At 53.9% G+C, this 69,002-nt stretch overlaps 3 protein-coding genes across 4 annotated transcripts; 1 reads left to right on the top strand and 2 right to left on the bottom strand.

Moving 5' to 3' along the window:
* Nucleotides 1-330: 330 nt before the first annotated feature.
* POMGNT1 (protein O-linked mannose N-acetylglucosaminyltransferase 1 (beta 1,2-)) lies at nt 331-18,426 on the bottom strand. 2 transcript variants are annotated; one of them, XM_054833367.1, is made up of 22 exons: nt 18,014-18,426; nt 15,972-16,166; nt 13,654-13,762; nt 13,137-13,252; nt 12,761-12,826; nt 12,218-12,331; nt 11,442-11,559; nt 11,059-11,157; nt 10,418-10,545; nt 9,764-9,834; nt 9,394-9,469; nt 6,632-6,715; nt 6,441-6,482; nt 6,168-6,226; nt 5,539-5,611; nt 5,107-5,235; nt 4,651-4,776; nt 4,432-4,496; nt 4,006-4,050; nt 3,693-3,828; nt 3,098-3,207; nt 331-2,823 (listed from the first exon to the last, which is right to left on the bottom strand). In XM_054833367.1, the coding sequence occupies exons 2-22, from the start codon at nt 16,080-16,082 to the stop codon at nt 2,721-2,723; spliced, it is 1,980 nt and encodes a 659-aa protein (XP_054689342.1). In that variant the 5' UTR covers nt 16,083-16,166; nt 18,014-18,426; the 3' UTR covers nt 331-2,720. The 2 variants fall into 2 exon arrangements, with proteins under 2 accessions (XP_054689342.1, XP_054689343.1); XM_054833368.1 differs by lacking the exon at nt 18,014-18,426 and adding an exon at nt 17,146-17,255.
* LURAP1 (leucine rich adaptor protein 1) lies at nt 17,442-23,867 on the top strand. The gene is made up of 2 exons (XM_054833369.1): nt 17,442-17,723; nt 21,149-23,867. The coding sequence occupies exons 1-2, from the start codon at nt 17,523-17,525 to the stop codon at nt 21,836-21,838; spliced, it is 891 nt and encodes a 296-aa protein (XP_054689344.1). The 5' UTR covers nt 17,442-17,522; the 3' UTR covers nt 21,839-23,867.
* Nucleotides 23,868-30,780: 6,913 nt separating this feature from the next.
* SMIM44 (small integral membrane protein 44) lies at nt 30,781-44,493 on the bottom strand. Its single transcript, XM_054833370.1, has 3 exons — nt 43,506-44,493; nt 42,346-43,397; nt 30,781-32,590 (listed from the first exon to the last, which is right to left on the bottom strand). The coding sequence occupies exons 2-3, from the start codon at nt 42,821-42,823 to the stop codon at nt 32,415-32,417; spliced, it is 654 nt and encodes a 217-aa protein (XP_054689345.1). The 5' UTR covers nt 42,824-43,397; nt 43,506-44,493; the 3' UTR covers nt 30,781-32,414.
* Nucleotides 44,494-69,002: the final 24,509 nt, after the last annotated feature.

Raw genomic sequence — 69,002 nt, forward strand, 5'->3', positions numbered from 1 at the left:
GCCAGGGGGAGCACGGGGGCCGGTTACGCCGAATGAGAGCCCTTGGGCAGCTGGTTGGAGTTTCCATCAGTTGCTGAACTGAAGGTAAAAAAAGCAATAAAGCCCAAGGAGGAAACAGCTTGCAAACTTGTGCCAGCTGCTCTGTCACTGTGTGGCATGGAGAACCTCTGCTGGCATGGGAGCCACACAGCAGGGGCCCAGGGCCACCGTTAGCCCCCAGCTAGCCCTGCAGTGTACAGTGCAGAGCCACCACAGAGGACAGGGCTCTGTCCTCTCCAGGCAGGTGGTCCTGGGCCATGCATGGTGCCAGCCATGAAACACACAAGGCTCAACAGCTTTGCAATGTTTACTCTTGAAAAAATAATTCAATTCAGAAAGCGGCAAGCCCTAGGGATGCCCACGCACCCAGCCCTACCACAGCCACCACACCCGAGCCTTGCTGGAGGAACGGGGAGGGATGGAGAACATCCAGCAGGCCCATCGTAGTATGCGGAGAGGGGGGAGCTTGAAGCCCACCGGCGGCCAAGCGCTGCTGTCGCTGAGAGCAGGGAGCCACGGCCCCCTGGTCGCTGCAGCACGGGCAGCAGAAGAAAGGGGAACTCGCCTTTAGCCATTCCCTGTCCATAGGACCACCTTGCCCAGCCCCAGGAAGAAGCCAAGCCTGAGCCCTGCCAGAGAAGAAGGGAAAGGGGGTGCATTTAGTTTCAGGGAGAAGGGAAACCGTGCCTTAGGAACAGAGATGCCAAGGAAAGGGCATCATGGTGGAGAGCTGTGGAAACTTTTCCAAAGCAGAGTATGGGGAGTGATCTGCTTTCCCTGGGAAGGAGCCAAGTCCCTTTCCCATCATGCTGAAAGGACCCACTTCACCCCCCCAGGCCAGCACACAGAGGCTGCCCGAGCAGAGTCCCAGTGAAGGGCAGCACTGGGCAGGCCTGAACCCAAGCCTGGTACCACAGTCTCAAGGGTCCCATCCCGCACCCTCCTCTTGTTCCCCTCCTGCATCCATCCCAGCCCTGCTCCTGGGACAGGCATGCAAGGGACCACAAGGGTCAGAGTCCCTGGGGTCACACTAGAGCTGCACTGTGTCCACACAGGGCTTGTTTTGGCCACAGAGGAGCAGATTTCCCAGGTTCACAACTCTTCCTATGCTGGGCAAGGGAGGCAGGAGGGGAACAGGGGATGGAGCCAGGATGGACAAACCTCCCACAACTGCCCCTGCGCAGGCTGGGGGCTGCCAGCTCTCCACGCTGCTTTCCTGCTATCCTCCCCTTCCCACAAGCAATAAATAAATAAGTTAGTGTAGTGTAGACACCGACGCTCAGTTCACAGTGACAAAAATGAAAGGGAAGAGCCCCTGCAACCACAGGGAAAGGGCTGAGCAGCAAATCCTCTTCCCAAGGGCAAGTCAGAGCGTAGCATCCCCACCAGAGGCTGGGGGACCTGGGCAGAGAATGGATCTCTTGCTGCATGGATAAGACATGGAGGTATACTGAGCAAGGGGACCAGGACTGCCCCTGGAGGGTGGGATGACATTAGTACCAAGTGGCTGGGGGTAAGAGGGGGCCCTGGGGTCCTTCCTAAGGCACAGGAGGGGATATAGGGACCCCCTCCCTCTCCATGAGGGGTGTACCACAGCAGGAGAGCCAGGCTCAGCTCACAGCTTCCCTGCTCGTAAAGTACCATGGTAAGGGTGGGGATTCAGGAGAACAAACTGCCTCGGCCTTCAGCAAGAGCTGGGGATACCTGGCCAGGGAGGAGGGAGAGGCAGGGTACAGTACCACAGGCAAGGACCATGCCAGAGCGCAGCACCTCTTGCTCCAGAGGACCTGGGTCCATCCTGCCCCTGCAGCCGGAGGGATGCCCGCTGGCTGCTCCCATCTCACTCTGCAAGGCACTTTCACCCCTTCTCCCATGACTCAAGGGGCAGGGCTGCTCCCCACAGAGAAGGTGGGTGAGGATGGTCTAAAGCCACAGCACACAGCTTGGTCCACTTCCATCTCTAGTCATCTCCAGCTTCTACAGCTGCAGAGAGAGGAAAGGAGCACCTAACTGCCCTTGTGCTGGGTACAGGGTGTCCCCTACGTGTCCACACCAAGTTCATCTCCTCTTCAGTATTCCCTTTTGCCTACAAGCTGGGCTGTACCAGTCGTTCCAGCCCAAGAAGTGAAACTGGCGTGCAAGGAGACGTCCAACCCAACATACAGTCTTCAAGGTGCATCCATTGTGCAGGAGATAGAAGAGATGGTGGAAGATTCCCCTCTTCGCCACTGCTTTCACCACTGGGCACAGATCCAGCCAGGCAAGAGTTAATAAATAACACCCAGCTGGTAGGCTGCAGCACTTGCACACGAGCATGCTGCCTTCTCATGACTCAGGGGCCAAAAAGGGAAGCGGCGGCGTTTCTCGAGGCCGCCTCTAGACTCCAACTGAGCATCTCCTTCCTCCAGCCTTTCCCAGCCAGAGGGCAAGGGGAGCAGCGTTAGTAAAGAGTCTGTGTTAAAAAAAAAAGTTCCTGGGATAGGAGTGGCATATGTACAGGGAAGGACACTGTCCCATGCGAGGGACAATAGGGGGCTGGAGGGAGCCCGAGGTCTCATTTTGCAGCCTGAAATGGAAGTCCGTGTCCGGTCATCAGCCTCTGAGAGCTGCTGCCAACTCTGTCTCTGCATCGTGGAGGTGTCTGTCTTCTCCCAGTCCCCCTCGCTTCCCAGTTGCCAGTCTCATGTCTGCTCTGCTGCAGCAACTGCTGGCACTGCCACTGCCCCCTCCTCCTTGGCAGGGGGCTCCATGTAGATCGGTGTCACCAAGGAGGGCTTCTTGGACCTGCAGGTGAGGAAGCTGGATGGGAGCAGGCATGGGAGGTGATCTCCCTCAGGATTCCAACTCCCAACAGCCCTGCCAGCCTCTCCAGTGTGATCTCCTTCCCACTGGGACATCCTCCAGCCAGCCCTGGGCATGTATCCTGTGCCTCCTCCCACCACGATGATTCAGATGAGGGGTGGTATGCCCAAGGATTGGGCTGGGACAGCAGCAAATGACAGTGGCAGGAGGATGGGGGTGGGGGGGATTACCCAGGTTGCTGTGCCCTGATACTCACGAGTAGGGGGAGGCAGGGACCCCCACCACGAGGAAGTGGTTCTTCTTGCGGAAGAGCCGCCACAGCCCCTTGTGGTTCCCACGGACATCCAGGTCCCAGATGTGGAGGCACTAGGGTGGTGGGGAGAGAGGAAGAGGCATCAGAGCCTAGGGACAGACACCAGCGCCTGATGTCCCCTGGCAAGGGAAGAGCCACCACCTCTGCCCTCATTGAGACAGAGCAGAGAGGATGGCACCTGGATCGGGGCAGCACCCCTCCACTCATCAGTGAGAAGAGGGGGAACCCGCTCCCATTCCTGCCTCAGGACAGGGGGTTTGACCATCACCTCTGGGCAAGCAATGAAATCATTCAGACAAACTCAACCCCCGGGCTCCCACACAGGGAGGTCATAAGACCCACTGAGCCAGGCATCTGCCCTGGATGACTGAGTGCCTTCTGTAAACACCAAAAGCTTAAAAACTACCCAAGGGCAGCAAGAATCCATTTGCTGAGCTGTGTCCCACGCTACGGACAAACCCAAGCACAACAGCCAGATGTTTCCCAGCAATGCTGAGATCAGTACAGGGGTGAGGACAGGCCATGTCAGGAGCCTAACCTTGGCAAGCTGAGTCCAGGTGGTGAAATCTGCTTCCTGGTCCATCCTGATGAACATGACGTAGACCCTGCCCTCAGTGTCAGGCACAAAGGAGTCCTCACAGGGGTTCTTACTGTGGTCCAAGACCTCGGCCTCACTGTGGAAGCACAACAGCGAGTGAGAGGGACCCCACCTCCTCCCTGTTCCCACTCCAGGGTACTTCAGACAGGCAAGCGGTGGCTGGGGCTGCCAGGGCCACCTCCACCCTTTCTTCTGTCCTGGCTGGTTCACTCACTGTGCCCCGTGGTTGCCCAGCCTCCCTACAGGCCCTTACCCCATGAGCCGATGAATTTCGGTCTCGTAGGCATCCTTCCTCAAGCTGTTGGAGGAGGAGAGAACAAGAGATCAGGGCAGAGTCAGTTTGATAAGCAGGGATCATCCCAAGACGATCCAAATTTAAGACTGTCCAGTGTAACACAAAAAGGCAGGTTGGAGCCAATGGATGGAGAACAGGGACTGTCACATATCCTGGAGGATGTGGCAGCAAAAACGTGACCCTTCAACATGTCCACCAGGAGCACTGGGCAGCTGAACCCAACCTCACAAAAACCACTGCAAAGATTCCCCAGCAGAGGCTGGTGTGCTGGGGCTGGAGGTTATGGCTGTTGCTCCAGAAGGAAGGGAGATATCCCCAGCATAAGGGGACAAGGGTCAGGTCAAGCAACTGTTTCATCCAGATCTCATCCTGACCAGCACTCACCTCTCCACATTTTTAAGCTGGACATTCGGAACTGTGTTGAACTTGTGCTTCTTGAAATAGGCTTCCTGGAAGGAAGAGAGAGGAGGGAAGGAAAATGGGGTTCAGTCAGGAGTCAGCTGTACTCAAGAGGTCACCTCAAGTATCCCCGCTACCTGGAAAGGTGGCCGAGTCAGAGCTTAGCACCAGGATGGGGCTTGGGGGCTGAGGGAGGTCACTCACGTGAAAGTAGCCGTTCATGTTGAGCCCCACAATGCCAAAGTGGTAGGAGCGCGAGATGTCGGGGATGATGCACTCCCGGCCCTTCCGCTGCTCTGGCATCCGCATCCACATATCCCAGTCCCAGAGCTGGAGAGGGGAAACTGCCACTCACACTCAAGTTTGGGGACATGATTTGGTAGCGTGGCCATCCAGGGACCTTTCTGGCTGCCCACACCAGCTCTAGCCCCTTTGGCCTCAGCCTGCCTGGACTGTTCCAGCCAGCTCTGTGGCTGGTTACATGGCCCTCAAGTTACTGTCTGTCCCAAATCCATTCTGCTTGGGCATCCTTCCCAGCGGAAGCTCAGGAAGAGCCAGGGCCCCACCAAGAGCTGTACCCACAGGGACTGGGTGATGATCAGGGACTGCTGATGGGCAGAGATGGGGTTGCAGAAGACAGGGTCCCTCTAGGGTACTCACCTTCTCAGGGGTTGGCCACTTTGGCTCCAGCTCGTCCTTGTACAGGCTCTTCCGGAGCACCCAGCCCAGGCCTGGCATGGTCTCCACGCGGTATAGGAGCGAGGGGTCCTCAGCTGTGTGCTCATAGCCCTGCAATGTTATGGGGAGCATTCAGCATCCTGAATGCACCCTTACTCTGCTAAAATAGGAGGCATCCTGCTCCATGGAGACCTCCAGCACAGGGAGTGGGGGACAGCCACTGGGAAGCACACAGCAGGGACAGGATGGTGACTTGCAGTGGTACTTCTGAACAGTCCAGGGCTGGGGAGACAGACCCACCCAGGATGATGGTGGGGATGACACCCTGCTTTACAGATGAAACTCATACCCCAGCCAGACTTGGGAACACCACAGGGCAGAGGTGTCCCTGCTCCACCCTCCCCCCTGACCCACCTGGTCGTTCCAAGCTGAGATGCAGTACAGGCTCTCATCCTCCTCCAGAAGGTGTATTGACTGGCTCAGAAAGCTGAGGAAAGAGTTGCCCGGTCCCTGGTGAAACATCCTTCCCCCAGGCAAACCAAGGCAAATTCTCCACCAAGGGATGAGCCACCCACAACTGCTGGGACTGTTTAACCCATCTCTTGGGCTGAGATGGTTGATGTTGATGTGAGATCAGGGGAGGAACACCCAAACAAACATCTCACCATGGAGAGGAGGCAATATTGTCTCCTGTTCCAGAGTTTCTCCTCCTCAGGAAGAAAAAGAAACCCTATTAGACACTGTCCCTGTCCTCTTGCTCAATGGCAGCCCCAACCACGTGTGTACAGAATGGATCAGCAGTCCCCAAAAGCAAACCAGGAAGATATCCCAGACCCTGAAGGTACCCTGCACCAAGTGACAGGACAGTGGGTTCAAGACCTGACCGCTCTGCAGGCAGAGCTCGGTTATGGCTTTTGCCTGGTCACCGCTTAGCCTCAGATTGATGAGCTACAGCATGGCAGGGATCTGGCCTCTCCTGAGCAGCCACAGACCTCCCAGGAAATGCCCCACCCAAACAGGAGCTCAGGGACACATAGCTTTACCTGAAGAAGTCAACGGAAATGTCAAGGTCTTCCTCCAGAACCACAGCGAATTTAGCATCCTGCAGGGCAAGGAGAGAGGTCAGAAAGATGGAGAACAGGACAGAGCAGAGACACCAAGCAGCGTCCCCTGCCTGTGCTGTTCCCTACTCCACAGGACTGATTCCAGCTCCTGTGAGATGGGGGTCACAGATACCACTCTCCCAGGGAAACCCTGCACTGTCTTGCTCCCATGGGTGAGCAGCTACACGCAGCCCTGGCAGAGGTGTCACTCACCGGGAACAGGTTGAAGGTTGCAGTCAGACTGGCTTTGTAGTGCTACGAGAAAAGACAGATCGTCGCCTGTGTTAGCATCGACCCCTGGACCACGGGGAGGGGTAGCCTGGCACAGATGTGGGGCTAAGCCTGCCTCCCCTGAATGCTGTCCCAGGAAATAACTCCCCCAGGATTTGGGAAAGGTCTCTCACCTGGGAAACTCTGGCATTTTTAATGCTGATAGGAGTGTGCTGGATTCCTGAGAGGCCAAACAGCTCCACGACATCCATCGGCTCCTGCAACAGGAAGGTACAAACCTCATCAAATGTGTGGGTCTGGATACATTCTCCCCACCCTCTAGCAGCGTCAGCTCTCTGGGACACCAAGAACACGCCTGTGGGATCTCCCATGTGTGGGTGTCCTCCTGGGGGCAAGTGAGGCTCCAAATGATGCTGTGCTGAAGACCCCACAGCAAGGAACTCATAGAATCATAGAATCTTTAAGGCTGGAAAAGACCTCTAAAAGCATCAAGTCCAACCGTCGACCCGCCACCACCATGTCTACTAAGCTATGTCCTGAAGTGCCATGTCTACACGTTTTTTGAACACCTCCAGGGATGGTGACTCCACCACCTCTCTGGGGAGCCTATTCCAATGCCTGACCACTCTTTCGGTGAAGAAATTTTTCCTAGTATCTAATCTAAACCTTCCCTGACACAACTTGAGACCATTTCCTCTTGTCCTTTTGCTAGTTACTTGGGAACAGAGACCAACACCCACCTCACTACAAACTCCTTTGAGGTAGTTGTAGGGCACAATAAGGTCTCCCCTCAGCCTCCTCTTCTCCAGGCTAAACAACCCCAGTTCCCTCAGCCACTCCTCATAAGATTTGCGCTCCAGTCCCTTCACCAGCTTTGTCATCCTTCTCTGGACACGCTCCAGCACCTCAATGTCCTTCTTGTATTGAGAGGCCCAAAAATGAACACAGTATTCGAGGTGCGGCCTCACCAGAGCCAAGTACAGGGGCATAATCACATCCCTACTCCTGCTGGCCATGCTATTTCTGATACAAGCCAGGATGCTATTGGCCTTCTTGGCCACCTGGGCACACTGCTGGCTCATGTTCAGCCAGCTGTCAACCAGCACCCCCAGGTCCTTTTCCACCAGACAGCTTTCCAGCTGCTCTTCCCCAAGCCTGTAGCATTGCATGAGGTTGTTGTGACCCAAGTGCAGGACCCGGCACTTGGACTTGTTAAACCTCATACAGCTGGCCTTGGTCCATAGATCCAGCCTGTCCAGATCCCTCTGCAGAGCCTTCCTACCCTCGAGCAGATCGACACTCCCACCCAATTTGGTGTCACCTGCAAACTTACTGAGGGTGCACTCAATCCCCTTGTCCAGATCATTGATAAAGATATTAAACAAGACTGGCCCCAAGACTGAGTCCTGGGGAACACTGCTTGTGACTGGCCGCCAACTGGATTTAACTCTGTTCACCACAACTCTCTGGGCTTGGCCTTCCAGCCAGTTTTTTACCCAGCGAAGAGTGCACCTGTCTAAGCCATAAGCCTTCAGCTTCTCTAGGAGAATGCTGTGGGAGACAGTATCGAAGGCTTTACTGAAGTCCAGGTAGATAACATCCACAGCCTTTCCCTCATCTACTAGGTGGGTCGCCTGGTCATAGAAGGATATCACCAAACCCTCTTAAGCCCTAGAGCTCTTAAGTATGACTGTAAATTTCTGTTAGCCCTGCTAGTTTGCAGACTCAAAGTTGTATCCAAGAATACCTGAGAAGTCCAAATCCCCAGTCCCCCATGGACAGTGTAGAAAGAAAACAGGTATAGACAGGAAAACCACATAGCTGCTTAATGTCAAGACACAATCAACTTCATTTTCTCTCACATTTTCTGTCTTTTCCAAGACAGGGACCTCTGACCAAGCACATCTGCACTGGGGTCAGAAGTAATCTATATGTGGGCTGATATACCTCTCCCCCAAGAAGGCCCCAGCAAGGCCTTCTCCATCCCCTCACTGTCCATCCCACCTCAGCCACAAATGAGAGAAGGAGCTCTCATTGCACCAACTGTTCCCCCTTTCCCTGGTATCGACCACGGCAGCACGAGCATCCAGGCTGCCCCCCTGTAGCTGAGGGATGCTGCTCCAGTTGCCATGGTAATGGATGCTGCTATCTTTAACCACTCTGATGTGCTGCACTAAGAGTCTGCATAAACACACCAGCTCGCTCAGCCCCACAACCTGGCAGTGGTGGAGAGGTCTGCAAGGGAACAAGCCTGTTCCCTTCCCCACCTCCACCACAAGATGACCAGACAATATCTCAGGGGTTGCTGCAGAGATGAGGGCTAGAAAGCTGCTGAGACCTACCAGGATGCCAAAGGCCTGTCCCAGAGCACATCCTGCTGCCAGAGAGCCAGGGCTTGCAAACAGATCTTCCAGGGCTTTGTAAGGTTGAGCTGACAGGAAGATCTTTGCACTCTAAAGGACCAGCTCTCCTCTGCCAGGCCGCAGCTTTCATGAGCCTTGTGAGAGCAGATGGATTTGGGTCTCTTCACCTCTTACTGAGAGTAGAGCTGGGCATGCACAGCTAGACTGATTCGTTCTGCTTCATGCAAGGGAGCTGCACAGGCAATCAGACCCAGGCTGGTGACTACTCATCAAACAAGACAGGGGGATGAAGAGCCCAGTATGACCACCTCATTCCTGCACACCAGCCTCTTCCTGACATGGGGATGTAAAGTCTGGGCTTTGGGAAAGGCCAAGGCAGCTTTACCCACACCCATGGCTCGGCTAAGCTGACTGACTTCGCATGGGAGGGGGTGAGGAGCAGTGTGACCCTCAGCAGGAGGAAGGGTGAAGGGGCTCACAGCCTGCCACCCACCAAGGACCAGGCCAGCACCACATATTCTCGGCTGGCAGACCAAGGACCTGGCTATAGGGGCCTCTGGGAATGCTCTCACCTCGTAGTACCCATCGATGAAGACTGTGATCATCTGCGGATTGACGCCCTGAGCCGACAGCAAGGAGCGCAGCATCCTGGGGAGAGATCGAGGGGCCTGAGCGCACAGCCCCGGCGGGCCCAGGCTGCTCAAAGGGGTGTGGATCCCTTGGGGTGGGGTAAAGGGTGCATGGTAAGGGAACAGGACCTACTGCCCTTGGGCTCTTCCCTTTCCCATGACCAAGAACCCTGGGATCTGTCCCAGCAGGTCTGCCCGCATTGCTTGCGCTACCCCAGGAGGAGGCTGGATCCTGCCAGCCAGATGAAGGGGAGGTCTTGGGCCATGCCTGGCCTTGTGGCACAGAGAAGCTGTGCCCCCTGGAAATGCTTACCTGTACAGGTAGTTGGGGCGGTTCCCTGCAATAACAGCTACAGGCACATCGAAGACTTTATTGTCTTTGAGCTGGAAGAGAAAAATGTGTGTGAGTGGTGCTGGGGGAGACCATGCCACTGAGAGCAGGATCCAAGAGGTAGGGAACGGCCCCGCTGTTAAACAACAGAGCTGCATAGTCCTACCCCTTGGTTCAGGACCACACCAACCAACCAGGACTCCACTCAGCACTGCTGGAGACCCTGCCAGCTTCCCTCCTTCATCCCACCTCAGTCCCAGCTCCCAAATCCCAAGTTGCATCCACCTGGAGATCTTTGTCCAAACCCTTCAGCACTGTGCCAAGGACAGCCCAAAGGCCATCCATCATAGCTGCTCTGCCTCCAAATGCACGGGCTCTGCTGCTCACGCTGAGGTCCCTAGAGCCACGGTAACCTGGCAGCTCAGGGCAGCTGTCAGGCAAGGGAACTGCCCTTCCCCAGCATGACCTGACCACATGTACTCCCCCTACCTTTGCTGGGGTTAAGAGCTTGCCCAGAGGCAGTTTTCACCACTCAGCTGGTGCTTAAGGACAGGGCTCTGCATCTGAGCTGCAAACACACCTGGTCCAGCCCAGCCCTCCCAGAGCCTTCCCTGAATACTCTGCCCCTGCACTCACGGGATCAGGGTTGAACTCAATGGGTGTGGGGTCTTTGCAGCTGCAGACACTGCCGTAACCTTCTACTTTGCTGCAGAACCTCTTCCGGCGGCGGTTCAGCTCTGTGTCAGGCCAATGGCACTCAGCATCTGGAGGCAACAAGGAGAAAAACCAGGCTGCTCATGCCCATGGCCTCACCTTGTATACTCCAGGCTGCACTGCCACATGGACAGCTCTCCCTGGGCTCAGCCATCACCAAGCCAGTCCTCATTACTGTGAACAAGCAACACCTCTGGATGCAGGACATAACCACAGGAGCCATTCAGAAGCCATCCCCATCATACGGCCTCTCTGAGCAGTAATGGGCCATGTTCAAGGCCAACAGTCAGAAAAGACTGAACCAGACCTGGTTTGGAAAGGTGACAAATGGCCAGACCATGTTACCACTTCTCCATTCTCACCCTTCTCAACAACCATGCCTGGAATTGCCATGGAAGCAGGAAGAAAGGAAGCTGGCCCCATTTTACAATTTACCATCCCCATCTCAAACAGCCTTAAATCTGTTGCTAACAGACCCACGACTTTGACTCAAAACCACCAAGAGCAGGAGGCAGACATCTCCCAGAGATACCTGGCACCACAGAGCAGATCTTACTTCCTACCTTCCACAGATGTCAGATGAACTTCTGTCTTCAGCAGTACAGGGTCACCCCATGTCGAGAGGGCAGGCGACTTGGCGTGCTTTTCCCCGTAGACTTCCCCTGGAGCAGGGACGCAGGGTCAGAATTGTCTGGAAGGGCCCATCCCCGCTGTGTCAAGGCATGACCAAGGGCTTTTGCTCCGGGTGGCAGCTTGGCACCTGTTCCCGTTCAGCGAGCTACTGAAGGGACGTGCTTTGCCTCCATCCCCTCCCTCAACCGCAGGAACAGAGTTGCTGCTCTCTGTCTGCTCATACAGCGTGTTGGGGATGAGCTGGGTTTGTCTTCACCTGGCTTCCCCTCAAAAAAGGAGCCAGGAACCCTCTCCCAGCCTGTGCTAGACTCACCTCCCTTCTTCCCCACAAATGTCCACATGTCTCTCCAGCTCAGAAATGGTGCGACTTGGCTCCCCAGGCTTTTCAGGACATTCTTGGCTGTGTCCTTGAGGTGAAAGGAGCCTTCATCCTGGAACAAAACATAACCCTGCAGCTGAGGTCTGGCTCCTGAGGCAGACGAGGAAAGTCTCTCATCAGTACCAAAGAGGTACAGGGCCCACTCCTAGCCTTGAACCAGCTGAGCCAGAAACCTTCAAGAGCAGGTTCCTAAGGTCTCTGTGCCACTAAACCTGCCAGTGACATCATAACCCACAGAGAGGTCAGAGGAGTTGTGGACTCCCATTTTCTCAAGACCAAATTGTTCTCAAGCAGGGCCATGTGTTCAGCAGCACTTCACACAGCTAAACCTGAAACCTTGAAGAAGCACGGTGCTGCTCACACAGCAGCCCAGAGTCAACACAGTCCACAGTGTCCCCCACAAAGCCTGGAACTGGGAACCATCCTTAATTTCCTTGTGCTCCTTCTCCACCTAACCTGTTGTTTATTGCTGCAGGCTCTGACACATCTGCTTTTTGCTCTCCTGCCTTGCTGGGCACACAGCAGTATCTGTAGTAACAAGGGGGAGCGGGAGGACAAGGGAGGTGATCCAGCCAGGGAGGCATAGCCTGGTGGGGATGTGACATTTAGCACTGGAAATGCCTGATGACATTCAGGAGACAACTGCCCAGATGAGCTTTAGGACATCCTGACTCAAGGTGACTTTTCCTTTTGACACTAAGGTCACATACCTTAATGGTGAAGATCAGGATCCGGCCCCGGGCAACCATGTTGAGGAAAAGTACCATGGCTTCATCTTCATGGGGAGAATAGGTGTCAAAGACCCTCTTGGCCATCACGTGACCCTGTTGGTATTCAAACGTCAGATACATCTTAAATGCTATACAGCCAGGACACGCAGAATTATGGAAATCTGCCCTGAAAGTCCCCGAGCAACAGGATTAGTTACTTCTCTGGTATGCCAGGGAGCTAGTCCCCACATTCAGCCCTTAGGCCTTCACGCATGACATGAAGCATGCTGAGGTCCATGGGAAAGCATTACCCAACATCACAACTCGTCTCCTGCCTGCTCCCCAAGGACAGCTAGGCAAGCACAAGAGAAACACTGCAGGGACTCTCTGGGCGACCAAGATGTGCTCTGGAAGCTACAGGCAAACAAGCATTCAGGGACTTCTCTCCTGGCTGTCCTTTGCCGCATGCACCCAATAGTTAAAGAGCAAGAACAAACACTCCCCAGTAAGAAAGACAAGTGCAGACATGTGGGGATGCTTTACCGTAGCCTGATTTAAGACGATGACGTGGATCCCTCTTCCCTGCTCCCGAGCCTCATCTTCCAGGACCTGCAAGTGGAGAAGCAATGAGAACCGTACACCAAAACCTCTTATTCTCTGCCCATTCAGCACAGGAGAGCCCCCAAACCAGGGGTAAGTCTCTCTCCTGTGAGATTTTGACTTTGCTCATGGCAGTGATGGATGCGAGAGTAGAAGACAATGTGGGACAACACCTCCACAGTCCTGTAGGCAGGAGGGGAATCCACTCCTGACCTTCTTTCAAGCCACAGAAATGCTCTCACCACCTGCTGCTTGAGGCTTCACCCATTCAGCTCCACCCATCCTCTGCGCATAGGGACAGTCAGCACCCGTCACTTACTGTTGTCCCATCCACAGCCACGTAGACCTTCGACCGACTGGAGTACACCTCGACATCCAAGACCTTCTTGTTGCTGACAGGGTGCCTAGGGACCTCCACATTCAGCATCTCATCATCTACAGGGGAGAAATGCCCAGTCTCAGCCAGCCAAGGCACCTGTGGCTTGTCCTTCCTCAGTGCTAGCCCAGCCAAGCCTCCAGAAGGTCATGCCACCAGGAATCCCAGCCCAGCAAGCCATGGGTCAGAATCCATGAGGATGGCAGGTATGGGAAATCCAAAATGGCAACAGGTCTGTTCCCAGCTATCCCCACACGGACCTCTGCAGCCAAACATGCTGAAGCCTTGAGTAGACGGACCAGGAATGGGAACAGCCTTTTCTATTCACTTTTATTAAACCCACATGCACAGATCTGTCTTTCGTGCTGTGGCTGGCCACAAGTTTGCCCTGACTTAAAGAAATTACTTCCCTCCCACCAATTTCCTTGCTTTCAAAGAAAAGCAAGACGCTGCCCCTCACCGTAGTCCTGTGCAGACTCCTCTTCCTCCTCATAAGCAGCTCTCCTGGTGTCCAAGATCAGCTTGATGTTCACAATTACAGTCACAAGCAGGAAGAGGACAGCACCTGTCTACAATGCAGGATGCTTTGTGTTACCAACTTGTAAGTAACAACCCCAAGATCAAGCCACCTCCTTGGCAGAGGCTGCAGGGCACCCCAAGGGGATCTTGTAAGGGATCATAGGCATCTGTCATTTTCCCTGTTTTCTTCTGAGAAAAGGCAAAGAGAAGGATATACAGGTGAAATGCTTCATTAGCAAGAGAGCACTGAACTCTTGATACACGAGAATTAACCTGCCTCCAATGTGTCACTGCTTCCAGATTGGTAAGCAGATTCCTGCTAAAATATTGAGTCAAGGTTGAGGGTCTCTGCATGGAGAGTTTGGTAATTCAGAGTTACAGCTCCTGTGGTAAACTTAACCTCTGCCTCACCTGCAGCACCACTACTCTTGTCTCTCCCTCTGCAACCAGAGGGCATATCCAGGGGTATCTGATCGCTAAGTGCTATTGATAGATTCATCCCACAGCCCAAAAGCTGTGGCCCTTTGGCCTAACCCTGCTATGGACATAGCAGGTGGTTTCCCCCAACCACGCAAGCTCAGGGTCCTGCTAACCTCCTGGAGCATCCCAAGACTCAGTGTGGAGATGCCACAGCAACTAAGGGAGAGGAGGGGAGAGGTTGGTGGAGCCTGCTCATAGCCTGGTCCTCCCACATGGGGATGTTGAGACAGGTCTTGGGTGGTTTTGAGACTCTACCCTTGCCCCTCAACCCCCCCTACAGCTTGCTTCCTAAAAATCTGTGCCTTTTTCAGCTTTAGGACCCTTGATTCTCTGAGGTCTGGTATCGGGTTGAGATCACCCACAGGCCTGTCCTTGTCAAGAAGCAGTAAAAGGATCCCCCCTCTACCTGACCAGCTATTACCTCAAAACGACATGTTGCTGCTACCTCTGCCAAGCAGCCAAATGGATTCAAGAAGTAACTGAGGAAGATGAAAAAACAGCAATAAAACAAGAGATGGACAGGTAGAAAACGTGCTAATATAAACATCACTATGGCATTTTGATTTGCTGTTGACTTAGGAGTATGAGCACCCCTTGAGATCTGTGCACAGAAAGCTTTTAATTAGAGAAGAACAGAGCCTTGGGCTCACAGCGAGGAACAGGCTGTGCCTAGTGGCCAGCAGCAAGGCCACCTTACCAACTTGCCCAGACCTTCCACCCTGGTCAGTGCTGAAGAGGCAGGGGAGCAGCCCCATGGCCCAGGTGATCAGAGTGAACAAGGACCAACAGCCAAGTCTAGCAAGGCTGGCTCAGTCAGAGCTGCTGACCGAGGCACAGCCACTGTAGACCTGGCTACTCCATAGCTGCAGCTCTAGTTTAAATATTTTAAGCTCAATTTTCATCTGTGTTTTAAGCTACCGAAGTGCCATGAAATAGAGAGATGATAGCAGACAGGCTCTAGCCCACTGCCCCCAGCACGATGAGCAATGCCTGCCTGAACAACCAGGCCTGTTCCCAAGCCTTGAGCACCCCAGGGGATGCAGGACTGAGCAGTCTCCTTCCCCACGGAGCCCTCCCGAGCCTTCGTCCTCCCAGGCACACACAAACCCCTCCCCTGCTTCCTCCCACAGAAAGCAACTGCCAGATTTCACCGAGCTCTGCTCATTTCAGGAACGGCCCCTTTTCTGCAGCTTGCTGCCATAGGGCCAAATTCTTCCTGTCCTTAAACCCCCAGACACCCCCCAGGACACTGGCTCTGTCAAGGATTAGCCCTTTTACAGCACAAGTGACCAAGCCTGCGGCCTTCCCAGACACCAGCTGCCTCTGAGGCACGAGATCCCATTACTCAGCCCTATCTTCTCTGTCCACCTGTTGTGCCTTATACCAGGTTTGAGTTACAAACCAAATGGGGCAAGGGTGGTTTCCCACTGCAGGCTGAGCCCTGCTGCGCTCAGCACAGGTCCTGAACCAGGAGGGTAGGAATCAGTCAGGTTTCTAGCTGAAAGCCTCCCAAGGATGCCTGGATAATCATTTCTCCTGCCATAGCCACCCAACAGGTCCATCTGCAGCTGGAAGGAGCTGCTAGACATGGCAGACCCTTCCACACATGGGCACAAAGCCACCGGATGTAGCTTTTTGGGGGACAAGTTATGCTTCCTCAGCACGTTAGGTCACCCAGAACTGCCAGCAGACCCACCTCCACCCACACAGCTGCTCCATAAGCTTGTAAACCCTATAGATTATCCTCCCTAATCCACCACAGGCCTGTGGGTGACTCACCTGGCATAGCTTCCGCAGCGCACGCTGGTTCATCAGCTTGTACTTCCAGGCAAGGTACCAGCTCCGCTTCTTGTGGGGCTTGATGGCAGGGTTGGGTTTCCACTCATCCATAGTCACAGGGGCTGGCACAGGGGCAGCCGCGTGGGGCAGGGGTCAGGACGCGCTCTGCTCTGCTCTCGTGTCCATCAGGACTCCCTGCCAGGACGGGATGGGCACAGGGTGAGAGAGGCGAGCACCTTCAAACCCTCTCCCCAACAAAGACAGGGCCGTGAACAGCACTCATGCCACAAGCAGAAGCCCCACAGAGCCTCCCTGCCTGCCAGCACCCCCAGCCCTGCAGGGAGCAACCCATGAGGCCAGGCTTCGCTGGAGGACTGTAAGCAGGGCAATGGGAAGCCCTTGAACCCAGGGGCCAGTGAGGCTCTCCGCTCCAGACCAACCCTTTAGCAAGGCTGCTGTGGTGGGCCCACTCCCACTCACTGGAAAAGCGGCATGAGCGAGTGATAGGCCTCAGACCAGCAGGTGTTACAGAGGTGCCATCACTGGCCATATGGGCCCGCAGGGTCCCTGGTGGGGAGAGGCACCCTCCCCACTGGCAGCAGTGGGATCCCACTAACAGGGATGCAGCTAGCCTAAATATGGAGAGCAGAGCTGGGCCACAGCCCTGCCCGAGATCCTGGGGCAGAGGGGCCATCCCCAGGTGAGGCCAGGCTCCCTGCACAACCCACTGGGCCTGGGGCAGGATGTGGGGGCCCGGCAGAGCCAAGGGCCCGGCTGGAGCACAGGCCTCCCCCAGCAGGGCCAGGCAGGCGGGGAGCACCAGTTATGGGGTGGGGATCGCACAGCGGCCACTTGGACGGGGAGAGATGGACTGGGGGACGCACAGCCCTCAGGGGAAGGGCGACGGGACCCCGGCGATGCCGGAGGCGGGGAGGGGGGGTATCGCAGAGGGACCCAGGCACGTGGAGGGGTGTGGGGAGGGGTCGCGAAGGGGACCCAGGCAGGAGAGGAGAGCCAGGCGCCCACGGACGGAGGCAGCAAGGAGGGGCGGCCCTCCCGGAGCAGCGGCGGGGGGGGGAGGGGGGCGGGAAGCAGGCGCTTCGGGACCGCGGAGAGCCCGGAGGGGGCCGAGAGCGGCGCGGCGCGCAGGGCGAGTGCCGGCCGCGCTACTCACGGTCGGCGCGGGGAGGCTGAGGCGGGGCGAGGCTGGGGCGGGCGGGGGCCGGGCAAGGCCCGGCTCGGCGTTACCGCCGCCCCGCGAGCCCTCAACACCAACGGGGCCGCGCCGCTTCCGGCGCCGCAGAGACGCCGCGGGGGCGGAGCCAGCGCCAGCCCCGCCCCGGGCCCCGCCTCCCCCCGGCGCCGCTCTGCGCTCCCCGGCGGACCTGGCCGATACGCGACTGCTCCCGCCCACCACCGGCAGCCGGGTGCGGGCAGGTGGAGGCGGGAGGGGCGGAGCGAGGGGCGGGGCCGGCGGGCGGGGCGGGGCCGGGGCTCGGGCCGGGGTGACAGCGCGGCCGCCGCCCCGCGCGGCGCCGCCGCCCCACCCGCATGGAGGGCGGCGGGGAGGCGCTGCCCGCCGACCTGCGGGAGCTGGCCAGCAAGGTGGGACGGCGGCCGCCCGCCGGGCTGCTGCGGGGGCTGAGGGCCGAGACCGCCTCCGCACCGCCGGCACCGCCGGCACCGCCGGCACCGGCTCGCGGCGCTCGCCCGCCGCTCGCCGACCGCCTCCGGGCGCTCCGCCTCGAGCTGGTGAGTCCCGCGGCACCGGGGGCACTGCCTGCCACCCACCCCCCCGGTAACTGCATGGCCCCCCGGGGTAACTGCCCCGCTCCCCGGGATAACCGCATCCCCCCCGGGTAACTGCCTGCCACCCCTCGCACTCTGCCTGCATTTTGGGGACACCATCCCCCCCCCGCAACAGCCCCCAGATCATACCATCCCCCCTGGCCTTTTTCTGCCCCCCGACCCACGCAGCATCACCCCCGGTGTCCCACGGAACCCCTTGCCCACCTCCCTCCTGTCCCCCTCACCACACGCACCCCACACGCCCTGGCTCCGGCGGGGACCGGGGCGTCCCAGGGATCAGGATTTGGGGCAGGGACCTTCGCCAAGGGCACGGTCTGGATCCGGTCCTGCGCGTCCTCACCCCCCCCACCACGGGTGTCAGCCCCAGGGTGACAAGGCACAAGCATCGCCGGGAGCTTTCCCGGGGTTCGCTTCCTGCTGGGGCTTCTCCAGTGGCTAGTAAAGGGTTGGGCTCCGGTGGCAGCCTTTCCCGGGGACCGTGAGAGTGCCGGTGGCAGCTTTCTCACCTCCCTCTTTCCATAGAGGGAGCAAATACCGGCGATGCCTGCGCCTCCGGGAAACGTGGCGAGATTGGGCAATGGGTTCAAGTTCTGCTGGGGGAAGGGACTCTCCCACGCACACACCCGCCGAGCGAGCCGGTGGGAATGAGCATCGTTTCCATAGGGAAACAGGCTGAATACACCCGCGTCCCCGCCTGCCACCCGGGGGGGCTGGGGACCCACCCAGCCCGAGCCTTCTGCACCCACGCTTTGGCCAAATTGGCATTCCCCATCGGTGTAAAAGCTTTCATCCTCCCGCCGCTTTCATCCTCCCTCCGCACCGGCTTCCAGGCTGCACTCTGACCAGAGGAGAAAGGTCTGCGGGCCCTGGGTTGCTCAGAGGAGGAGGAAGCAGCGGTGGTGTTTGCCCTGCCCAGGTGCAGGCAGGGTCAGTCCATGGTCTGCAAGGCCGGGCTTTGGCCGTGCGTTATTAACCTCGGCTCAGAAAGGCTTTTCCTTTCTCTGCCCTGGCTCTTCTCGCTGGCCAGTGAAGAAGGGGCCACACGTCGCACCCAGGTCAGCAGCCCAGGAACGGCACTCAGGTGCCCAAAACCCAGCATGAAGCTCCCCCCACCCCGTGTCTCCATCCCCATGAGCAGGAACTGAAATCTCACCCCCCAGCAGAGACCAGCAAACCCAGCGCTCAGAGGAGAAACTGGCTGGGGGGGGCGGGGGGTAGTGGGAGGAGAAGACGGCAAATTCCCACTCTTGCCTCCTGGTCTGAGGAGGATGCTTTATCCCTCGGGCTAGATGTCTTGGAGGGAGAAGGTGTCTGCAGGTTTCTTGTATGCTGGGGAGGGGAGTGGGACTGTATCCCCTCCTGGAGGGATGCTCTACCCCTCTGCCTGTCCCTAGACAGCATGGGGAGGAGTGGGACAGTCCCTTTTGAAAGAGGGGGAGACATTTCTGGATGTGGTGGAGGATGGTGTTGCGGGATGCACATGGGGAAACTGAGGCATGGAGCAGTGCAGTGTCACACCCCAGAGCAGGGATCCAGGTGGGTCTCCTCCACTCCCTGCCCCAAACTCAGGACCATGGTCACCTTCCTTCCCTCCAGATGCTGCTGCTGCCCCGGGTCTGGATGCCGGTGGGTACAGCGCAGGGAGTGCCGTGCGGGCTTTGGGATGGGTATGGGGTTGGTGTGGTGTAGCCATCACTGCATCTGGAGGAATATAGAGAGCAGCTGGACCTATGTCTTCTCCGGTGCTAACCTTGTCTTGCTGGAGAGGGCATTTCTTGGGGTGCAACAGGGGGGGTCAGGCTGGCCTGAAATAGCAGCAAATCGATGGCCAACTCTTTCTAGCAAACGATATGGAAAGTGGGGAGCCCTTCCCCACCCTCTGCTCTTGGGGTGGCTCCCCTGGCATCTCTGACAGTCACAGTTGCATGAGGCAGAGAAAAATGGGGAACCCCCCTGAAGAGGGGTTCCCAGCCTTCCTCCTCCCGCATCTTCCCCTTGCCAAGGCCAGATGCTTTAGCAGTGCGTGCAGAAAAGTCCGTTGTAGGCAGTTTTTGAAATAACTTGCCTAGAAAGGAAGTTTCTGCACTTCGAAGCTGGCTCCTGCCCCAATCTGGGCACATCACTGCTATTTTTTATTTAAATCCAGCTTGAGGAGCGTGGGGAGGAGTTGGGGGTTGGTGTCGGGTCTCTACAAATCTTTGCCCGTTTTTTTAGTGTCCTCTGGACTGAGAGGTGTCACGTGCTGAAACCCTGGCTGGAGTTTTCCCAGGCTCCTTCCTCAAATGCTTTTGTTGCTGCGCTTGCTGTGGGACCGGAGACAGGGGTCCCAAGAGACCGTCGGGTCGCCCGTGGGCGGGTGGGTGACTCTGAGGGCACCGGATGCTGGGGACCGGGTGCTGTACTTAGAAATAATCCCAGGGGACCATGTGGATTTCTGTCACAGCTTGCTGGTGCTGGGGACAGGGTATGTTTTTGAACAAGTCCATGGGCACCCGCACCTCCCAGGCTGCCTGTACCTGTCCCGCAATGGCTTTCTCTCCCTTTCCTCCCGCTGCCGCCTTATTCCCTTTCCTGGCAAAATATTTGCGTTCTGTGCAGGGGAAATCCAGTGGCTTTTGGCGGCCAGTATCACACAGACAGGAATGTCTTGGCATGCGGGGCTTTCCGTTAGGAAAACAGATGTTTCTGCAGCAACTGAAGTTTTGCAAAGAGCTTCTTCCCCTGGCTCGGAGGGGCAGGAGTCGGCGAGGCGAGCAGTGTGATCAGCAATGCCTGTCCCCCCTCCTCGTACTCCCCCATTTTCGGTGTGATTTGGGACTCGGGCTCCAAATCCTGCTGTGTCACATTATCACCGGGCTTGGATCAAACCCTACAAGGAGGAAAGTAAATGCATGAAGGGGCCTGGCCAAAACAACCCGGGAAGGTGCTGATGGTCCAGACAGATCTGAGCAATGTCCCGGCGCATTCCTGCTTGGTTCTGCCTCCCCTGCCAGCTGCCTGCCAGGGCTTGGGGGATGCTCTGGGCTCAGATCTGCACCCAGTGCCTCCAGTTCCTTGCTTACCCCTGTGCCCATAGGAGGCAGTGACATAAGTGCCCTGGATTTATTTCCCCAAGGGGGTTGGTGGCCGATGGGTGCCATAAGTCGCTGGTCCCTGATGGCTGTGTCCCCAGGTCTTGGGCAGGGTGCCCTGAGATGGTTCCCTGCAGGGTGTTCCCCCATGCCGTGCTGTTCATCAAGCAGCTTGGGAGACCTGCGGCCACCGCAGTGACACCTCTGCTGGGGTGTGCTGGGACTCAGGTCCCTCAGCCACCAGGGTCACCTTGGTGTCCCCCCCAAAAAACCCCATGCTCTCTGTCTCTCTGCCAGGCTTATCTGCGAGCAGTCGATGTGAAGATCCTGCAGCAGCTGGTGGTGGTGAACGAGGGCATCGAGGCGGTGAAGTGGCTGCTGGAGGAGAGGAGCACGCTGACTAGCCGCTGCAGCAGCCTGGCCAGCAGCCAGTACAGCCTGGTGGAGAGCCAGGCGGCCTCACGGCGGGGCAGCTGGGACAGCCTGCAGGACCCCAACGACAGGCTGGACAGCATCTCCGTCGGTAGCTACCTGGACACATTGGCCGATGACATGGATGAGTATTCCCAAAACGCCATCGAAACTGCTGCCACATCCACGCCGGGTAGAGCCCTGGTTAGGCCGGAGCAGGATTGGGTCAGGATCGATCCCGAGAGGGCTCTTGCAAAGCAAGAGAAGGGCAAAGCGGAGCACGAGTGGCCCCACGTGGACCTCTCCCCGCCCGGGCTGCCCCAGGATCACCGGTTTACTAAGGAGCCCCAGGTGGCCAACGGGTATTTGGGCCAGCAGCCGCCTTCTCTGGAACCAGGCAGAGACACCAAATTGCCATCGGGGGCCGGGGAGAGGCTGGGGAAGGGTAACCTGAGTGGGAAGGCTCGGAAAGCCGAGGCCGACTTCGAGAACTGCAAACTCAACAGCAAACTGCACCTGGAGTACGATGCCCACTGGCGCTGGCTCCAGTCTCAGGACGATGTGACGTTCTTGTAGCCCATGGCTTCACCTTCCCAGTCCAGCCCTCCCAGCTGCCCGCTCTGCTTCACTTGTCTCCGCTTGGGAGAGCTGGGGTGGCTGGGGATGGGGGGACAGGCTGGCTCGGAGGTGTTGCACTGCTCCTCTGGCCCCCCTGTCAGTGTTTGGTGATGCAGTCCTAAGGGATGGGGTGCCCACCCTGCGGCGCATTTCTGGGAGAGGCGGGATGAGATGGGTCCCCGTAAATTTAATCCTGTGCTCTGGGGTGGTGCTTGCAGGTGGCTGGTCACTCCTCTGTTGTCCTTGATGGTGGTGGGGAAGGGTTGGTGGGGAAACCTGGGACAGTGGGACTCCTGGGATCTCTCCCCTCTAATCCTCAGCCTCCTGTCTGCAAAAACTGGGGACCCTTTCCCCAAACTGGCTACCCAGATAGGACAGGAGATGCTCCCATGCATCCACAGCTCGGTGGCACCAGCATGCAAGGTGTGGGGCAGGGCCATCAGCGGGGCATCCTTGTTGGATGTGCTCATTTCCATCATCATCTTCAAGGTCAGTGTCCATCCAGGGTAGACCTGCACCTGGAGTTTGGCTGCGGCATATGGTGGATGCTAAAACCCCCCTCCCAGCGGGTGAAGCCCTGCCCGGTTTAAACGTCGCTGTGAAGCTGATCTGAAGCATGATCAGGGCGGTCACTGTAGCTGCTCCTGTTGGGCTGGGGAGCCTTTGTCCGTGCCCTGCGGAGGAAGGATGACGGTGCAGACTTCCCTCCCCCATGTGATTACACGAGAAGGGCAAAGCACGGGGTAGGAGATGGAGATCCAGTCCTCCCAGTTTGTTTCTGGACTGTTTCCCACGTTGCGACCAGGTCCTGCAGAAACCCCGGGACGTGGCAGCATATGGGCAGGCTGGCAGACCTGTGGGGCTCAGGCTCAGAAAGGCTCGTGCTTTCCCCTGACGCAGCATGAGGGGGATGATGGCTGGGGTTCTCCATCCATGTGATGAATGGTGCCAGTTCTCTGCCCCCTACCAGCAACCAGAAACATGAGGCTCCTCTGCCAGGGTGGATTTGCAGCGACACTGCCCTGGAGACATCTTTTCTGTCCTTTCAGCCTTGGCTTCTGCCTGTGCCTTTTACTGTCCACCCACCATGCCTCCCAGCACACCCCTTGCCCCTTGCTGGCTTGTAGAGCATGGCTTGCAGCTGGAGCTGTGCATGAGCTTGGGCAGGACCTGCTGCCTTCACCAAACGGTGCAGGGAAGGACCCCTGCATGGCCCCCTGCTTCAAGGAGAGGGGCTCTTCCATGTGTGTGGACAAGCCTGGAGGGTCCTGGCTCCACAGCCCGCAGGCACGTCTGTCCCTGGCTGAGTGCTGTGATGGCTTTGCTTTCGCTGTGGTGCTGTTGTTCCCCTGCCTGCGTGGGTTGCAGCCTGCCTCTTTCCTTGCTGGGGTGGTGGGAGTGGAGACAACATCTCCTGATGTCAATGGGAAGCCAAGAGAGAGGGAAGACCTGGCTGTGACTCTTTCTAGATGCGAGATGTGAGCTGGCTGTGGTTAGGAAGGTGGTCAGGTGCACAAGTAGTTCAGCTTTGTATCTCTGAAGCAGCACCTACAGTCGAAACTGCCCTCCATGCCGAGACCCCCAAGCACCCTCCCTTCCCCAGCAGATCCTCAGGGCTTCCCTGGATGAACATGGAGAGCAGGACAACATCCAAAATTCCCAGAGATGGCACCTGCCAGGGACTTGGGGGAATCCCAGCAAACTGGGACCGGGTTGCCCTACACAAGCATCCCATCTGCCTCCTGCGGAGCAGCCGTGCTTGGCTCGCTGTCGCCTGCGAGCAGCTCGTGGCTCCCTGCGAAGCTCCGCCACCGCTGCTGAGCCGCCATGTCCCCCAAGGCTGGCTGTCCCCTGCTTTCCTTCTAACCCTGCATGCGATGAATCAGCTGAGGGTCCCGTGGGGAGACGGGGTAAGTCCTCCAGTGCTGTTAAAATCATTCTTGACAAAAAATAGCTGGCTTAATAAATGGTAGTGTTTCTCCCAGGCTGTGCTGGTGGTGCTTTGCTGAGCTTACAGGGGTTTGTAGGGGAAGGGGACAGGCTCCGATCTGAAATGCCCTGGAGCTGCTGGCAGCTCTGCAGACAGGGCAGGTTTAGCCCCTAGTCCTGAAACAGGCACAGACCACGTGTCCGGGGATCTGTCCCTTCTCACACCAGGGTGGTGATGCCTAAAAATCATGCTTCCTGAAGCAGCTGAGTACCAGAGCACATCTGCCAGGAGCGAGGACGCTGGTGAGACTGGATCTCCAGGAGATGGGGCATAATGAGCTCGGCTGAACTACATCTCCAGCTACAGATGACAACTTCACCCTTCCTGCCCCAAATTTCCAGGGAAGATCTTGCTAGGATGTGTTTGCCAGCCCTGTTAGCTGTACTGGGGTCTCTGTTTGCTTCCCTTGTTCTGTCTCCTCCACCCAGGACATGCAGGGTGGGTCTGGGTGTAGGGCAGAGACTTCTCCAGCCACAGCTCTGATTTCAGGCTGTTGGGATTTGCTCCTGGGTGGGTCCCTTTAAAATCACTGGAGCCAGTGCTCATGCAAACATCAGCCTTTCCAAAGCAAATGCAAGTGGCTTATCCAGCCCTGCCATCCCAGCCTCAGCATCTGTTCCGGCTCCTGGCTTTGAAACGGTGAGCTTTTGCAGATGGAGAGGTGGATGCTGGAGCCAGCAGGGCTCGGCAGGATTTCCCCATTTTCTGCTGGGCTGAGGGGAAAAAACAAACAAACGAACCTTAGAAACAAAATGCCCAACCCATTCCTCTTCCAAACCCTGGACCTGGCAGTTGGACAGCTCTGTATTGCCACAGGGTCCCCGGTCAGCCTTTGCTGGGGCTCCCCTGGGCATAGACTCTTCAGCTCAGTTTACGGGAGCCTAAGTTGCCCATAGCCCCAAAATCTGGGTACTCCCCCAAAACCCATCCCTTGGAGCTGGAGGGCTGGATGACACCTCCTCACAGCTTTCCTGTCATCCCCTGCCCCGTCTCCGGGCTGCGCAGATGAGGGGTCACCCACCTCTGGGCTTTGCCCAGGCACACGCTGAGCCACTGTGTCCCAAACCCACCCTGGAGAAACACCCTGGGGACCTCTGTCTTGCTGAAAGGTGGGTGCAGCAATGGGGTGCAGAGCACCCATGGGTGGGAAACAGCCCGCAGTGCAGATCTGCAGCCTCTCTCCTTGCCACTACCCGGGGAGGAGCGGTCTGCCTGGCCCTGCCTGCAGCTGCCCTTGGGCTGTTCTTGGGCTGTTCAGCGCCAGTATCAGGTAAGAAAACCAGCTGATAAGCAGGCAGGATCCCACCCGGTGCCAGAAAACACCCACCTCTGTTACAATAAAAACACCAGCAAGCCAATTTTTTTTTTTTTAAGATATACATAGAGATTAGACTATCTTAACGAGGCAGTAAAACACTTTAACAGCTCCCCTTGCTAGTTATTAAAATGTCCCCTGGGCTTTCCCCTCCCTGTGTGCAGCTTGGCTCAGAAAGGGCCTGTCCCCTGAGTGCTGCAGCCATTTAAGCAATTTATGTTAGTTCCTGCAGGGAGGCAGCATGAAAATAACCTTTTCCCTGGAGGGAAGAGCCTGGTCCCCATGGTTGGATGTGAGGTGGCATCTGCCAACCACTGTGGCCTTTGGGCTAGCAGCCCTGTGGCCCCACGCAACCCCCTGGGCTTGCTGGCATGGGGTGCATCGCCATGGGGTGACACGGAAAGTGGGTGCAGGTGATCTGTGGGTGCAAGCACAGCCTGCGGGGTCGGCTCCTCACACCCCCACCCTCCTCGGGGCTGTGGGGGGGGAATGCTGCTTCTTGTCCCTTGTACGTTGCTCAGGGATCAGATGCTGGGAGGAAAACTCTGTGCATTAGAGCTGCTTGGGGCTGCTCTAAAAGGCACCCTTTGGGCTGTGCACAAGTGCCAGCTTGTCTCAAACCTACCCACCATGGTCCTGCCTCTGGAGGTGAAGAGATAAAAAATGTCCAGATGAAGCAAGTCTCACCCAGGGCTGACGGCATCCTGCCTACCGGTTCCCCCGAGGTGAGCGCAGGCTGCCTTGCAGGGTGACCTGCCTGAAAATTAAACCCCTCAAGAGAAGGTTTTCAGCCAGAGTGGTGCAATGAAGTGACCCGGTGACACCAGTGGAAGTGGGGAGTGTTCCCTGGGCCACCCCAGCCCCTGGGGGAGCAGCAGCCCATGCACCCTGTGGTCCTCTGTAAGCCTTACCGGGGAGCAGTGCCGTGAGCAGAGCCCTGGGCTTGCCCTGCCTGACCCCTTGCAGGCAGTGTGGGGCAGGACAGACAGACACATGGGGCAGGAAGCACGCCCCCAAGCTCTGCTCTCAGTCCTGAGGTGTTTTGGCAGCAGAAATGGTTTCCTGGGCAAGGCTGAAGTGTTGGTGCGGGTCAGTGCAAAGTGGTGATCCCCAGGGAGAGCCCCGTGATGCCAAAACCACCTCCAACTCAGGACAACATTCAGTCCTGGGGGACCTGGCACCCAGCCTGGCCCTGGCACCCTGCTCTCCTCTGCCCAGCACCCTCTCACCCAGCCCGCTCCCCACGCCCTGCCCAGGACCCTCACTGTGGGGTTAGACTAGCCCAGCGGAGGGTTCTGGCGTCCTGGGTTTCCAGCTGGTTTCCAGCTTTTCCTTCCCACTGGCCCAGGGTTACAGGTCTCCAAGGCAGGAACCTCCTACAGGTTTTGTGCAAAGAGGCAGCCAAGGAGAAGGGAGAGATGTCCCCCAGTGCCCATCTTCTCAGGAAAGGGCGCGCCTGTACCGTGCGCTCAAACTCTATTACACACTGGAGAAGCCACACCAGGCAGGGGATACTCCAACTGCCCAGGGCGGCTCAGGTACCAAGTGGGAGTCTCATGGTCGCCTCCTCCCTCCTCCCCACCTGCGGGACCCCCCGCTTTCCCCCACACCAAGTCTGCTCTTTGTGTCAGTGGCCGAGTGACTGGGAGGCTGGTGAACGCGGGGACAAAGTTGGAGCGCGAGCCAGGAGCAGGCCGGGCCTTTGGGAAACGCCTCCGGGGGCTGTTCCCTGCCCGGGCGGGCAGCGGGCCAGGCCTTTGCTTTGGAGACTAATCCTCCGGCTTTAGAGCTTCCCGGCGTTCCTCGGGAATGAAAAACAAGTGTGACTGCTCTGGGTCTCGTGGGCGCGTGGGCATGGGTGGGTGAGGAGGACAGGCTTGAGCTCGGGGACGCTGGGTGCCAGGAGGGAGTGGTGGCACAGCTCTCCCCTTCCTCCTCCCTGGGTGGTGGGCACCCACCCTGACCCATCGGGGTCCCTCATGTGCCACCTTCTCCTTTCCACTTGCGTGACCCACCGCGTGGCGAGAGTCCCCCCACTTCCCACACAGGGCTGGGACCTGGGGTTGTCCCCGCTCAGTGCCACCCCAGGGGTGACACCAAAAGCTGCGTGGGTCCAGGAGACGTGTGTGCTCCTGCCGCTGCCTCCTGCCTGCCAGCCCTGCCTCAGTCCCCGGCGGGGAGGGGAAGAAAAATCTGAATTGCTCTTCTGAGAAATTAATCTGCTTTCACCGTCTTAGCGCAGCCTGACCTAGAAGAACACAGCCCCCCCCCCCCCCCGCCCCGTTTGTTTGGGTTTTTTTCTCCCGTGGGGGGTTTAAAGGGAAAATTATAGCAAATGTGCTGCTGTGGGAGATGGGCCAGACCTGCAGCAAGAAGAAAGCAGTGCACGCAGGGGCTGAACAGTTTTAGGCAGGATTTCCCGTGCTGCCCTCTCCTGCGAGACCCCCTGGTCCTGGGGACTGGAGAAAATTGTATCTGCCATGGGCAGTAAAACAGAAAACAGAAACAGTAAAAGGTTAAAAGACACGTTGGGTTCCCCCTGGCAGGGCCAGAGTCAGGAGGACTTTTGGCTGGAGAGAAGTAAAAGCTGAGCTGCTGAAGGGAGAAATTGGGGCCAGCCAGGAGGGCAGCGGGGGCTGCAGGGCAGGGCAGGGACGCTGCCTGGCCAGGGCTGATGGCCCCGCACTGCACGGCCACCTCTCAGAGGGATGTCCCCTCTCTTGGGGACACCAGTGGAGAAGGATGGGGAGCAGGACCAGAGGGGGATGTCCCCAAATGGGAGTGAAGAAGCTGCAGCACTCACTGTCCTCCATGGATGGCCGTTGTCCTGCGGGTGACCGGGACTGGGGACGGGTGGAGGGACAGTGCTGGCCACCGGAGCAGGGACAGGAGGTGCAATGTGCCTCTCCCAGGCACCCGCTCCTGCCCCATCACACCTTCCGCTGCCCCATTTCACATCTCTTCTCCCCAGCCCCCTCCATCCCCAGGGATGAAGCCTGGATGGCCCAAATGACACCCCTGGCCTTGTGGGTGCAGCCCGAGTAAAGGAAACCAGCCCCCGCAGCACCAAACCCACCCCAATAAAACACCTAAAGCTCATGTCTTGGAGGTTACATCCAGGCGCAGAGCTTCGTCAGCCTTTAAAGCTCATCGGCTGCCCTGCAAAGGGCTCTGCTCCTGCGCCGTGGGGCCAGGAGTGCTCTGCCCCTTCCCCGCTCTCTCCCTGCCTCAGTTTCCCTCTTATAAAAGTTGCAGGGGGATTAGAAAGGAAAAAAATCCCCAGCCTCTCCCAGCTCCTCCTCCTCCTCAGTGACTTTCCTGTGGCTGTGCTGTGGGGTTGGTTCCAGCTCTGCAGGTCTCAGAGCAGAGCGGGGAGGCCTGGCAGCTGCTCCGATGCTCATCCATGCATCTCTCTGTACGTCTGTCTGTCCCTCCCTGGCAGAGTGCCATGACTGGGGGGGCAGGGGGGATGCAGTGCTCATGGCCCTCCAATCCCTTCTGCAAGGGGTTTTGAGCCCCAAACCAGCCCCAGATGGGATCTGTGCCCTGAAAGAGAGGTGATGCTGGGAACTGAAGGGGTTTGAGGCAGTTTTTGGGTAGCAGCCGCCGTTTTGGAGGCTCAGCCCCAGGCCTTGGGGCAGGAGGGTGCAGGTGGTGTGAGCAGCGGGGATTACGGCTGCTATAAATAGTGCCAGCATCTCTCGCCCCTGCTGCCTAAGGCGCTTAGGAGAGGAAAGAGGGACTTAAAGAACAACCCCCTGCACTGAAGAGGTGCAGTGACTGGAGCAGTCAGAGCAGCCCGGCACCCTCATCAGCCCCCTTCCCCCCAGGCATCCCCCAAAACCTCCCCCGGGCAAAGCAGCCCCCAGCACCTCTTCCCATGGACCTTCTCCCTGGGCCCCTGTTGGATGGCCAGACCCTTGTCCCCTTCTTGGAGGACATGGGGGACAAGGAAAGGGCTGAGGGGGGACAATCCATCCTGGAGTGGGGTTACTTGTGGGCGAGAAGAGCAGATGAGGTTGCTGTATTATTTGCACTGGCCCCCAAATAGCTCTCCCTTCCCCATCCTTGTAGCCTCACTCATCCACCTGGTCCTGTCCTGACACTCCACTTCAGAGGTCCTCTGAGGGTGCTGGAGATGTCCTCCAAAATGCAGCCAGCTGCAGGGGTGAGTGGCTGGAGTGAAAGCCACTGATTTCTTAGAGGGGCAGGGACAGCTTTCAGCCAAAAGCCACATCTGCCTCCAGTGCCTGAAGGTGAAATGGTTCCATGGCTTCTCGGGACTCTCCAACAGGCTCACAAGCATCCTCAGAGCTCAGCACTAATGCGGTGTCTGGTGATATGTTTGGGGACAAATTAGGGGGAAGGCAGGTGCCAGATGACAGCAATCATGCAGGGATGGGATGTGAAGGAAGGTGGCGTGGGAAACTGCTGTCCTCTGTGGTTTTCCCCCAGCATGTGGCAGGTTCCAGCAGGGTCAGTAGAGAAAGCAGGTACAGTCATGGGGTGCTGCACAGCTCCAGTGCCAGTTTGGTTCCTGGCGTTGAGCAGGCGTGACAGCTCAGGGAGATGGTCAGTGGTTCTCCCTGCCATGCACTCTGCTGTAACGTTACCCAGGGTTGATCTGGAGGATGGACACAGCACCAGGATCCCTCCTTGCATCCCTGCAAAAGAGGGGCTTCACGGGAGGGTCCTGACTCCAGGAGGCTGAGGAGGGCAATGGGCAGAGGGCATTTCCTTGCTGGCCCCTTCCCAGTGTTGAGCAGCCCGGTGGACCCCGGTGCAGGTGGCCACAGGAGGGAGCTTGGCTCCTTCCTTCTCCTCTTGCTCAGAGGACAGTGGCCTGGGGTGGGTGACAGCCACGCTGGCCCTGGAGGTCAGCTGCTGCTTGGTGCAGGCGCATCTCCTTGGGGTCGAACCGCATCATGTGGGACCCAAGATGTCTCAGGAAGGGAGCAAGAACCCGGCTGGAGCAGAGGTGGCTGCCTCCCTCCTCAGGAAAGCCTTCACCTTATTTCCAGCAGCTGGTGGGCAATGGGTCCCCAATGCAGATGAGCTGCTGGGGCTGTTGCCTGCAGCCCTGTTGCCTGCAGTTGTGCCCAGTGAGTGGCATGTCCCCATGGCAGGAACCCCCAGCTTTGCAAGCAGTGCCAGTGCCGGACACGTGGTCTCACCACCCCCCCACAGCAGTGGCTGGGAGCACCCGGGCGACCCCGATGCCCAGCCTCTAGATGTTGAAATGGCAGGGGAGCAAGAAGACCAGCACCAGCCTCCCTGCCTCCCCCCCAATCTCCTGTCCCCCAGGAATCTGGACCTTCCCAGTTTTCCCAGCCCACAGCCAGCTCCAGTGCTGCAGCCCCGCTTCCAGGGGCCGACAGACCCGGGAACACCCCCCAGCATGCCCCCGTGGTGCCATGCCCATCTCCCCTCGACAGCCCCAGCGCAGGAGCTGGCTGGCAGCTGCCAGAGCAGTCGCATTACAAACCCAGGGCCAAAAAAATGGGGGAAAAATGATGGTGGCAGTGATGATGTGTCTGATTGGAAATGGTCAATTACTGGGGAGAGGTTTGTGGTACTGCTGCTACTGCCTTTGCTTGCTGCAGTGTGGGACTGCGGGTAATGGCTCTCATTAAAAGCCATCAGAGCAGGGGTTGAAACCACATCCATTTTCCCTAAGCACTTTCAGAAGGGGAAAATGGCCCCTGCTACTAGGGGTGTGCTGGGTACCACAGGCTGGGAAAGGCAGGGCTCGTCTCCCTGGACGCAGAGGCAGAAGTCCTGACCACTTGCCTTTTGCCGGGACCGGGTCTCTGGGCCATCAGTGTAGTCTTTTTTTTTTAAGTTCAGGAAAGATGTGGAGATTAAAGGTATCTTCATAAGGAAGAGGCACTGGGACCAAGGAATGAGCATAGTCCTGGTGCTTCTGCTCTGCTATACGGAGAAATGATGAATCCTGGTTTAAAACCCTGAGCAGGGCAAGAGCTGGCCTTAAAATAACAATGATACCATCAGGATGTTCCCACTTGGGAGCTTTTCGCACTTGGTGTGGGAGCTCGCCCCTCACCTTGGCTGCTGCTGGCTTCCCCAAGCCCCTTAAAAAGGGGGGAAGTGGGATCTGCCTGGAGTCAGCAGTGGGAAAGGATGCCTTTGGGCAAAGAGAAGTGGCAGGAGGGTGCCCTGGCAGGGAAGAGGAAGGCACCTAGGGAGATGAGGAAGATCTCTCCCCTCCAGCATGCACATGTGGCTGACCCCAGCGCAGAGCCAGCACTCCTTGTGGTAGCAGCTAGTTTGGGGGTGACGAGGGGGATGGCCACGCTGGGATGAGTCTGAGCAATGCAGCCATACAGGGGTTATTTTCCCCCCATGAAGAGCTGGGGTCCCTGCTGTCCCCTCCAGCCACTTTCCTTGGAGAACAGGGGTTTGCTGGGTCCTGACAGGGCTGCTCCTGGTCAGCGTATGCTGGGCTCAACCAGAGCTGGTGGTGGCAGGGAGCTGGTGGCCCTCGCCTGGCCCTGGGCACAGGAAGGAAGGGTCCTTGGGGAGGTGGACCTGGGCTGGTCCTGGGACTGTCACCCCTCTGCCCCACAGCTGCAGGACGCACCCAGTGAAACGAGCTGCAAGCTGGAGCTGCAAAACTAAGAGGAGGAGTGATGGCCCAGGCAGGTCATCGATGTACCAAGCTGGATTCGGCCCTTGCAGCCCCAGCTCCCTGCTGCATCCTGAAACACAGACACCCCCATTTCTCACGCAGCTTCCTCGTCTCCTTTGCCCTTTTCACCACCCCATCCCCAGGACAGCTGCATGCCAAAGGACTGCCCGGCTCCTCTTTAGCTTATTTCTCTTGCGAGCCTTGTTTGGTGAATGTATTTTGCATTTGGTTTTGGGTTGGGTGGGTTTTGGTTTTTTTTTTTTTTTGCTATTCACAGGGAAGAAAGGGAGGACATGAACCCATGGGCAGACATCAGGGCAGGACTGATGAGCCCAGGAGAAGGGGCGATGCTGCCCGCCCCAGCAAGGTCCTTAGAGGTTGGCAAAACTGGGGCGAGGAGGGCTTTGCTCCATGGTGCTGGCTCTGCCCATCCCTTCCTCTCGCTGCCCGGTCCTGCAAGGTGGCTGCTGCATCGTCCCGCTGCGCCATCCCGCTGCTCCATCCCTCCGCTCTGTCCCTCCACTCCATCCCGCTGCTCCATCCCGGTGCTCCATCCCGCCTGGCCCGGCCACTGCGCTGGTCACGTCTGCTGTGGCAGGTGGCAGGTCTCGCCGATGGCAATGACCACATCCTGGGACTGACGGTCCCGGCGTCGCGGCGCCTCGGACATCTCGCTCATCTCATTGACGCTGTTGCTGATGCAGTTGACGTCGCTCTTGTTGCTGTTGTCATCCGGGCTGGGGCCGAAGATCCAGTCTGGAGGAGGGAAAAGCACAAAACGAGCCCCTGGTTACCTCCGGCTGGCCCCAGAGTCAAGGCTGGCTGGGAAATCACTGCCCCCTGCCACATCCTACCCCTCACTCCAGGTCTTCACCCTCCAGGAGGGTCCTTTGCCCACCCCTGCCTCTCCAGCCTCCTCTGCTCCCCTGGTAGCGGGGTCTCTGCTCTTCCCAGCACTGGGCTGGTTTTCAGGCTGCTGGTTTCTGGAAGCTCTCCCAGCTTAAGCAAATGAAATCACCCTGTTAATCCCAAAAATGAAAATGAAATGTCTCCAAAGCGAAGTGTGCATCTGGGTCCTCCGGCACAAGAAAGCAATGGGTTTCCTACAGCGGGTTTTTGCTGTAGGAAACGGAGGGGATAATTAAATAACTGTGTGACATCCAAATGGGGCTGGAGGCATGGGTGGGGACATGGTTTATCTGCCACGGGAGTGCATCACAGCCACACCACGGCTTCAAACCCTCCATGGGCAGCTTCGAGGCTGTGCTTCTGGCAGGCCACCGGAGCTCCAGGATGTGGCTGTGAGCTGATCCGGCCACTCTCACAACCCTTGGGGTGACCGATCCCCCTCCAAAATACAGCGGTCACTGCTGGTGGCAGTGTGACCCAGATGTCCCCTGCATCACGAGGGGCTTCAGCGCAGTGGAGGCAGGTGCTGCCACTTCCCAAATATGTTGGGCTTTTTTAAAAATTTGTTGGTGTGGTGAGAGGCCATGTTCAGTCGTGATGGCACCAGCAACTGGGAAACCAAAGCTGGGGAAACCCAAGTGAGGGGAGAGGAGCCCCTGGGGCTGGGCAGGACCTGGCAGTGGTGGGCAGGGGAGCACCAGGACCCCTCTGCTTCAGTCCTGCTCCCAAAATAAAGCTGAGACAGCTATTGGGAGGCAAACAAAAGGACTAGCCTAGTTTAGTTGTTTCTGAGGGACTCTGCTTATTCACCAGTGGATTGCTCTCAAGAAATAACATTTCTCTCCTTTATGGCATGGGGTATTTCAGAGTCTTTTCTGTCCCTGTGGAGAATTTCAGTTGCAGCTCTTCGGGGGAGGAGGCAGGCTGCCTGGCAGAGCAAGGACAGAGAAATGCAATCACAGCGAGATGTTGTGTTCTTCATGGGCTGCAGGAAGAAGTTTTGCAGCAAAAGCAAGGCAAACGATAGCAAATGCCAAGGTGGGGTCCCAGGGATGAAAGGACATGAAGGTCTCAATTCTTGGCTCACCGGTGGTGAGGAGGAGAGATGGGAAATACCTGTGGTCCTCCTTGTGCTCAGTATGTGCTCTGTAGGTTGAAGGAAGCTTTTCCTTCTTTTTTGAAGAAAACCCAGAAGTTTTGTCATTTTTGCAATGCAATATTTGACTTTCTTCTCCAGCCTAAAGCCATTTGGCCATGCCATCTGCAAGGGTGTGGGGCATGGCTTTCAGGGCAATGCTTATGCTGTGGAGCCAGGATGGGTGTCCATCCTGCCACGGGGACAGGGCAAGGAGCAGAGGGGCTTGTGCCCCACTGCCCAGCGTGGGCTGGCTGGACATGGGTGCAGGCTCCAAGGAGGAAAGAGCTCCCACCATGCTGGACGCAGGCGGAGTGTCCAGACAGTAACTGTTTTTTCTTGTTTTTTCCTTTGTTGTTGACCTCCATCACCATGCCAGCAGGGTCAGTTGGTTGTGTGATGGGAAGGGCACGAAAAGAACCACCACAGTCCCCACAATTACCATGGCGCTGGCAAGAGTGAGTGGGGAACTCAGCAAAGACGTGGTCCAAAGGCTGTTGGGGAGCCCTGGCTCTGCCCCAAGTTCCAACTGAGGCCTTTGACTTTCACTTGCATGGTCCACAGCCCCCACCAGAGTGTGGGGTCTCCACCACAACCCTTCCCTGAGGAAATCAGCCAAGCCTGGAAGGCTCATTTTGGTCTTTTTTCATTTATAGCCTCCATTTTGCTTGGATTTACTGGATTTAGACCGAAGCTAAACACTCCACCTTGCAGCCCGGGCTGGATCCACACCAGCAGGACCCCCTCCTCCTGTCCCTGAGACCTCCCAGGCTCGCACCAGCCCCTGCGCAGTCGCTTGGTGTGAGGAGGATCCAGAAGGCAATAACAAGATTGCCTCCTACAAATACTATTAAAGCCCTCGGCTTGCTTTCCTTGACGTCAGCCGTAAAACTCCAGTGGGAGCAGGGGCTGGTCCGGCAGGGAAGAAGGGGAACAGCCTGTAGAAAAAGACATGACGGGTCCTCAAATATCCCAGGAGCCATCGGGTGAGGATTGCAACAGGAAGCAAAGACCACGGCTTTGCATGCCTGTGGGCAAGGGGAGGTGGCATTTGGTGTCCAAGCAATGGACCTTTGGGGACATCTGCAGGCAGCAGAAGCAGCAAGAGCTGGGCACAGCACCGTGATAAAGGCAGAAACGCAGAGGATGGGTGTTTGGGGAGAGTGCTGCAGGAGCTCAGCAAAAGCCATTTCCATGGGAAAAGGGACACGGTGCATCCTCACCAAAGGGGACCTGGCTGGCCGCGGTGCCCAGGGAAGGCGGCTTGCGTGGGGCTGCCGCAGTCTAATTCCCGGGTAAGTGCGGGCTGGATTGTACGCGCTAATCTGAACCGCTGCTTCCCTGGGAATTATTTCTGGAGCCTGCTGGATCTAATTACCCGGTAATCTGCAGGAAGATGTAATTAGGCTGTCATTAGAGGGTATTTACTGCGATGCCTTTATGATTTGACTGTGTAAGTAAGGAGTGAAGTAATTACACAATTACACGTTATTTGTGGCCATTTATGGCCTGTAACTTCAGCATGTTGCCATGTGCAGAAGAGGGGAGCGAGGCCCTGTGGAGCTGGCGGAGGATCTCCTGCCAGCAGGACCCTGGAGAAACAACCATAAAAATGTCAGCGCCCTCGTTTTCCCCGCCAGCCCCTGCCAGCCGGCTCTGTCCCAGCCGTGCATGCTCCTCCTCGGCTTCTCCCTACGGCTCCTCCCCAGCTTGCTTAGCCTGTGGGTGAGAAACTGGGGTCCCCCAGGGTCCCCCATGGGATGTCTGGGGAGGGACGAGGGTAAGAAGGAACCTGCACATCTTTGGTCCTGATGTGATTAAACCTTGTTCTGATGTGGAAGGACACTTGCAGGGGGTGGGATGCAAAACCTCATGTCAAACACAAGCACTCATTAGAAACCTCAGATAATGAACCCTGTGGGGGGCTGTAATCAGGTGATGGAGGGTCGTGAGGGGCTGGGAGCTGAGGGACAGTGGTGACCAACTGAAGGTAGCTGAAGCCTTGAGCATCACGACAGTTATTTCTCTCTCCATCCCTTCCATCCAGCAGGAGGTCTGCATGAGCAACAGAAAATGGACACAATCGGCACCGAGAGGAAAATGAAATCCTCTTTTGGAGCAAAGTCCACATTCAGGTTCACACGCGCTCTAGCTGGAAGGCAAGCAAAGTCAAGCTGAACCAGGACACCCAATGGACCTGGGGCACCCAGGGGCAGAGCTGGGGCGAGCAGGGATCCCACAGTGTGCTCCTGGGGCAGTGACACCCCCGGACGGTCACACTTTGGAGGTAAGGAGAAGCATTGTCTGCCCCTACCCAGCCCCTGGCAGGAGCTTGTAACACATGCTGCAGAATCAGGGCATGCGCACAGACATGTATGTGAATGCCTCAGATAAAAGACAGGGACAAAGTGACTTTCTCACCCAGGCTGGGGGAGCAGCACAGAACCCAGAGACACCTCTCCCCGCTCCCCAGGTGCCAGCTGAGGCTCAGCGTGCCTGCTGAGGTCTTGCAGGCTGAAAGGCGAGGTGGAAAGTACTGAGATGGGGTGGGATCGATATAGAGCGATTGATCCAAAGCAGCTGGGGAGAAGAGATAGGGTAGACTGGGTAAATCAGAAGCTGCAGAATAGCATCTCTCCCTGAACAGTGGAGTGATGTGGCACAAAGTGCCCCCGCACCTCCCTGGCTCTGCCTGGGTCTTCGATAGCATCCCTGGAAGCAGGACCCTTGGGGTGTGCTGATCCAAGAGGGCACAAAAATACCGTTCTGGGCTGCTCAGATTTCGCAGTGTGTTTTACCCCTCCTCATACCAGCAGCATGAGGGACCATCCTCGCTCGGAAACCCCTTACAGCGCAGGCAGCGAGGAGCAGCTGCCTGCTGCCTGTGTGCACAGGGGTGTAGGGATGCTCCATGCCCCGTCTCATCCTGGTGGGCTGGCCAGGTCCCCTGCATTCATCAGTGACAAGGCAGGATGTCCATGAGGCACTTCAGCCGCTGGAAAAGAGATGTCCCAGACAGGGGAGCAGAGGGAGATGGAAGAAAGGGCTGAAATTTAAATGCAACCTGGTGAGTGAGACATTCACACTCCCGGCAGAGATGGAAACAAGCAACGGAAGGGGAAACATGTTAGATGAACAAACTCGTGCTCTAGTTTTACTTGCTTTAAATGGAGCTGGGCGTGAAAACAGCTGCCAAAAAAGCCCTTTTCCCAGCAGCAGGAGAAGACCTCTTTGTTTGAAACAGGTCCTGACCCAGCAATCACTTCGTACCCTGCAGCAAGGCAGGACCAGCTCTGGCCAAAGCATTCCTGATGGACATAAGTTCAAGGGTATTCCTCATGTGTTTGACACGATGCAGCAGTCGCAGCTGGACGCTGCGTCTGTTTCATTTGCAGTACAGACTCTGCTCATTCATTAGCAAAATCAGCAGATATCTCCAGGTTTGTTCTGTTGGAAAATCTCTGTCTGCCTCTGTCAGTAGTAACTTGTTAGCAAGAAGTTCCCCTTTTCCTCCAGATTCATGTCCTTCTAAATTAACTTGCTGTCGGAGCCTTCCTCCCATTATGCAGAAATTTCTTAAGTTACCTGTGCTGGCTGAGTCAAAACTGTCCTGCACCCTGAGCAACACAGGACACACTGCTTTGCCGATGCACAGGTGAGGACCAGCTGTCACCAGCACGAGGGGTCTGGTGGGGAAAGGGGGTGACACGGAAAAGGCATTCAATTAATCATGATATTCCCTTTAAAACAGCTTCTCTGCACCAGTATAACCCTGGACCAAGCCTGCATTTGATCCCAGTCCCATCTGCAGCACTGGAAGTGTCGCTGTGGGATGGCACATCCCCGAGGCCAGCCTCGGTCGATTCCCAGCAGCGCCTGCCGGGAGCCATCTCACGGCTTGGGCTTTGTGCCTTGAACGTTTGGCTGTGAAAGCAGCCGTCCTAGAGCGGGGCCACCTCTGCCTGCTTTTTGCAGGGCCAGAGCACTGTGGCCACTCGTCCGGCAGACAATCACAGCCCGCAGCCATGGGGATGCCAGGGCCGATGCGGGGATGGGGCATCTGCCCCTTATTAACCTGGTGAAAGCCATCCTGTGGCAGCTGCTGCTAGACATCAGCACCCCTAAAACAGTAGCTAAGGAACCCCTAACACATCCCCATGCACCAAAAGGGAAACTGAGGCGGGGGGGTTAGTATCAGAGGTGGGTCAGCACCGAGGTGGGGAAAGAGAAGGGAACCTGACACGGTCTCTTCTTTTCCCATAACTTTGGGAGGCAAATGAATCATCCTCAAAACAGAACCTGAAAAGAAGGCATAAGTCCTCTCTGACGGGCTGAGATGCTATCTGCAATCCCTGCCACGGGATGAATTATCCTAAAAGCCCTGTGGTTCTGCATGGGGGCAATTAAAAGTGGATCCCAAGTCCCTGCAGGATCACCCAGTAACTATTTTCAGCAGCGCTACATTCATGCACAGTTTCTTTGTTCAAGGAGATGATTTCCTGAAAGAAGTCTGAAATGTGGTGGGTGGAGATAAGGTTGAAAAATAAAAATATGGCTGGTGGGTCAAAAGGGCAAAGAAAAGAAAGACCCCGCTCCGAGACTGGCTGAAGGTTTTGAGCAGTCCTGAAGCCAGATCGACCAGCACACTGCCGCTGGCATCGGCGAGCCTGCCCTGCCTAACCCCAGCTGGGCATCTGCCATGGGCCCGTTCCTGAAGGAAAAGTTTAATCAAGGTCTTCTCTGGAGATCATCAACGCAGAGGAGACCACGGCTGAACTGGGTGACACCAGCAAGGGACTCCCTGCATCGTAGCAGCTCCCACGCAGACCAACAGACCCTTCCCGTGTGGTTCCCGTGCAGGCAGCAAGATGCTTTCTCGGGGACCGCACGCGCTGCAGTCTCCATGCCAACCGCTTTGTTTCCAGTCAAACTTTTTTTTTTTTTTTTCCTTTTCCTTTTTTTCTCCTTTTTTTTGTGTGTTTAAATAAGGGCGATATTCAGTGAACTGCTGGGGACGGAGGAGGGAGGGTGGGCTGATTCCCAAGGATTGCAGTAATTAGGCGCTTTGTACGTTAGCGACAGGCTTGTCATTTGCCAAGCCGGCACTTCGCCGCAGCGCCGTCTCCAGCAGCTCTCCAGCGCTCCCGAGTTAAGCCGCTTTCCAAATGCTTCGACCCAAATTGTCTTAACTGGTAGTCTGGTCTGATCCACGCTCACACAGGAGTCATCCTCCCGCCTCGGGGGGTTTGCATCCATCCCCGAACAGAGACGCCTGATGAGTTTTGGGAAAGTCGCAAACACGAGACTTTTGTCAGCTCAGAGCAAGCAGGGAGAGGCTGGAGAGAAATTAAGGTATTTTGGGCTTTCCTTAGCCAGGTGTCTCCAGAGAGACCTGAACACAGGATCTTTCAGAGCCCTTTTATCCAGATCCAAGTGCTCTGAGGGATAAGGACAGCCAATATCCCCACCCTGGCCAGAGAGGAACTCTGCCTTTGCCCTCTCTGACAATACATCTTTCCCTCTTCTCCGATGCAGCCTCCCATTTTCCAGTCCTCCCCATGCCGCTGGGCATCGCAGCAGCATTCATTTCCCCCCGGGATGCCTGGACAAGCTCTAATTGAATTTTTCGGAAGTGGCTGTGAGACAGGTATCGGTGTGTCAAATGTTTGGATTTGGCAGGGGGAAAGCACCATCAGAAAGAGCTCGGCAGCATCCCGAGAGCCCCTCTGCCATCCCAAACTGAGCCTGGTGCCCGCTTCTCACGGTCCCCGCGAGTGCGCAGGGCTGGGTGATGCTTTGACTCCCCCAGCCGTGTCCTACAAGCTGTTATTGAGGAGTCAAAATCATCCTTGATGTCTCCGAGTGACTGCGTAAAGCAGCGATTAACTATTCACACTTTAATCTCCCCGAAACAGGCTCCAGCCCTTTGGCATCTTATTTCCATCTCTCTCCGTATCCTTCTAAATATGATTAGCACAGAAACACTGATAGCGGAGCTTGGAGCTACTGCCGAGTATATAAATCTAGGCATTGTGTTAAGGCACCTAATAGACCAGCTTCTTATTTACTATCCCTTGGTCCCTCTGTCCTGTCCCTGAAGTCATTTTATGCAAACTCATTCAAATGAAACCTTCTCTTTAAAGGCTGCTGCTTGGCGATGTTAACAAACACAGTCTCGTCCGCTCTCCTCTGAGGGCTGGCTTATTTTAAGCGTATAAATGGTGTGAAGACAGGCCTGGAGTGCTAAATAGGACAAGCTGGAGGCAGCCTTTGGCACTGAAGGGTGTTGCTGGAGTTTGGGAAATGTTTTCTCCTCTCTGTCTGGACGGGGCAGAAGCTCACATCTGGATTTCTGATCCTAACTCGGAGACATGTCACCTCCACCCGGGGCAGGGAGTGTGCTCTGCCCTCAGCGAGGGTGTTCAGCTGGGAAAGGACTTCTTCCCAAGTGGCAGAAAGCGGGCAGACCCCAGGGCTGTCCCTGTGCCTGTCCAGCCCCGGCACGGCCGTGGTGCTGTCAAGGCTGTGGAAGTCCCTTTGCAGAGGGCTTTGCGAGGGAAGGGGCACCCCGCTGCCCCCGTCCTGCACAGAGGCAAAAGCAAAAGGTGCCCAAGGTCACCAGGGAGCGGTGGTGCTGTGCTGGAAATAGCATCGCAGGGGCACGGGTGCCTCCGACCGTGGCTTCAGCCTCTCTCCATGCCTGGCGGGGGCATGACATTTCTGTGGGTTTTGGCCCTGCTTTGCAGTACCTACCCAAGGGGTGGTTTTCAGCACCTGCACCCATGCTCTCCTGCATCAGGGACCCCAGCAATCGGGGCAGGGGCGTCTGCTCCATGGGAGCACTGTGACTGGACCTCTGCCTCAGGGGGGTTTCTAACCTGCTCTGACCTGGTCCTTTGAGGATCTTAGGGCAGGAGCATGTATATTTTTAGGTGCTGTCCCTGCTGCCTACCTTTGTTGGGAAGGCAACACTAAATCAGATGAGTGGCAGAGCCAGGAAGCTGCTGATTAAGTGTTATATTTAACACTTTAAGACAGTATCTGTTCCCTTCCAGCTGGGGCGAAGAAAGACTCCTCAGGAGCAGCTCCCTGCCGTTTTCCTGGCTGCGCCTCGTGTGAGACCCCGAGCCCTGCTCCCTGCCAGTCCCAAATACTTCCTCCCCAAATACCCGTGTCCTAGATCTGCCAGCCCCTGCCAGGTCGGGACCCCCTGCCCAAGGGTCTCGGCTTGCCCTCCCATCAGCAAGGCATGGACGCTGCCTGCCCCGCAGGCCCTGGTTGGAGTTTTGGCCCGTGTGTATCTCCTGCGTCCCAGGAGCAGGAAAATAAAGGGGAATCATGAATGAACATGTGGATTTTGCTCCAGATGAGTGTGATCTCCTTCCCGCTGCAGAGATGGAGCCTGCAGGGCTTTGTCCCTGGCTGGGGGGTGCAAGTTTGGAGCAAGGGGTGTGCAAAGGGATTTCAGCCCCGCTCCCCTGCAGAGGTCATTGCTCCCCAGAGCTTTCGGGAGAGGATGCACATCTGCAAGAGTCAGGAGCTTAAATCCCTCTGTGGATCTCTCCTGGCCCTCCCGTCCAAGCTGGAAAACTGCCAGCTCCCTGTAGCAGGGCCCTGTCCCCAAAAGGACATGGTGAGCTGGCTGCTGGGGTGTGGGGGCCAAAAGTATCGGGGATTCAGAAGGGAATTAGCACATTTGCACTCGCCAGCACCTTACAAATTCCAGGGCAAACAGTAAAAGTACTGCTGAGGACTTGCCGTAAGCAGCCAAGCACCTCTGCCTGCCCTTCCGCCTGCCCATGGCGACCGCAGCCAGCAGAGTGATGCGCTCCTGTCCCCAGTGATGAGGGACCTTGTTCATCAGCAACGGGATGGAATGAAAAAGCCAAGAAGAAAATTCTCATAAAAATGCACACTCTTACAGATCTTATAGATTTGCTGCAGCAGCCTCAGTGGCTGTGATGGTTGTGCTAGGTGCTGTACAAGGGAGCCAGACTGCTGAGCTTTGTTTCCTGGGAGTTTATGGAATCACGGGTGTCTGGTAAGGGGTTAAGCATTTCTTTCACAATGCACTAGTGGGTTGTTATCCTGCGCTGAGGTATCTGTTGCCATGAAACTTTTCATTTTGGAGACCTCTAATCCAAGCTCAGTTGAAACTGGCCAATGGATTTTACAAGCGTTTGGCAGCACAGACGTTCGCACATGCACATTTATACACAGATGCACAAGCTTCATTTCTTTAGGAAGGGGGCTAAACCTAAGGATTTTCTCAGGGAAGCTGATCGACTTACAGTTCAGTTTGGAGAACCCAGCACAGCAGATAAACTCACACTCTTGTAAACGTGAAAGGGTCAGTGCTTGGTCTAAAACCCACCCAAATCAAAGGAGAGACGCCAGCCAGCATCGCCCGGCTTTGCACCAGGCTCTTTTTGACCACATGCATGCAACGCGTGATGCCCGCACTCACCTATAAAGTCGTGAATGAGGTCCTTGATGAGATGCCCGACGATGGCGTATGCCACTGCTACCACCACCAGGGCTGCCATGAGAAGGTAGAGGACAGCTTTGGGCAGAGGAATGGCATCTCGAGGAGGGGGTTTGTACTCCTTGTAAAGCTGGTCATTGTCCGAGTACGAGTACTGGAACAAGTGGTCCAGGCCAGCTGTGAAGTTGCTGGAGTTCATGGACTGGCTGTTGGACAGGTAGTTGTCCTGCTCGGGGTCCTGGAGGACGCTTACCACTGAGCTGGTGGTGGCTTCCACTTGCTGTACCAAGTTCAGAGTCTTGTTAACGCTGGGGAGGATCTGGGAAAGGAAAGTGCTCCAATCTTTGATGGCACTGATGTTGCAAATAATCATAATTGCAATGAGGAAAGAGATCTCCAAGCCCAGGAGATTTAAAAGGGAGAGAAAGAGGTGAGACTTGCCGTGCTTACACCAAACCATGTACTGCAAACCGGGCAGAGCAGGTATTGTGGGGTAGGTTTCTCATTTGCAAATTCTTACATGATCTGGTAGGGATGCATCTGTGCTACGTCGATCCTCACTCCTGGAAATACCCACAGCAAACCCCTACAGGCATGAAGTTCCTTGGGAAAAAGTAGGTGCTAGAACGATTTTGATGGATATCATTTTTGTTCCTCAGCCGTCTCTCCCTGATGCTACTCACTGATGAAAACCGGAGAGACAGGATGCTGTAGGTATTTTCAGTCATCTGGAAAAGAAAGATAAATTGCCTTTCGCCAGCTTCTTTTCACAGGTGATGGTCCTTGGAGAGACAGGAATCCCCCCTTTGCTGTCCCCCAGGCTCGGTCTGGGTAGCAGCAGGCGCAAGGTGTGCGGTGCCGTGCCGTGCCTCTCCCCGTAACGCTGCCCGAAGTGTCCACAGAAGAGAAACATATATTCAAAACCCACAAAGTTCAGCTGCTCCCGGTGCGTGACGGAGCTGGCGGCACGCAGCTCCCGGCCGCGCCAGCCTGGCTTTCAGCAACTTCTTTTGCCGGCATCTCCTGATCGATTCCTTTAAAAAGAAAAGCGTAGTCAGAGACGACAACCGCGACAGCAGCGAGCCCAGCACCCGGTCTCTGAAGGGCAGCGCAGCCGAGGAGCGGCCGCTCCCGGGTTTTACCTTAAGGACTTTCGTAAGAGAACAGATCTGCTCGCCTGATGCTCCGGCTTGTTCTATTCCGCTCCCTACGGACCTCCCCGCAAACAGCTACCGATCCGGTGCCGCTGCCTGCCGTCTGCGGGGTGTGCGTGCATGCGTGCGTGCGTGTGTGTGTGGTGTGTGTGTGTGTGTGTACACTCCTCCCCTCCTGTCCCTTCACCCCACAGCCGCCCCAGCTGCCAGCAGCACGGGGGATTAGCTGCCCAGAGCTCGGCTCCACAACTCCCAAGCGTGCTGCGAAGCCGGCAAAGCCTGGCGGGAGCGTAGGCTCAGCCCCCGCCGCTGCTCCCCGGGGAGTTAATCCTTTCCCTGCCAAAAGACGTGCCTTGATCCGGCCGCTGGATTTTTCCCAGGGAGGTGGAGGGGAAGGTGGGGAGCAGCCGGAGCGTGCGTGTGGGTGCGCGTGTGCGCGGGTACACGCGTGTGCGCGGGGGCACGGCCGGCGTGTCCCAGCAGCAGCCCGGGCTCAGGCAGCGCTGGGGACGGGTCTGGTGTCCCCTCGGGGACGAGCCCCCAGGTCCGGCCCGGCCGCCAGCGCTGAGCGCAGCCTTTGTGTGGGAGCTGCGCCGCCGGCAGAGAGAAATCGAATGGCGGGCGCTGCTGGGAGGAGGGCGGACATCATCAATCCCACCGCCGGCATCCCAAGGGAATGATGCTCCCCACAGCCCCGCTCCACCCCCCCAGCCTCCGCCCAGCGAAGTTTTGGCATCAGCGGGATGCCTGATTTGCAGAAAGCCCAGGGGATATGGGGCTGAGCTCCCTCGCCAGCTCCCCTCCCTGGTTAGCTGTCTGTGTAAACTGGTAAGAGCCAGCCTGTCCCTGGTCACCTTGATGATGGGTTCAAACTGGTCCAGGTTCCCTACAAACACATCTCCGCATCCGCCTTGGCCACGGGACTTCACTGGGGTGCTGGCTTCGTTTGAAGGCACTGGGACTTATTTAAAGAGGAGGAAGAGGAAATCTTAGAGAGGAGTAAATTGTCTTTCTATATTTGGAGGTGAAAATAAATCACAGGTCCATTTTTCACATCTACTTTTTTTTTTTTTTGGTGCAGCTTCCCCATGTAAGAAATAGCTGTCACGAGGGCAAGGAAATCACCACATTAGGCCTGAATGCAGCCAAATGGAGCTTCTGAGAAATAATAGCAAAAGATTAACTTTTTTTTTTGTGTGTGTTACCAGCCAGCAGCAATCCTGCCAGCTGCCTGGGGGTTGGAAGGGTATAGAATAAAACGGCAACATCTCTCCCTTACAATAAAATCACCAGGGCTCAGGTAGACAGACTGTACAGCCCAGGAGCAAAGAAAATGTGGAGGAAAAAGCTTTTCTGCCCCCCCTTGGAGTGTGCACGGACCAGGTCACAGTGATGTCTCTACTCCAGGACCATTTTACAGACTCCTAAAATTTCTTCTCACAAGCAACAGAGCTGTGACTGGTTACAGAAACACATCTGGGCAGCTGCATGGAGACACATCCTGCAATGGGACACATCCTGATGTCCCCCTGCCCCAGCATCATGACGCCTGGGCTCGGAGCTGCTCCTACGCTGCCAGAGCATGAAGCCATAGGGATGCTTTGGTGGCCACGGCAGGAGTCAGGAGCTAAGGGGAAACAGCTCCTTTCCCAGACTCTGAGTCCTGTCATGCCAGATTTTATACTTCCAAGAGCGAAAATGTGGCAAGATTATATTTTTTAAAGAAACTCTTCAATGCAAGGTGAGTTTTGGGCTCCACGCAGGAGTACCACAGTGCAGTCTGGCTTTGCCCCGCTCTGGAGGCACATCTTTGGCTGCGGTCCCCAGGAGGAGAGGACAACTGCCAGGACATGCCCACGGGTCCTTGGGGACTGAAGCTGCTCCAAAGCTGTATTTTCACCGCAGCTGTTTGGTGTTAGCAGTTGCCATGGCACCAGTGCATCAACTGGAGGGAATGAGAGAGCGTCTGGGCTGGGCTGAGCCATCCCTATGGCTGGCTCTGGGTGCGACTGTCCCAGGCACGCTGCCACCATGCTGTGCCCCTTTATTCCCAGAAGGGAATAAAGGATATGAGGAGCTGAGCGATTTGGGGCAAAGTATTTGCAAAGGTGTTTGTGAGTGTGTGTGTGTGTGTGTGAATTAATCAGAGGAACCAAGGGCAAAGGGGGATTGTCTGGCTCTGGAGGTCTTAAGGTCCTCATCACCTTCAAGTGCTTTGATCACACCTGGGTTGGAGTCCCCAGGGAGCTGGGTCAGGGTCTCTCTCTTTTGATATGGGTCAAAAGAGTCCAAAGAGAGGAGTTCATAGGCAGTGAGAACTGTCCGAATGAATGCTTGAACAGGGTTGCAGGTGGGAGACTGCCTCCCTGCCTGTAAAACCAGGATGACAACAGCCCTTTCCTGCCTGCTGTACCATCAGCCAACTGGCTTTTACTCATTTAAAAACAAAAGGAGAATGTACCGAGACCTGGCTGACTCCTTCTGTCCCCACTGCTTCACAAGTGTCAGCTAAAGGAGCCGCGGTGCTCAGCCATTTCTGAGCCCCTGCACCCCACCGAGCCGGGGCTGTCAGGGGCTCACTGCCTTTGGGCACCCTTGAAAGCTGGGACCCACGGAGACCCGCTTGCAGAGCCCACCTGGACTGCCCGGCAGCTTGGCAGCGTGGATGCTGGTGGTCCTGGTCCTGCTCCCCGCAGCCAGGGGCTTGTGGCACAGCTGGCACAGCTGGCACCGCTGGCAGAGCCCTGTCTCCCACGCCTCACACCCGGCTCTCTCGGAAATGTGTGGCTGTGAATCAGCACGTTGGAGGATGAAGCAAACCATCAGCTGGAGGCCCTCTGCTTGCCTGGGGACAGCTGGTGACAGCAGCCCGGACATCGCTCCAGCGGGATGGAGGGCAGCCCCCTCGGTTTCCTAGATCTCCACTGAGCACTTCTGGGAAGAGGCTGGAAAAGTGCTTGGGGGAGCTCTGAGGTCTGCTGCAGGCGCTGAATTCATTAAAGGGGCTTAGGGTAATAAAAAAAAACACACACACACACAAAAAAAGCAAAACCCCTCCACCTTTTGCATTTCCCTGCAGTGAAAGAAAAGTTGGCCTCTTTCTTTTTCATTAACACCCATATCAATTCAAAGTGACTAAATAGATGCTTAATTGTTCATTACACACCCTCTGCATCTCTTGTCTGAAAGGGAGGCTTTATTTCCACGATTACGGTTTCCATCCCATTACAGAGGGAGAAAGCACAGAGAAATATAAAAGTGTGGATTTTAATAACCTTATATTTCAAACTCTCTGTCATTAAAAAAAAAATGTTTGCATTTGCTGTGATGGGGGGAAGATTAAAAGGATTGCCATGGATTCCACTTAGGGAACATTGCTAATCATTTCAATAAATCACTTCAAATAAAAATCACAATCTCCACAATTCCACCCAAATGCCATTTGGCAGAGGGGTTGATTATGGGAGCAAAATGAATTTCAGAATTAGCTGCTTGCCCTAATGCAATTGGACAAATTAAATTTAGGGATACATACATATCCAATGACACACATATCTCATGCAGAAGAGTGGTGTTTTGGCCCATGGGAACAAGAACAAATAATGTTTTAGTGGGTCAAGAAAGATCTTGTCCCTCGTGATGGATCTTGAGTGTTTGTTTCAGCTATTTCCTTAGTATTTTTATTTTATGGCTTACTCTCTACGTAAGTCTAGTCAGAGCACTGGTGTTTTATTTCCACACGGGCAGGATCAAACTGACTACTGGGACATGCCTTCGATAATGCTGGTGTCCGTGCAGAGCTGAAAAAACCCACTCTGACACATCAGGAGTGATGCCCTGAGCAGACAGTCTGGTTTCTTGTCTGCGACTAGGACCAGATCCCAAGGTTTGTACAGAAGGTGAAGCCTGAAGTTGTCCTACAGCCTGGCTGCTACACCATGGCTGGAGATCTGCCCCTGCTCCCAGCTCTGCTGCTGGCTGCGGGGCCTCCTTTGTGGCACATAAAGGTTATGGAGGCAACGGGCTGCGGATGTGACAACAACTGTCAGGTGCAAAGTGAGCTGTACAAGTGGAGAGCAGTGCAGGAGCTCATCGCTGTGAAGTGTGTCACAGCATAGGAAGGCTCTGTTCCTCACCCTGGCCAAGAGCTATCCAGAAGTTGGCCAAGAACATAATCAGGAGGTGCAGCTCCAACAGCAATATGTCCATCTGTACTTTTGAGCAAGACATTTGTCTGCTCAAGGGTCATTTTTTAGTCCTAAGGGGTTTTTGTGTCTCTCTTCTGCACTGGCTGCCGACGTACCCTGATCCCCACCGCACCTCTTCAGCAGAATAAGAAACACAGAGATTTATGCCCTCATTTGGCACAAGGTAAAATGCTCTTCACAGGACTTCTTCAAACCATTCAAATTTTAGCTATGCAGGGTGACATCCACATCCCTATCCAGATGCTAGCTCGTGGGGGCTGAGCAGCTCGTGTCCCAGTCCCCTTCCCACAGGTGAGGCATACTGACCTTCATCCATCCCTGGATGGGTCAGATGCTCTTCCCTGCTTCCCTGCCGTGGCTGTGCACGGCTGCTGTGCTACACCCCGGAGCAGCAATTTCATTTCCAAGCAAATTCTAGACCCATTCCAAAGTTTTGTCAGCAACCTTCCTGCATGGCAAGAAGTTGTGAAATACAGGCTTATCCTGGATTTCCATTCCTGGCATTTCTCTTGCCCAGCAATTTCTGCTTGAAAACAAACAAACAAACAAGGAACAGCTGCAGTTTTTAGCAGATGAATCAGAATGAGCTATCTTTATCTATCTATAGATAAAAACACCTTTTTTAAAAAATTGGGTTTTTTAATGCTGTATTATTCATGCTCCCACAGCTGAAAAAGTTCAGATTGTAATAATAAATGACATCAAGAATATGCCATATTAAATGCAGTGCCTAGGAAGACTCTTCTCTATCTGCTGTCTCTGGTAAACAAAGTGGGGTTTTAACTCTGCGTGTGGCACCATCTCACGGACAGCTTGGCTTATTCTACTTATTCCCTACCTCAAAAAATGTCAATGGATTTGAGAGGCTGAAGGCATGCACAAAAATATCCAGCATGAAAAGCTTGTTTCGTGAAAGAAAGGAGAGCATTTCCCAAGTAAACAAGTCCAGGCCAGCAGGACTAATTGCGGGGGAAGTGAGGTGGGACGAATGAATTATGTGTTCTCTTTCCATCCCTAGAAAGCACTGCTTGGCCACAGGACAGGTAAAAAGAGCTGAAAATTATTTGCAGAGCTTCTCTGTGGGTAAATCTGATACATTTGGGCAGAACAGGAAGGCTTCATCCCAGCAGGAGGAAAAGTACTGGATTTTCCACGTTCCTCTCCACTCACAGCTTCGCTACCCTGAAATCCAGTGAGAAGGTGCGCCAGGCTGTTGGCATCCAACACCTCCCAAAGCCTCTCAAAGGGATCTGGAGGGACAAGCTGGCAGTCTCTACATTTTCTGTCTCCTCCGCCATCTAAGCTGGATATATAGAGCTAAAATAAAAAACTTATCAGCTGTTTCTCTCAAGCAAAATGCAGCTGAAACGGCATGGATGCAAACCCTGCCTGAGTCTTCAGCGAGTATGAAAGGGCGGGACTGAGGTGTCCATCCAGCTGTTAACATGTGGATTCCAGGATGAAACTTTAAATGTCAACAATGGTAGCAGGTAAGGTAGAGATGCAGAAATTTAGCAAGATAACTAGGAAAACTTACCTGCTTCCCTGAAATACTTCCCCCATAACAGCTAGAGGTACAGAAATAGAGACCTCCCCAAACGCTAGTTCTCATTCCCCTATGTGTAGCTCTGCTGCCCGTCCTTCATAAAGTCTTTCTCCAGTGTTTTCTCCTCCCAGAGCAGGACCTGCTTCTAACATGGGATCTCTAAAGTCATGCTGGTATTTCAGGTGTGGCGGAAGAGCTGAGTAGGGTTGAGCGTGCGAAATGCAGCTGGGTTGCCAGGCAGGTTACAAATACACTCTGTGACTCCTGATTAATCCGCCACTGCATCCGAGAGGTGATGCAGTGCTCTCTTCTGCATTGCAGATTGTGCTCCAGCCGTGCCCTTTCCCCACCGTCTTTCACAACCCTTACCTGCTATTTCCTGGGCACCCATTCAGCTCAGCATCACACCATGCATTGCATGCCTGGTCCATACATTGTTGCCCGCTTGGCTTGCTTCTGTGTCTGCAGATTGCTCTGGTACTCACAGGTGGGAAACCAACCCCTGGGGCCATGTCCTGGCCATCTCTGCCATGCTAGCCATGCTCACATTAAAGGACATCCCTTTCTCGTGCTCCAAAGCAATGCGTGCAAATGGTGGCTCATGGATGAGAACACCCAGCTGCTAATAGCTACATGGGTGCTGGAACAGAGGAAAGATGTGGGCACAACCCTTCTGGTCTGAAGGATGAAATTGGGTGATATCACCCCATTTCCCCATTCAGGTCAGGCAAGGCCAGCTAACTCCTCATCAACTGCAGCAGCCCTGACTGAGCGACAGGAGCATAAAGAAGCTCCAGCCTGGACTGAGCTCTGCTATGTCTCAGCAGGGACGTTGCCTCGAGCACCCTGTGGTGCTCCACCTCCAGCGGCAACGCTTCTCTTGTCAGCAGCAGACAGTTATGATTGGCAGTGGCAGCAAAATGCTTCATTACTTTGGGACAGGATAAACTCAGGAACAGAACCAGCAAAAGTCAAAAATACGTATTAACAAGTATGGAAACCACTTTTAACCCACCTGCAACCAGAGGTGTGATTGCACCCCTTCCATCTTTATATTTTGTGATGAAAGTGCTGCGTGTTGTATTTTCCAATCTGCCTGCCTGATGCTACCAAAGAGTAACTCAGCAAGGGAAATGTTCCCTTCTAGAGTTGAAACCCCAGGAGAAGGCTGAATTAAGACTAACAATGAAATTCATAATGAGCAGGACATGATTTTGTTGCATGGGCTGTTAACCACACAGAGACATAGTCCTTCGACTCCTGCACTTTACTGCTATGAAGATATTAAATGTGAACTAACGCTACATCAAATAGTCCAGAGCTCACCAAAGCTCTTGGTTTTCAAAAAGTTGATTGCACTGCATGTTTTCCTGGCCGAACCTGCTGTTCTACAGATGAAGGAGGTCTCTCATCAGTGAGGATGTCCTTGCTTTTCCTAGTGAATCCAACTCAAATCTTCTTCACTGCAATTGGAGTCCACATCTTGCCCTGTCCCATCAAACACAGAGAGCTGCCTACTCCCTTCATCCCTGGAGCACTCTTTGATGTTTTTGATGGACAGAGCTATCTATAGATTAGTGTAAAAGTGACCTTACACACTTTATTTCTTTTATCAGAGAGAAGAGAAAAAACTAAGCCACATCCACTAAGTCCATGCACATTTACACGATTCAGGAAGAACAGGTGAGAGATGGAGCAGCAGCCCCTCCGTTCACGGTGGTGCCGAGCTTCAGTAAAATTGCACACAGACGTTTTCTCCAGAATGGGTCCCTGCCGAAGGCGACCCTGGGATCTGACTGCTGAGAGAGCACAGACACTGAGATTTCTGTCTCAAAACCAGTTCTGGCTGTGGAGCTGTGCCCCAAGGAAAGGAAGCCTGACCCTTGCAGTCAGACATTGTAGGCGTAGAGTTCCCATCCTCGACCATACCTGCCTTCGTTGCTACCCTGTGCAACTATTGCCTCCTCACGTCAGCGAAGCAAAAGCCTCCCCTTTCAAGGGCGGAATGCACTCTGCTCTTCCGCGCATCGCATCCCATCCCCAGACCTGTCTTCCCTGCCCCAAGGCATGCTGCACATCGACTTTCTGGCCTTAGATTTGTTTTGCTTTTGTGTTTTGCCTGTGCCAGCCTCTAGGCAGAGAGCAGACAAGCAGCACTTCATCCACCACTGCTGGTGATTTATAACACTGTCAGCAGCTCCGGGGCTTCCAGTCACCGTATGGGTTAATGGCTGCTACCAGACAGACTTTGCAGTTTTAGGCTTTCCTTAACAAGTGTCCAACATGCACCTGAAATGTAACTGGCTTTGTTTGATTATTCTTTTGTCCAGCCCAGTCCAAGGTCAAAGCCAAGAACAATACAGATGAGCAATAGTGAAACACACAAAAGCCCTCTGCAAACTTCCCTGCAGGGCTCCAAAGCACAAGTGCATTTTTATTCTCCCCTTGGCTTTCAGAGGGAAGCTGGGAACAGCATCCCTGTGTCGCAGACGGGGAAGCTGAGGCACACAGCAGCTGAGTACCAGATCCCAAACTTATTCAAAACAGGGACTAGATCCTCATTGGTTTCAAATGGCTTTAACTCACAGAAAGCCAGGTGAGATGCCCAGTTCGTTCACTATAAACAAGTTTTCTTAACTGAAAACAAGGCTGTTTCTTTAATGAAGGAAAGAAGCAGTACTGGGAGGGAAGGAAGTGTGGCAGGGGAGCCGAGCCTGTGCGAGGAGGGAGGGGGAAATAGAGAGATCTCATATCTGAGACCCCAGCATTAATTCATATGTTGATGAATGCCATAAATTAGATTGCAATCAGCCTGCATTCTCCAGGGACCTATTCCACACAACGAGGCACAGCCAAGTCTGTTCCAAATCCAGAGAACTTCTAGAGACTCCGAGTATGGTTCCTTCCTTTCCCCACCCTCAATAAATAAATAACGTTGGAAAAGAGGAAGGTATTAGCTGTGAATGGATTTTAATTGAAGCAACGGTAAATTAATTTCATATTCTTTAATTAGCAGAGATGCTTGCCAGAAATGTAATTTACAGGAAACTTGCTCCTTTGCTTGGAAGTCACTGGAAGGTCCTAGCGATGGGTTGAGAAGGGGCTGTGGTCTCTGCAGTCTTGCAAATAATGCATGAAGGCCCAGGATGAAAGGACTTGGCTCTCGGGGTGAAGCAGCTAGAACAGGCAAAGGGTCCCACAGCAGATGCAGATCCTGGCTCCTGGCAAACCTCAGTCCAGCTTCTGGCTGCAGCTGAAAATCAAGCAAGAAAAAATGATTGAAGTCAGATGATGGATGGGTTTGATGGTCTGAGTCTGTGGTTATCCACCCTTCACACACACAGCCCTCTCCAGCTCCTGACCTTATCTTGAACCTCACTGCTTTCTGCAAGCAATGTTCCCTGTCCTTTTGTTTTACTTAGTCTCCTGAGATCCTGTGGATCCCCTCCTCCTGCTGTCCTCCACGAACCATTGCCCACGCAGGTCCCAGAGTTCATCTCCTGGTACAGCTGGCTTAGTGAAGGTGGGCTGGGGAGTTTCTCACAGCAGCAGACATTAGGCAACCGTTGTAACTACTGTTCCTCCTCCAACATGTTCTGCACTGCAGGATGCTCTCTCACCTCAGGACATTTTCAAAACACATCACTTTGGGAACAGGACAGGTCATGAGGGATCCCAAGCCAATTCTGGGAGAAAATTATGAATGGTTGAACTGGAGATATACAGAGGTCCCTTCCAGCCAATGTGACTGTGAGACTGAAACTAAATTACCCCGTCTGGAGCTCCCAGTGAAAGAAATGGCTATTAGTCATGAGCAGTGATTAAGGACAGTTTTAGGTGCAGAGACCCAGAATCAAATCATAGTACTTGCTTCTCCGCTCATCTTCTCTCTGTTCATGCCCCACTTCTTGCCTGCTTATGCTGGGATGAAAGCAAGTTTTCTTTCATCTCAATTCCTAGCAGAGCTAGAGTTGTCCCAGCAAAGGGAATGTGAGCTGGTTCTACTCCTGAAGTCTGTTGACATGTTGCTAAAAAAAACCCCAATTACTAGGATAGGAGGAAGGGAAAGAAAAGAGATTCTGACTTTCCATGCTGAAAACTTTGTGAGGTGTAATTGAGAGAGCAAATCTACCTTTGCGAATAATTGATGATAGCTGGTGTGTGAATCCCATGTTGGGTGTGTTAAGACAGTCAGGAGAAACCAAGTCCTTTCCTGGTAATCTGAGGGCACTTTGCAAGGAAACCATGGGGAAAGTGTTCCCCGTGCCCTCTAATCAAACACGGTCTTCAGACTTGATGCCAAGTGTGGATAACACATCACCCATGCCTCAGTTTCTCCTTGATAACAAGGGAATGGCACTGAGTTTCTGGGTGGGTAGCACCTGGGGTGCGTGTGGTTGGAGAGAGGGTAGACCTCGGTGCTCTATGCTTGCACACAAAGCCAGCCTCTGACCACCTGACTGTGGGCACAGGGAGGTACCCCAAAGCTGGGGAGTCCAGCGGGGACTGCGCTCGTGGGTTGCTGTCTGTGGGGAGATCTTGGTTTGGGGTGGCCTTGGAGCACCCCTCATGAGACCCAGGGATGAGGTGCTAGGGGGATGGATAAGTCCCGCCTCCCTCACTCCCATAAATAATGAGAATGAAGCAAAGCTGAAAAGACGCCTTTCTGGACGCAGCAGGGAGCTCCTGTTTTCTTTCCCCTTCATTAAATACCGTGTTTTCCTCTAATGAAGGGGCCATCCAGAGCAATAATGAAACTCTTCTCACATCTCAGTGTTTCAAATGCCACTTCCCCTTCCTGTGCTGAGATGAACCCCGGCTTCAGCAGCTCCGAGGGTGGGCGCCTTGCGGCTGCCTCACTGTTTCTCTAGCAAAATGAAAGCAAAATTAGTTCCCCACCACGAACTGCAAAGCACCCATGCAGGGGGTTGTTTTGTTCATCCCTTCTCCCCCTACATCAATAATGCCTTAATCTCCTTCCTGCTGGGCTCTGTCACGTGCTGCCTTGCTGGAGAAGGGCAGCATGGTCCTGCTGCAGGGTTTTAGGGCTGCTTTCTCCCTGCATGGGCTGCCTTGTTCCCATCTGTATTGCCCAGCAGGGAGTCACCGCTGGGGCCCAGATAAACCTGTGCTTTTCCTTAGGTCTTGGTTTTGGGTGTGTTTTTATAGAGTATATCATCACCAGGGTATACCAACCCCAGGTACCTGGGAATCTTACATTTCTGAGGTTACCTGGGACCCCCAGGCACATCTGAGCTGCCCAGCTCTCCACGGTGCTAACGAGTGTCCCCTCTCCATGTTAGAGGTGATTAGGTAGAAAGTCCCCTCAAAGCTATGAGCATCCTCACTTCTGTTCAGCAGGTTCAGCAGCTAGTGCCTGCCTCCTGCAAGAGTGTGGGAGCTGCAGACAGGCGATGCCCTGCAGAGCAGCGTGACCAGCCAGAGGGTGCTTCAGGAAGCAAATGTACCAGGTATCCCGTCAGCTCCAGGCGTCTGCCCCTCAGATCTTGATTTTGCTCAGGATGTGGCAGCCTTTCTGCTGTGAGGATGGGTGGGAATGGCAGCAGCTCCAGGAGTGGCTCTGCAGACACAGCGGATGGTCTAAGTGTCTCCTCATCTATCGTCAACGTGAAGTTCAATTACAGCCTATTGGGGTTTTCTCGATTTGCCAGTTAATTAATAAAATCTGCATCGCAGATGAGTTCTATTTACATAAGAGCTGAAGGAGGCAAGTCTTCATCTTATTTAACAGCAGTGAATATTCAGATGTCAGATTAACTCATTACTCTCAGTGCCAAATTGTTATTTACTTGGTTGTGTTTTAAAGATACCCTGTATTTCCACTTTCTTATTTCAAAACAGAGGCAGTAATGGGATCTTTGTTTTCTTTAGCCTCAGTTGTTTTATTGAAACAACTTCCAATAAGCTGCAAAATTGTTTCTGTATGAAGGTAGGACTCCCTGGCTAGAACAAGAGGCGCCTACAAGGGCAATGACAGAGACATTGCATTATGGACAGTACAGAGCTGGAAGGGAAGGATTGCTGCCTTTTCCTCATAACTAGGTGTTTCTGAAAGCAAGCAAGCAGTAGATTTGACACAGACACAAGGAAGTACTTTTTCACACGAAGTGCAACTGCACTGCCCACCCCGTTGCCACAGGATGTTACGGAGGCTAGCATGAGTTCAGGGAGGGATTCGACAAAGTGTGGATGGATGTTCAACCCTATGAGCTGAGTATGGCTTCTAGCTGATGAAGACCCTTGAACCACAGATCACCAAAGCTGGGAAGACCGGGTCAAGGCCACTTTGTATGTGCCCTGTTTCAGCTGATTTTCATGCATCTGCTACAGCCACTGAATGGGCTGGGTGGGCCACTGGTATACCATAAAACCATTCCTATAGCAATTTACCTGATCACTTGGAGAAGAGGCAATACAGGTCCCTTTGCTTCTACAGTTGGTGGGAATCAAGTAGATGTGTCTGAGAAGGCTGATATATAGGGAAATCTTGAGTGATGATGGGTTTTTATCTGTCTTTGAAGTTGTAATGAGCAACATTTTAAGGTGAAGACACCACTAGCCAGTCCACCATATAGAGTAAAGTAACACAGGAGAGAGCTTCCCTTTGGATATAATTCACATCTGACCTTTGTTAGTGCCTCAGCATTGTCCTTGTCTGATGAGCTTCTTGGAGGACTGAAGAATTAAGAAGCTGTGGAGGTGCCAAAAGAAATTAGGGAATATGATTGGGAAGGAAACCTGGGAAATGAACCTTGCTTTTTAATCAACGTACCAAGCAAAGCAGGGCTAATCAGCATTAATCAAGTAGAGCTCTGTTGTTAGATGGAGGCCCTGATTTAGAATAGGGGGCTCTACTAATGACCCAGCAGAAGCAGGAGAGTTTTTCCAGCTAGAATTCCCTTGCCCAAGACAGTGATTGATCTGCTGAACGTGTATTGATCTGCTTTCCCAACTGCACAGCAGCTCGGGCTCTGCAATCATTTCTCCTTTTTGCAACAGAAGTGCTGGGTGGCCTCCCCTGGAAGTGACTCACGTGGCAGCAACCACCAGCCAAGGCAATAAAACAGCATCCAGCAGGAGTAAGGCACTTTTGTTTTCATTATTCAGCCAGCATGTGGGTGTGCATGCCCCTGCCCTAGCAGCAGCTGTCATCTTGTAGGCAGAAACCTGCACCCTGCCAGAGCAGAAATTCCCTCGGAGAGCAGCCACCACTCCACAGAGATGCCCTGCGAGCTCTTCAGGTGGTTTGGGGGAGGATGAATGTACGGATGCTGAAACCAATTGCCTGGGAGGTGCCTTCAACTCAGCTCTTCCTAAGCCTAAGTTGGACACCTGCAACCTGAGCTACAGTTAAACAGCGTGGACAGAAAGGAACGAGTCGTGTGGGTCTGCTTGTACCCCCACAGGGTAGAGATTGCCCCAGAGGGACCAAGGTGGCCATGTCTACACTAGTACCTGGGAGAGCCAGGCACTGTCCCACATTGGTCCATTCTCTCTCATCATTAGCATGCTCCCCAGCGCTGCTTTGGTCCATGCCAGTTAACACCGTTCTGGCCAGTGGCTGGGCATAACTATGGGGACAGTCAGGCCAGGACCTGTTCCTGTACGGCAATATGGATGAAACCACCCGGCTCTGAGGAGGAGAGCTTTTGGCTAGACCCTCAGATGTGGGCTGCTCCATGGCCACCTGCCAGCAACCAGAACCAGACCTGTTTTATCTGGGTAGCTGTGTGAGATCAAGGGGCTGTTGTGCTGGATACTGTCCTTCTAGGTAGTGGGAGACACTCCCAGATGAAGCATGGGTGGGAAAATAGGAGAGGTGGAGAAACTGAGGCACAAACCAGTTGAAAGACCTGCCTGGGGCCAGTGGCAGAGGTATGAGTTCAGTTTTCCTCAGTTGTCCCTCTCCACACCTAACAGAGTGGATTTCACCTTCTGAGGTCACATCCCATGCTGGCTTTAAGTAAGCAACATAGGTGCTGCCTCTGCCGCTCCCACAGTTAATTATTTACAAATGATTACTGTCTGTGCCGTTAAGCCTGGGTGTGCGGGCGATAATCTGGAGGCTGAGCACAGTGGGGAGGCTGAGACACGCTCTGCTTTCCAGACGAGTCAGCTATATTTTTTGGAGTCCTTGTTCCATTCCATTAACCAAATCCTCCCCCCTGCCTTGCCATCCCCAATGTTTGAAGTGTCAGGCATGAAAGCAAAGGGAAGTCAATCAGACGTGCGGAGGCCTAGTGGAGGTAATTACCAGGCTGTCTCCCAGAGAGCTTTCCCTGCTCACTTGGGTCAGATGGGGAGGGGAACATCGTAAAAGTGATGCCACCAACTTCTCTCTGATCTTTTCTTCCTCCTGAGCAGAAATGGGCTGAAAACAGCGTCTGAAGAAGGCATGGAAAAAAAAAACCAGGTGGTCTTGATGGAGTCAGGCAGATGGGCCCATCGCCTGCCAGAGAGGAAGGGAGGGCTGCACGAGCTGTGTGGACAGCTACAAATGTGCTCGGGAGGGTTTTGTGAGAAAGTTATAGAGAAGTCAAAGTCAGGCTCTTCACTGTGGGGCAGAGTCAGAGAATAACAGCAATGGACATCATCTGGAACAAGAGAGGTTCAGGCTGGTTATATATATCCTCCTTACATGGCACAGGATTTTCCCGTGAGGGCAGTCGAGCAGTGGGACAGGTGCCCAGAAGGGCTGTGCAGTCTCTGTCCTTGGAGTATTGTAAGACCTGAGTGGACAAAGACCTGAACAGCCTGGTCCGACCTCAGAGTTGACCCTGCTTTGGGCAGGAGGTTGGACTTACAGACCTCCTGAGCTCCCTTCCAACTTGAATTATCCTATGAGCCCAGGAACACATCCTCCTCAGTGCTCGAGGGGACAGAGGGAAAGAGGAGGTAGAGAGACTGAGGCTGAACACCAAAGAAAACCCTCCCAGAAGTAAGGAGAAGTAAGTACAGAGATGCCTTGCATGGAAAAGGGAGTTTATCCATTATCAGAGGTTTCTAGGAACAGACTAGACGCATGTGGATCCGGACCAGCATGGGCAGACTTAATGTGACCTTGTGTGCCTCCATGTGTGAGCCTGGGGCTCTGAGGTGACCTTCCTGATCCCCAGCCATCCCAGCACTGAGCTGGACCTTCCTGAGGATGAGGGCTGCCCCTCTGCCTTTCACCTTCAGCACCCTCGGGATCTTGCGGGTATCATGCCTTTCTCATCCTCCCCTGACCCTCTCCCTGGGTCTGCTGCCACCCTCACATGTTCTTCCCCTCAAAATCAGCATCGGCAGTGCTTTCTAGCAACATCCCCAATGCTTTATAAGAATCTTCACATCACTTTCTAGAAATTACCCTGGGTGCTTTCTAGCAATTTCCTGCATTTCTTTCCAGGAATTTCCTCATTGCTTTCTAGGAACATCCCAGGATATTTTCCAGGAATGCTCCATGCTGATTTCTAGGAATTTTGTAGGATGCTTTCTAGGAATTTCCACTTTGCATTCTCTGAATGTCTCGTGGTGCTTTCCAGGAACATATCACATGTTTTCTCAGAATTTTCCAGAGTTCTTTCTAGGAAACTCCATGTTGTTTTCTGGGAATTTCTCAGGTTGCTTTCCAGGGATTTGCCTTTAGCCTCCTAGGACTGTCCCCAGGTGCTTTCCAGGAATTTCATGTGTTGCTTTCTGGAAATTCCTCTGATGTTTTCTAGGCATTTTTCCAGTTGCTTTCCAGGAATCTCCCCTCTGCTTTCTCGGAACATCCCAGGAAGTTTTCCAGGAATCTTCCCTTCCCTTTTGTGGAATTTCTCCTTTGCTTTTTTGAATTTTCCCAGGATGCTTCCCAGGAATTTCTTGGGTTTCTTCCAAGGAATATCTCAGTATGATTTCTAGGAATTATCAAATTACTTTCCAGGACTTCTAAAGTTTCTTCCTAGGAATTTCCACATTGCTTGCTAGAAATCTCCCTTTTTCTTTCCAGGAATGTCCCAGGTTGCATTCAAGACATTTGTCATATTGCTTTCTAGGAACGTTCTAGAGTGCTTACGAGGAATTTTGCAAATTCTCAGAATTTTCTAGGATTCTTTGTATGAAGAAATCTTTGCTTTCTACAGATTTTGTGTCACTTTCCAGGATTTTGCCAAGATGTTTTCCAGGGATCCTAGAAACTCTTTTTGTTGGTTTATTAGACCCCTTCTGCCTTCATGCAAGTCTTTTTGAGGCTGCTTTCCCAAGCAGGCGGAAAGGCTAAGGTGGCTCCATGGAGGCATCTTTCCTTTTTTTTTCCTCTACTGCCTTTTGTGTGGAAGTGTGTTTGTTACGGCAGCCCTGGGGACTACATCCTTGCTGTGTTCTTGTCATCACTGTCTTTGTGGAGACCTCAGGGATGCAGGTTTCTTTCTGCCACTGCTGCCTTTGAGCCTCTCTCCAACTCCCTTCCTAAGCAAACACCGATCTGCTGCTTGCTCAGGGACCCGACCGTGCCCAGAGCCACTTGCAATATCTCAAGTGTCAAAGCATCATTTGTTGAAACGGTGGTTGGGCCTCCAAGCTGATGTTGTGAAGAGCAGCAATGCCTTCTGCTCTGCCTTAGCAATAAAAACAGTGCTGAGAAGATTTCTCTTCTGCCACACGAAGCACAGGTGGGTTGCTTATCACTCCAGTCATGTCCAAGCTGCCCAGGTAGAGTGATCATAAAGCACGCTGAAGAAGGCACCTGGATCAGCAGTGCAAATTATGTGTAAACCACCAGTTCCTGTGCAATATGGTGCCGTTAATCTGCTAAGGAGGCAATGTGGTTTGCATGTGATGCCTGGAGATGAAAGATGGGCTGGAGGTGTTAAGGCATTAGTGAAATCCTGGTGCTATGAGAGGCAATAGCAAAAGCCAGTTAGGGATCCGGAATTGGTCCTGTAGTTTCAAACCTTTGATGTGATGGTGATTTAGTCAGTGACCTTGAGTGTGACCTTGGTTTCCCACCAGCTCTGAGCTGTGACTGAAATGGCGAGGGCAGCCGTGCCTTTCCCTCTCCTTGTCTCTGTTTGTGTCAGAAGTGTAGCAGATCTACTGAAGCTGAAACTTTTTGTGGGTAAAAAAAGAACAGCTTTGACAAATGTCTCAGTTAAGAAAGAGCCCTCAAGTTCTTGAAAAGTCCTACTTTGACAACCAAGATTTTTAGTTTCCTAATTTGCAACAACCTTGTTCTGCAATTTAAGCTGATTATTAACAGCATGTTCAGAAGCTACTGAAACAAAACATTTTAATTGGCCCAAACCAGGTGGTTTTATTTTAGTTTTGCTTCATTTTTAATTCACAGAAGCTTGAGATTTTGATCTTTCATCTTCAGCTGGAACAGGAGAGAAAAAAAAGAAATCTCCAAAAGCTTTATGAAGTAAACCCGCTGCTCCTAGCACTAGTACTTGGAAGAAAGGCTCATGTCTTTATGCCTCTGCCTGTTGGTGAACTCACTAAACCTTCCTCTCCCCCAGATAAATAAGAATTGCAGCTCTCAGCTGGGTGTTGTCTTGCAAGCAAACAGCTCTGAGCTGGGGAGGCTGAGGCACGGGCACCCGTCTCAGCTGCTCCTGTTGGTAGGTGACATCTCCCAGTGTAGAAGGCAGGTAAGGTGGGGGCAGTAATGTTTTTCCCTGAAAAAGTTCATAACTTGGATTTCTAAGGTTGTTGGTGGCGTTTCCGCTGTGGGAAAAAGAGATGAAAGACTGTACTACCCTTCCTCCCTGAACGTGCATGACTAGGCTCTCTGTGACGCTCATGCATGAGAGAGTGCTGAGTCTCAGAGCCCTTCAGCAGTGCTCCCCGTGAAGCAGGACCAGATGACCTTTCGTTGTACTCATCCAAGTGTGTGCAGTGCAGCTCTCGAGGCAAGCATGACAGATGTAAATACGCAGCTCATTTGAATGCTGAGCCTTCCTTGATGAAGGAAAGCACTCGGGTGTGTTAAGGGGCAGCTATTTGTTTTCCTCAGCCCCCATCGAGCTTTCCAATTAGCTAGAGAGCATGTGATGGAACCTTCTGTCGAAGCAATCACACAAGCTCTGTGCTGTCCTGGACCCATCTGCTATGGGGTGGTAGGAGAAGCAGCTCTTTCCAGGGAGGGAAAATGCCTAGTACTCTGGGGAGAAAGCCCATTAGCCCCAGCATCTGGAGAGACACTTGACTAACGAAAGTCGAGTCTGTAGACCAGGGTGGTAGAGAAGATGGCCTGTGCTGGAGTGTCAGGTGAGCTGGGTAACTGCAGCGGGGGGCTTTCTGGTTCAGGGAGCAGCTGATCGTAGCAGTGCACTGGGGTATTCAGTGGGGAAGACCGGGTGGGACCATTCCTTAATCTGGTGGGATTCCACGTGGCATTCACGGAGGAAATTCAGATAGGACTTTGACTTAACATTGGGCACAACGGGTGGTGTAGCAGGTGTGTCAACATGCCAGATTTCTGCTAAGACCATCCAGAATCTGATTAACATAATTTGGCATTTCATAACTCTTAAAATTCTCTCCTATGGTTCTCTTAATGGCATGCAAAACCACAGACTTTGGAAGGAGGAAATAAAAAATAAAAAAAGGGCAAGTTAACAACCTTTTAATAAAAATTATACACGGGGCTTCATGGCAGAGGGAGGCATTCATTTCCCAACTGCCTCGCTTAATATGGAAATAAAGGGCAATCAATCAGAGCCAGTCACACCCGCAGTGCGGAGTAAGAAAAGACCAGGCTGATGGTGTGGGGGAAGGCACAACAGAAAAAGGCAGCTCTACATGTTTCATTTTAATGTTCTCCCCCTGTAGCACATTTTGCCTTTTATGTAGTGCCTCTTTTCTTCCAGGTCTGCTCAGAGAGCTGGCGCTTGCGGGGGGTGTGTGCGGCTAGCTGTGGTTTGCATGTGAGCTAGGAGCTCACAGTCAGAGACCGGGAGTAGGACCCTGCCTCAGTAGAAACTAGTGGTCCTCATGAGTCCTGTTCTTCACCTGAGACCAAACTGCCCTGACCCTGGGAGACCTGACCCCTGCTCTGAGCCAGAGGGTTTTCTCCTAGAAGCAGAGATTTGTATTTCATTGGTTGCCTTCAGTTTCTTTCAAACTCTTGAGATCCCTCTGTGTGGGGACAACTCATGGTTCAGGGCCATGTTTTCAAGCCCTCAATGTCCCCAGAGGGAAGTTTCCAAACCAAATTATAAAGATTCCAGCAATGCCTGTGACTATATGACTGTGCTCTTGAGTAGCTCCATGCTGGGGGGTAGAACTGTAGTCCAGCCAAGGGACAGAGGTGACAGCGCTTAGCAGAAGCTTGACATCAATTTAAGTAATGGGATTATCTGGGGATGAAGAGACAGAGGGAAGATGGATGGGAAAGGTGAGCGTCAGGGCAGGAATGAAGAGGAGGAGACGTGTGCTGTGCAAGGGGAAACCCACTCCCACGGCCAGGGACTGGCTGTACCTCGAGGCAGGGCACCGGTCCTGCTCTCACCCAGCTTCCCGGTGCTGCTGTGGGTCCATCTCTCAGACTCCCTCACTATGAAGTGAGCTGCTGGTAGGGAAATGCTTTGCAACAGGGTCAGAGGAGCACTGTGATGCTCTAAGCTTGTCTCCTAGAAGCTGTGAGATATGGTCATGGTCTTGGAAAGACACGTGTTCCATGGTCCATTTTCCTCTCTGCCACTGACAGCCCCTTCACCTCTGGAAACTCACTTTCCCTTTTCCATGCCTTGATTTCCCCAGTCTGTAAAATAGTGCTGATTATTCCGCTTCCCTCTGCTTTTCTGGCTGGTTTCTACCAGTTTTCAAGAGGGCCTCTTTGGCAGAGGAAATAATGACATTTTTGATCATATGACAGTAGCAGGGCAAAGTTTATCTGACAAAGGAGGCCAGGAGGACGATGACAGGCAGAAAGCTAAGCAGAAGCAGGTCAGAGTTTCAGGCTGTGAATGACCCTGGATTTTTTTTTTTTTCCCTGTTCCTTAATCCTGGCTATTAGTTCTTCTGCCTGACACAGATGATTCTTTTCAAATATCACAGTCATTTGGAAAAGAACAAAATATTTCCATCAGACAGAGAAATTCTCCCACGAGGAGAGAACAACCAACAGCACAGAAAACAGTGAAACCAACTCAGCAGGTTCAAGCGGGTTGAGAGTAACGGGGAGCAATCTGGCACGGAGTGATTCCAGAGGACTTGCTGCTGTGCTTCATGCCTGGATGCCCAGCTCACATCCAACTTCAAAACCTCCTGCTGCTGCCTGCTAATAGCATCGCTCCCGCAGCTTGTGTGAAGTCCAGTGCACTAGCTCTGAGGATGAGAAGATCTTTGTGTTGGGGATGATGCTAAGTGATGATTTTTACTTTTTTTTTTTAAGGTGATGAATGAAGGCGGGCTTGTTTCCTTTTTGACTTGGTTGACAGGAGCCAGACGGTGAGTGAAAAGCAACTGGTTGTTGACTGTGATATTGTTGTGGAGATGTTTAGCTCAGTTGTTTGAGAAGCCTCGGCTGTGGAACGGATCTCTGCCTTTGTTTACAGACAAGCAGCCATTTGGGCCATGTGAGCGAGCAGAATTCAGTGACAACCCTAACCAAGCAGGAGCTTGGTGGTCAGCAATATGAGCACGAGTGCCATCTTTTTCACCTGAAAATGGATTGTGTTTGACCTGAACTCTGGTGGCACACTGCAGTGTTGTTATGGAAAGGGTTTTCAGATCAGAACTTCACTCTCATGTAATTTTTAATATACTTTTGCAAAGGTGGCAGCTCAGGGCAGACTAGAAATCCATCCCCGCTCCATCCAGAGAGCAGCTCCTGTACCAGACCAAATTCCCTTTGAACTGCTCATGAGACTGTACCCGGACGGAAACAAATACTCCAGATGTAAATACGAGGGAAAGTACAGAATTATACAGGGCTCAGTTGAAAGTGTGCTGTACGTTCAGTGGGAAACCCACCCACACGTGATCCCAGGAGCTGGGGCATGGCAGACCAAGCCTTGACTGCGTGCAGGGTGCTCACCCGGCAGAGGAGCCACGGGACTGGGAGGTCCATGGAGGGGGAGGCCAAGAGAGCAGAGGGCCAGCGAGTGGGGGGCCCTCCAAATGGTGGAACTGAGTAGCGGTCCATGGAGTGGGAGGCACGGGAAATTTGGAAGGAAATTGGGAATCTCAGGGAGTGGGAGGTCCAGTGAGTGGAGCCCCAGGGAATGGAAGCCCAGCGAATGGGTGGCTAAGAAAGTGGGAGGCTTCAGCTAGTGAGAGGTGTAGGTTGGTTCTCCTACCACCAAGTAAAAATATGAATGGAAAATGAATGTTAAAGGGGATGATAATTTGGTTCCAATGAGCCTGTTCACAGACTCAGAAGTAATCTTTTCACTTTCATCCCACTGTGCACCCAGCATGTCTCTGCACAACCAGGAAGACTTTTGATCTGCAGGATATTTCAGTTATTTTTCTTTATTTTCTGTTCTTTCTTTGAAAAAGGATTTTGATTTTTTTTTTTTCCTTCCCTCTGATTCAAAAATTCTCCAAAAAGTGCATTTTGGGAATACCATCTTGGGGTGTTTCCAAACCTGCCTTTGTTCACTGCACCATGAAACCAAGGCAGAAAGAGATCCCTTCTGCAGAGGAGGCTGGTCTGTCCCCGCTTCCCGCAGTGATGCGGTGCTGGGGTGTCAGACCTGCTGTGAATACCGCTCAGCAGGCCTGCTGTCCCTGCAGCAAGCTGTGGGCTACTAGAGACTGAAATCTGCAGCATTGCATTAATGCTGATTACTGGGATGGGCAGATGGGGGTACAACCTTGTACTGTTATTCTTTCAGGTGTCGTCTTCTCCCTGTCTCTTTTTTCCTTAGTGTCTCAAAGGACAATCGATTAAGCTGCATGGGGGCAGAAGAGAATTCCCCTGTAGTATCCATGTTCCTAATTAGTTTACTGAATACATAACAAGGTGCCACAGCAGTAGTATGGATTTCGTTGACCTTTCAAGTTGTAGAGCATACTTATTAAATGCTAAGATGCCAGAAAAAGCATGCTGTCCTGGTTTCGGCAAGGATAGAGTTAATTTTCTTCCCAGCAGCGGGTATAGAGCTGCTTGTATTTAGGATGAGAATAATGTTGATAACACACTCATATTTTAGTTGTTGCCAAGCAGTCAAGTACTTTTAAGCCTCTCGTACTGCCCTGCCAAGGAGAAGGTGGGGGTGCCAAGAAGCTGGGAGGGGACACAGCCAGGACAGCTGACCCAAACTGGCCAGTGGGACATTCCATGTCATATGATGTCATGTTCCATATATGACTGGAGGTTGGCCAGGAGGTTGTGCGGCTCAGGAACGAGCTGAGCATTGGCTTTGGGTGGTGAGCAATTGTGCTGTACATCACCTGTTTTGTATATTCTATGATGATGATGATGATGATGATTATCTTCCTTTTCTGTCCTATTAAACTGGTTTTATCTCAACCCACGAGTTTTACCTTTTTCTTTTTGATCTTCTCCCCCATCCCACTGGGAGTGGGGGGGGGGTGCGTGAGTGAATGGTCGTGTGGTTGTTTTAGCTGCCTGCTGGGTTAAACCATGACACACGCAGAACTTGATTTTTTTTTTTTTTTGACTCTTCTCTATTATACAGGTTTTCTGAGGGACGGTGTTGAACAGGGTGCTTTACCAGAGCAAGGACAGCCAGGAATGTGGAGGATGGATGAAGCATAACCAGTGGTGCTCTCCCAGTGAAATCTAGCTTGGAGGGATCATTAAGCAAAGATCTGGAGGGTGACATGACTTTTGCACAGCTCCTCATGGCCATTTTGAAGACAGTGAGGCACTCACCAACCGGGGATGGTTCCACACTGCTTTTGATCTTGTTGTGGGGACCTTCTGCTGAGCTGTCTGGGTGTAAACTCAACCTAAGCTCAACCCCTTTTGTATGACACTGGGCAGTTCCTGGAGATGCAGGTAACAGACCAGTAGAAAAGCCTAGATAGGTCAGGCAATGAATTTCCATAAGTGAGAAGCTTTTGAAGATCTGCTCTTAAAGGCTACCCCATCACAGTGCTGAGAGCTTTGATCTGATTCTGGGAAAGCAAATAAATCCCAAAGTACCATCGACTCATCCCAGGTGTCTTTAAGTGTCTATCACTGACAACCATGTAACAGTAACAACCATGCAGCTGGCTGTTCTGTCAGCACAGGCTGTTGTCACAACATGAGTGCTGTAAGCCAAAGTCCTTGGTTTGGCAGGCAGTAGAGTTAGCATGAGGTGTCCTTGTCCCATGCCACAATGCCACAGCCCTGTGGCACTGGGAGACTGGCAGACGTGCATGTCTTGCTGCTGGGAACATCTCAGGTCCACCCACAACAGCTTGCGTGTATGAAGATCCCTGTGATAGAGTGTGGTGGGGGGGCAGAGATGTCTCCAGCTGGAATGGCAGACCACCAAAAACTACAGCTCCCAAAATTAGTTCTTTAAGCCAAAAAGTGCAGTGCCTTAATCAGGACAACACAGTGCGTGTCCAAGGAACTGTCTTGGACTCCCAGCATTTGACGTTATGTTTTTTTAAGCTGCTTGTTATCCATCTTATATAGTGGTGGGGGAAAATGGTGTTTTCTGAGTTAGTGACCTTGCAGGGAGAAGAGCCCAGGAGCCTGACAGCAGGACAGAGCCGCCCTGCTGAAGTGTCCCAGCCGAGGCCCCAATCCAGGGATTGGGTCTTGTGGTCCCCTGAAGTCTGGGCCGCTGCATGGATGAGTGATGCCAGACAAACACAGCCCATTGGCAGGGGAACCCAGCAAAGTCCTGAACAGGTCCATCAACATGACCAGAGCCTGTACAATCACCTGTGGTACCAAGAGGTGTGGAGAAACCGTGGCCGTGGGCCAGCGGGAGCCTGGCCATGGCTCAGGCTAAGCAGTTGCTTGACAGGAGGAACCAGAGGTGACCATCCATGGTGAGAAAGTCCAGCAGGCCAGACACACAGAGGCAGAGTCTATCCACCAAGGCATAATGCAGCTTAGTGATGTGATGCCAAAATAGTCTGCTTGTCCAGCGAGAAGCCCTAATTCTGCCTGCGTGTTTATTTAAGGAGACACTCATTTCTTTCAGCCCCGCTTCCCCAGCTTCAGTGACCGAATAATCACCTGTCAAGTGGCTTACGTGGTGACAGACTGGAGGAGGGAGCACAGAGCAATGAGGAATCATCGCTCCAGGTGATTTTTAATATCCAAGAGGCAGTGGCAGACAGGAGAGCGATGGGAAAGTGTGGACATTGGCAACACATCTGCCAGGAGCTGCCTGTCCCGTAGGCAGACAGATGGGCTTTTCAGCACACGTTTCAGCAGGAGAGTAACCTGAAATATAGCATGAAAGGGGAGAGAAGCACCAAAGGGTGAAGACCTGTCCAAGGGGGACAGGGAGAGCAGCGTCCCTGCAGTCAACCAGGGCTCAGAGAAGCCATTTGAGCTTGGATAAGAAGGGAGTGGCAGGGGTCGGGCTTGATGGGGCCCAGATCATCACAAATTTTAGTCAGGCTTGTCTAAGGAGGTTGAGGATGGACACTTGGGCAGTGCTTGTGGGCTGGGGTGCACAGCCTCCCTGCCAGGTCTGGGGACGTCTCTGCTCACAGGGGTTAGCAGGAGGGGGTTTTTGCAGTGTGAAGATCTGCTCATGTACGTTCAGGTTTCTTGTTAGTGGGATCCTCTTTTCATAGCCGGCAAAAGGATTGGGATTAGCTTTGTCACACGTGGGCTCAGCAGTACCTTTCTTTTCTTCCTGTGGTCCTTTGGGAGCTTTGCTCCAGTCTGCAGGTCTGGGTGACTTTGAGGATCTTGCACCCCAGGCTCCCAATCTGAACTGTCATTGCGGCACAGTGCAAGCTACTGTTCCCGGGGACTATACCTGCTTCTCTTATCTGTGGCCTCAGCAGTGAGGTGTAAGGCAAGAGAACTGTGAGGGGAACGTTCCCTAGATGTTCCCTAGACAGATGCTTTGTTTGCTGCTTGTACCATTCTCCAACTCAGCAGATATGCAGTGTGTTTTGTCTGCGCAGGCTGTGCAAAATACGGCGCACTGGGAGCATCTGAACATTGGCTTTTAATGCAGCTGAGAGATGGTACTGCCCCGAATGCCCAAATCCAGTGTTTCATTTCAAACAGTGGCTAAACCACGAAGAATCTCCAGTTACTTTCATTGCCACAGCCTCCCGTGGGATGAATTTGCCTGGCAAAAGTCAGCATATCCAGTACCATTAATGAATTCTTCCAGAAACACCCCCCCCCCTTTTTTAAAAAAAATTAACACCTCAATTTCTGCCATGACCTTGGGATACAGTGGTGATATTTTATTTCTTTTTCCCTTCCCAACCATACAGGGAAAAATGCTCAGATTTCAGGGTTGAATGTATCTTGGAAACGAATTTTCTGTTTCATTACCCTACTCAACGCCTCTGAGAAGGTATGATAAGAAGTGAATTCTGCTCTCCCTTTTATTGCTGGTTGGCAATAAGCTATTAACAGAAAAAAGATCTGTAAACACCCCTTGCTACTTTAGATTTATTTTTACTTGTCTCTCTGTGCCTGATTTATCACTTTGCCTCACCTGAGGCTGTGAATGGACCTGTCATCAGCACCCTGCCCTGCTCCCCTTGTTCAGGTGCATCCCACCCTCCTCTGAGGACCACCTCGGCTCCCAGCTTGCTTTCCTTCAGGAGCAGCCCTGCTCTTGCTGCTCCCTG

Source organism: Grus americana, chromosome 8, assembly GCF_028858705.1.
Source record: "Grus americana isolate bGruAme1 chromosome 8, bGruAme1.mat, whole genome shotgun sequence".
Classification (NCBI taxonomy): domain Eukaryota; kingdom Metazoa; phylum Chordata; class Aves; order Gruiformes; family Gruidae; genus Grus; species Grus americana.

Coding starts and splice junctions, on each gene's coding strand:
- POMGNT1 (XM_054833367.1), bottom strand. CDS start 16,082: ATGGATGAGTGGAAACCCAACCCTGCCATCAAGCCCCACAAGAAGCGG. Junction 10,546..11,058: donor TCATCTGACATCTGTGGAAG/GTAGGAAGTAAG, acceptor TGTTGCCTCCAG/ATGCTGAGTGCCATTGGCCT. Junction 3,208..3,692: donor CCTGGACTCAGCTTGCCAAG/GTTAGGCTCCTG, acceptor CCACCACCCTAG/TGCCTCCACATCTGGGACCT.
- LURAP1 (XM_054833369.1), top strand. CDS start 17,523: ATGGAGGGCGGCGGGGAGGCGCTGCCCGCCGACCTGCGGGAGCTGGCC. Junction 17,724..21,148: donor GGGCGCTCCGCCTCGAGCTG/GTGAGTCCCGCG, acceptor TCTCTCTGCCAG/GCTTATCTGCGAGCAGTCGA.
- SMIM44 (XM_054833370.1), bottom strand. CDS start 42,823: ATGGTTTGGTGTAAGCACGGCAAGTCTCACCTCTTTCTCTCCCTTTTA. Junction 32,591..42,345: donor CCTCATTCACGACTTTATAG/GTGAGTGCGGGC, acceptor TCCCTCCTCCAG/ACTGGATCTTCGGCCCCAGC.